The sequence below is a fragment of the Setaria viridis genome, chromosome 5, assembly GCF_005286985.2.
Source record: "Setaria viridis chromosome 5, Setaria_viridis_v4.0, whole genome shotgun sequence".
Classification (NCBI taxonomy): Eukaryota; Viridiplantae; Streptophyta; class Magnoliopsida; order Poales; family Poaceae; genus Setaria; species Setaria viridis.
In genome coordinates, this window is record NC_048267.2 from 9,616,695 (window position 1) to 9,686,633 (window position 69,939).

Below are 69,939 nucleotides of genomic sequence, written 5' to 3' on the forward strand. Positions count from 1 at the left end.
AGGGGGTTACCCAAGTGATAGATTTGTAGGCGGGGGAGATTGCAAGACCAAGAGCTCGAACGGTAACACAAGAGCGCAAGATTTAGACAGGTGCGGGTCTCCGGAGAGTAATACCCTACATTCTGTGTTCTGGTAGATTATATTGCTGGTATGGGATGCGAAGGGTTGATGGACCCTCGGGAGGGGGGTGTTCTTAGCCGCCTTATATAGGCTGACGACATAGGATTACAATCGGATATGATCTAATCCTAATCGGTTGTTACATGGAAAGCAATCTGAGTTGGACTACAACATATATCCCGCAATATCCGGGCAGATTCTGGTCGCCCGATCTCCTGACTTGTGCTCCACGTGTCTTCATGCCTTGCCCCCCATGCCATGGTTGGGTGGGGCCTACTTGTCAGACTGGCCAGTATCCTGGTCGGTGGGTACCCATGGGCACCCTTATCCCTCAAGCCCCCGAGTAATGTGGAGTTGAATAGGAGCCTAACGGATGTGCAACGAAGCTTGTAATGTATTCAGCTGAAGTTGCGAGGTTGTCATAGCGATGGAGAGGCTGCGCGGTGCTCAAAAAAGAAAAAAATTGAAGCTTCCATGGACGTGTGACTGAATGCGCATGGCTATGCGACTACCGAGCTACGGGATGTCTAACATCCTATAGATCAAAGGGAAGCACATGGAGGGCATCGCAAGACGCACTCCATATGGAGTAGCCCCCGAGAATTGAAGCGATTAAAATAATCGGTCCAATGGTCAAGAAAATGATGTGTTGTTTCCGTAACAAAAGGAATCTAAATATAGTGCCTGGCCCCTAAGCACGAGGACCGATGGAGCCGCAGAGGCACGCCGACCTGAGATAAGAGCCCAGCCCCCAAGCGCGAGGACTGGCGGAGCCACGGAAGCACGTCGACCTAAAATAGGTCCCCCGAGCGCGAGGAGTGGCGGAGCCACAAAGCCACGCCGACCTGAAATAGGCGCCCAGTCCCTGTCGGTGTTTTATACCCAGCAACCTACCGAGAGGTATCCCGAGGTAGTAGATTGGTTGGTGGGGGATCATCGGACATGGAACTCGAAGGTAAAAACGAGGACACAAGACACGGATTTATACAGGTTCAGGCCACTAGAGTAGCTTAATACCCTATGTCCTATTTGGGATGTTGTATATTGCGCCCTGCACTTGGGTGTTGTTTGGTGTCGAGGATTTTGATCCTCTTTTGTAGTTCTATGAGGTCTTGGCCTGCCAATCTAGGGACCCCTGCCCTCCTTTATATACTCCAGAGGGTGAGATTACTAGTCGGTTACAAGGAGGAGTCCTAGTAGGATTACAGGGTATGAGTCCTAGTAGGATTACAGAAGAATCCTAGGAGAGTCCGTCTTCTTCCTTCCTTGCGGGTTACTATGAATCTATCCCCGACAGCCCCCGAGCGCGAGAACTGGCGGAGCCACGGAGGTGTGCCGACCTGAAATAGGCGCCATGGTCGGGCGGGGCCCACTTATCAGACCGGCCAGTATCCTGTTCGGTGGGGACCCGTGGACACCCTTATCCCTCAGGTACATACCAAATATACATATAGAATGATTACAGAATGATGCTATTAATTGTGATTATTGATTGAGCACGGTAAAAGAAAAACTCGGATAACAGAGTTTGGTGGTGACACAAAGGGAATTGTATTTGGGTTAATCTTGCTTTTAACTAGCGTATAAAGCATGGAAAACTAGAAAAAAGCCAAATGTCAACTATATGCTTTCTCAGAATACCCAGGCACTGATAAGCTTGAATTAATTGTTTTCTATTTCTTCATGACCAATGTCCAAAAGAATTGAGAGGAAGGGACACTAGATCTTAAGATACAGGAGTACTAGCTACCTACTTGACAATCGAGATGGTCCTGATGCTTGCACGGGAGATCAGGCTAGAACCCGAATCGCATGGCCTCATGGGCCAGTCGGCTGGGCTGATTGTGAGGAGTCCTAATGCTGTAATTAGCAAAATACTTTAAAACCTCACGTGGCGTTACAGCAGTATCAGGGGGGCCAGAGCTTTGTCCAAAAGGCAGGCCAAAGCCCAAACAAGATTCAGCTGGCTACTATGCATATAACTCCGCTGCTGATCAGGTTCATATAAAGAATCTTACTGTTTATTCTTCTGTGCTACTATGCCAGTTCTATGCACTTTTTAATAGCTTCATTAACCATGCATGCAGTATTATATTGCTCGTACAGCTTAGATTATTTGATGCCAATATGTGTGTTTTGTACATATGGAAATAAGCTACTCTCTCTGTTTAAAATATAGTTCGTTTTGACATTTCTAGATACACATATTTTACTATATATCTAGACAAAAGTGCATAGCTAAATCTATATATTTAGAAAAAGTGAAACGACCTACATTTTGGATCAAATATCTATCTCTGAATGACACAGGTGAACAGACATATGGAAGAACAAGAGCTGAAGGAAGTTTCTGACAACAACAACGAAGGGAGCTTTTCCGAGAACCCGAGAATGCGAAGTTGGGCTGATCTGGCTATGGGCCCTTGGAAATGCAAAAACAGAGGAGCGGGAGGGGAGGATCTCACCAGATTGGGCCTGACATGTATTGTGCTTGTAAAGTCCAAAATAGACCTGAATGAAGGAGATATCTAATCTAATTCTCTAGTCTGAAGACCTCTGAATTTGTCCCAGGCGATCACCTCAAAAGAGAGAGAAAAAATCCCAGTCTCAGGTGATCCCAAAAAGCCTGATTAGCGGATCGGCTCCCTGGTTTTCGTTGCAATGTTTCCGTGGACCCGTACACCTGGTTGACCGAGGAATCTTTGTTTTCCTACTACTAGCTCGATTTCAAGCAGAGTTTGCAGTTCTCATGAATTCATGATCCCTTTGTTTAGGTTTCCGGATGTGGTTTTGTTTTCAGAAACTGCAAAGATCAAGTAGCTTGGTTCTGGTGCGGTTAGCACAGCTGAGAGCCTGAGATGCCACACCATGCATGCAATCTGCTTTTCCCTGCACATACCTGATCACCCAACGCACGCACCGCAGCTCCACCTCTCCAGAGTCCAGACGTACGTTCGTAACGTTCCAGCAGGGACGTACGCGTGGCGTTCTCTTCTCTGCAGCGGATCGATAAGGTTTTGACGCCCGCGATCCATCTGCAGCCAGGCTCCGGCTATCGATCACGTTCTTCGACTTGCACAGGCTCTGCCGCTCTGGCTCGTTGTTGCATTGCATTGGCGACGCGAGACAGAGGAAATGGAGGAGTAAAATAACGAACGGAGAGGCGGAGAGCGCAGTGTGCGCGCGTGTGTGACTGATGAGACTGACATGGGCATCAGGGCAAGCATGCAGATGCAGTGGACCGAACAGTGGCTTCCGCTCTTCAACATCCGGGTTATGATGCAGGCCGCGGCCAAGCGCGCCTCATCATGATCCCGTGGACGACACCCTCATCATTCGCCCCTCACCCTCCCTCCTCTAAGTCCTATCTTTCTCTCTTTGGCGAGAGGAGTGCGTGCGTGAATCCTCTGCGGGCACATCATCGCGCTACTGTTGCTACCAACGATGCAGCTGATGACCTGCTCTCTCTCCCTCCCTCCATCATTGTCGCCGGATACGCATCCATCAGTTCTTTGGATCTTCACCGTGTCCAACGAACCGAGCAATCAGTATATCCATCCATCTCTATACCTCCTGCACGTATACCGATCGTTCGTTTTCTACACTTTCCTGGCTGCCGAAAAGAAGATCCCAAATCAGCGGAGATCATCTCCATCTACCTACGCCGTATCATAGCCGCATTGTATACCTCTTGCTTTCGAGCCGAATGATTGTACACGTACGTATAGGGATGATTACAAAAACAAGCGGATGGCTTCGATCTCGACCGTGTGGTCTGAAAGACTGAAACTTTCATGCATTTCAATTCTCACCGATATGATATTCTTAGTATAGGCGGCCAGATGAGCCGCCCGACCTTAGCCCGGCACTAGCCCGATTTGGCCTGGCCTAACTAGGCCCAGCACTATTAAGCCATGCCATGCCGGGCTGGATCGGCACTGCGTGCTAAACTGCTAGCTCAGGCCCGGCACTATGGCCTTTTTATCGTGCCGGGCCGGCCCGCTAGCACGGCTAGTACGGTAGTGCTAGTGCCGGGCTAGGCACTACAAACAAACGAGAAGAAATCGAATCAAGTGGCCAAAAATCAAGAAATTGATTATGGCAATCACCAAGATCCATGAATTCATCACATAAATACACACATATCAAGTTCATCACACAAAATCCATCAGAAGTGAATCTCCAGCGGCAGACGCGGCTCTCGGCGGTGCGAGTCCCAGTCGAGACTTCACGGCAACAGCGGCCGTCGGTGTGAGTCCCGGCCGCACCCCGCCGGCCTCCCAGCGGCGTCCCCCGCGGCAGCTCCCGACCGAGCCCCCGCACCAGTAGCGGCGGCCCCAATGGCGGGTCCTTGCTGCGCCCTCGTGCTAGTAGCGATGGCTTCGGCGGCATTCCCGTGGGCAGCAGCTGCAGCAGGTGCGGTGACCGGCCGCCGGCGCAGCTCGAAGTAGGGAAGGGAGGGGCAGCGGTGAATGCGTGAGCAGGAGTGGGAAAGGCGTCTGCTGGATTGTGGGGAAGCGGAGGAATGAAGGGATAGTGTTAGGGTTTTTTCTCTCTATATATATGGGGCAGTGGGGGTTGCAAATAGGCTATCGGCACAGGTGGAAAATGCAACATTAGTTCCGGTTGGTAAGGACCATATCTCTCCAATGCCCAACCGGGATTAAATTTTCGAGACAAAAGGGGGTTCTTTAGTCCCGGGTCATTCACCCGGGACTAAAGACCCCCTTTATTCCCAGTTGGTGTTACCAACCGGGACTAAAAAGTTTCGAAAAAAAACCACCGCGCCCCACGCCCGCCGGTCGTCCGCGTGTGCCCGCGCCGACCTCTGCCCGCCCGCCACTGCCCGCCACCGCCACACGCCTCTGCTCCACCTCGCACTGCCGGTGCCGCTCCGCCCCGCACCACCGGGCCCACCCACTCCGCTCCACCCCGCTCCGTCGACGCCGCTCCGCCTGCACCGCTGGCCCGCTCACCCTTGCCCCGCTGCCGCTCCTCACTGCCAGTGAGGGGCGAGCAGAGGGGGAAGGGGAGGGGGCGGGAGAGAAAGAAAAGGAGAGGAGGGGAGGGGAAAGGGCGGGAGAGGAAGAGAAGGAGAGGAGGGAGAGGAGCCGGCCACCTGCGCTCGCCTACGCCAGAGGGAGAGGAGGAGGAGGAGGAAGAAGAAGAAAGGGAGAGAGGAGCTGCTAGCTGTGTGCGCGTGGAGAAGATAAGAAAGGGAGATAAGAAAGAGAGAGGAGAAGGAGATGAGACCTGTGCGCGTGCCTGCGAGCCCCTGTGTTTTGTCCCGGTTGGAACCAGGACAAAAGCCTCCCCCTTATCCCAGTTGGAATTACTAACCGCGACTAAATCACGAGGGGCTAGTCTTGGTTGATATTTACAACCGGGATTAAAGCCCCCTCTAGCGGTGGCCTTCGATGGCACATTTTTGACCCACGACTAAAGACGCTTTAGTCCCGGGTCCAATATTAACCGGGACAAAAGGTGTTGAATGGAAGGTCAGTTCTCTACTAGTGTGGGCCGCATCAGGCTGACCCAAAAACCATGCCGAGCTCGGGCTGGCCCGGCATGCTGAGATTGCGGCCCAAGCACTGGCCTGAGCATAGGGCCAGCCCAGCCCAGGCATTGCCCTCGTGCCGGGCCGTGTTAGGGCAGGGCTTTTTGGGCCGGGCTTCGTGCCGCCCAGCGGGCCTGGCCCACGTGGCCATCTATATTCGTCGGTCCCAAACGGTAACGGTCGGATGTCACATCACCACCACGCCGACGACTGATGCATGCAAGTGTGTGCGCGCGCGCCGCCGTGGCCGTTGGCAAGTCTGCGATGCCGCCGGCCGGGACTCGATCGGATGGATGCGACGCGCAGGCAAAAGGGGCGATGGACTGACGGATGCCACGGGCCGGGTGCCAACCAACCAGCGCCCCGCCGCGCGCGCGCCCCTGTGCGGCGAGAGCGACGGCCGGCGGCGGCGGCACTCCGTCCCCGCGAGCCGCCGCCGCGGCCGCGACAGCTCTCCTACTAGCTAGCCCCTGATGTGTGGCCAGAGCCTGATCACGGGCTCTCGTACGTCTCCCCGGCCCGACGCTACGGCGAGATACGACGAGCGAGCCAACGTGCCCGCACAGGCGAACAACGGCAATGCAGGTTGCTTGCTGTCATCAACGCACTGTAGCCATGTACCCTTGCTACGCCTGAGAGGCCGACAGGCGAGCGAATCAGCAACGCGCAGCGCCTACACGCAGGCACCCATCAAGCTGCAACTGACATGTGGGCTCCAGCGCCACATCATCTGATGGCCCCACATGTCAATGACGGCCGGCATACACTGGCACGTACGGGGGCTGTACGTCGTTTTCGGCAGGTAGATCGAGCTAGCCGTAGAACAAAACTCTCTCTTCCAACGCGCTAGCAGACGGGGAGGCTTTTGCGACGAATGGCGGTGCAGTGCAGGGAACGCATCTAGCGACAGCGAGACGCGCGAGTGCGTGACGGTTCGAGCCGGCAAAGCTGCATCGATCGGGGAGGGGGATGGTGGTGGTTGGCGAGTGCGCGCGACCAGGTGGTGGGGGCTCGGCCGGGCGCACGGGGAAACGGGACAAAACGCGCGTGCGCGGGGGCGCCATGAGAGCCGACCGGCACGGCGCCCAGGGGGGCCCCTCCTCCCCTCCTCGCCCCTGGCCGCCGCTCCATCCACCCGCTCCCGTCCGCGCCCCCGCAGATGCCACCGCGCTAGCGCTAGCGCTAGCATGTCGATCTCATGTCTGCCTGTGCCCTCGTGCCCGCCGCGCTCCGCGATTTCAGCTCGATCGCTTCGATCTCCCTCCCCCGGCATGCCTCGTACTGCAAAAGCACACGCTTTCTTGTGACATCCATGGCCCTTGGCACGGTCGGGGACAGGATTCTTCCAACAAAATCGATCAATCCATCATGTTGGCAGCGACGAAACTAACACACAAACCTGAGCAAAGAAACGCTCGATTTTCCCCTGCAAACTAGCCGCGTCGAGGAGGCGGTTTTATTGGCCAGCCAGCCACGGGTTTCTACAGCTTGGTGCTCCTGTCGCGCTACTGTATGTACACTTTCACTAATCGATCCGCCGATGGACCTTCAGACAAGATCGAACGCCAGCTCAGAAGTACTCGAAGCGTTCGTCGGGCCGGACGGGGTTGTAGGGCTCCTGCCGCTCCTTCCTGCTCATCATCATCACCTTCTTCTTCTGCGCCGCGGCCGCTGGCGCCACCGGCGGCGGCGGCTTGGGCACCTCGGGCGGCCGGACGGACCTGACGAGCGCCCAGTTCACGCCCTTGAAGAACTGGTGCCGCTTCACCTCGGCGGAGCCCGTGCACCCGCCCAGCCGCTTCTTGGGGTTCTTGGCCAGGAGCTGGCTCATGAGGTCCTGCGCGCGGAGGTGCTCGTCCCACTCTCTGCCGCTCGCCGCCGCCGCCACCCGCGGGAACGCCAGCGGCTGCTTGATGATGTTGGCCAGGGTCTTGTCGTTGCTCTCGCCCTTGAACGGCGTCCGCCCGTAGATCATCTCGTACATGAACACCCCCAGCGTCCACCAGTCGACGGCGCTGCCGTGGCCCTGCCCGGAGATCACCTCCGGCGCCAGGTACTCGTGCGTGCCCACGAAGGACTTGGACCGCGCCGAGACCGGCTCCACCACCACCTCCGGGTTGGTGGTGTCGGCGGCGGGCTCCGACGACGTCTCGCCGTCGCCGCCGGGACGACTCGGCGCGGCCTCCTCCTTTGCTTGGCACTTGTGCACGCCCTTGAAGAGGCACGACAGCACCGGCTGGATCGGCGGGACGCAGGACGGCTTGGCCGCGTCCGCTCGCCCGGCGGCGCTGCCATTGTGGGGGTGGCTGTTGTGGCGGAGAAGCCTCGGCACGACGTCGCACTTGAGGGAGAGGTCGAAGTCCGAGAGCATGATGTGGCCGTCGCCGCGCACCAGGACGTTCTCCGGCTTGAGGTCCCTGTACACCACCCCCATCATGTGCAGGTACTCCAGCGCCAGCACCGTCTCCGCCACATAGAACCTGCCATCAGTTCACTGTCAGACAGAGATACATAACCTGCCGTACGTTCACGCGAAACCAACAGTCTATAAGCAAAGTTATTAATATACTTCTCTTCTTTTCGCACGAAGATAAACATGCCTTTAAATTGCATTCAACAATGATTCGGAGAGGATAAATATCTCCTGATTGTGCGTACAGTGGATCAGCATACATGTCACTATACATGCAGCTCAAATCATTAGCTTACATGAAGCCCTAGTGGTTCAAACAGATCTGCTTGGTAAGATTGACACGGCAAGACAAAAAGAGCCTGCTGAAAGCTAGCACCAATGCACATGAAAAGAGGATCACTAGCTTAAAGAGCTATGCTTTTACAAAAGTGACGCTGAAACAAAGCTTAGCTTGACCCTGGAACAGAACTTTACTTACCGTGCCTCAGCCACAGATGTGAGAGAAAAGATGCTCATGCAGTCATGGGAGTTTTGTAAATGGATAATACCTCGCCGAGGAGATGCTGAACCGCCTCCCGGGCTGCCGTTGCCGGGCCACATGCAAGTCGCCGCCGGGGCAGAACTCCATGACGAGGCAGGCGTAGTGCGACGCCTCGAAGTCAGCGTACAATGTCGGCAGGAAGGGGTGATCGAGCGTGCGCAGGATCTCACGCTCCACCTCCGCCCGCCGCAGCTTCTTGCGGAACGCCAGCGCGTCCTTGTCCACCACCTTCATGGCGTACAGGCACCCCGTCGACCAGGGTTCACGCAGCTGGCAGAGGTAGACGTTGCCGAGGTCGCCGCTGCCCAGGCGCCGCACCAGGCGGAAGTGCTCCAGCCCGATGCGGCCAGCGGCAGCTCTGACGCGCCTGATGGCCTCCCACTCGGCCTGGTTCGCCTTGTGGGGCTTATGGCGGCATGACGAGGCTGGTGTGTCCCAGCCTCCGCCGAAGGAGCGCACCGAGACCGAGCTGGAGCTGCCAATGTCACTGATCCAGCTCCGGCGGGAGCCTGGCGCCGTGAGCGAGGACCGGCTGCTGTCGTAGTCGGACTCCTCTCTGATGGTAGCCATTGAGGCTCTAAGGCAGCAAGGCAATGCAATGAGAAACCAAAGAGAAGCTAGGACCTCCTCTCTACCTCCCAGCTCCCTGTTACTATATAAGCAGCTGTGGACTGAGGGTGCCATGAGCTAATGTGTGGTCGTGTGGATGGCAAGTTTAAAAAGGTTTAAAGTCACATAAGCCAGCTTTATCCTGTAGAGTATCTATTGTTAAGTATATAACTATTCCCCAGGATCTAGCAGAGTTGATTCACCTTTTTCTCCACTTGCATGGATAATTATATAGGCAAGAATCATTGCATCATTGGACCCCCAAGGCTAGTTGGAAACTACCTGGTTCAGTGTCCTCAAGCAGCTAGCTGCACTGCACCAGAGTAAACCCAAGCAGTAAGTATAGATGGGTAAGCATATTTTGAAGAAAAACGAGAGAGAAGAAAACTGGAATCGTGCAATGAACTTTGTAGCAGTGCAGGTGCAAGCATGGTGACATTGCTTTATGCCTGGATGGATGGGTCACATGAAGAACCAACGGCCAGTAGGCTGCTTTGTGATTAAAGAAGAGAAGATAACTGCTAAAGCTTTGCAGTTGAAAGTTACACATGCATCGCCCGTGCAGAAGCAATAACACAGCCACCTCACAACTGCTGAAATTATATAAAAGATGCTTACCCTTTCCTTCCTCTGCTATCCTCCCACTCCTTCCTCCTTTCTTCCTCTTTTGGTACATATCTTTAAGGGTTCATGTGATTCCATTTAGTGGCCACGTCAACCACCCAAGCTTTCCACCTATCTGTGCCATGCCTTCCTGTTGCCATTGCCCAGGCTGGTCACTTCTGCGCGTGAAGCAGGAAGGATACAATAGCATTAGGCCAAGTCTTGTTTGTGCCAACAACAATCCATGTTGAACCATGACTAGTGTTGAGTCTTGCAGCAGGACATTTTTGCAAGGCACTATTGGGCAAGTGAAACATTTGGGCACCCAGGGCATTGTAACTCGCCATATGTACAGTTGCGGGACCATAAGACAAAACAACAATTAGATGAAAACAAAGAATACAGGCATCATAGGACCAGGAAAAGGCCCGCTCAATTGTCATGTCAAGCTAGCAGTGAGAAATAGTGTTTCAGTTCTCGTCAGGCATATCATGGACCAAGCATTAACGCCCAATTGCCTCGGATTTTCTATGCTTTCTGGAACCTTTTTGCTTCTGCCAGTACCAGCACAGCAGCCATACGTCATATATACGCCCAGTATCAGGTCAATGTATTGTACGATCCTGCCTGTTCTCTCACAACAAACATAGCAGAAACAATGCAGCATGAAGAAGTTGCTGGGGCAGCTCCAATTGGGATTGTGGGAACACTGAGAACACCAAATCTTGATGGCAGATCTGCCGGCCAACACAATGTCTGGTCGGTTTGGACAGACCCCTTTTGCAGTTTGTGGATGCTATCCGCCAATAGTTACTTACAACTGTCTTTCGCCCAAAAATAGATACTTGCAATTAGCAACTGAGTAATCATGTATGTCTATGCATCAAACATTAAAGCTTAAAGGGCTGTGTGATCCTCTGCTGCATTTAAATTAGAGATCCCCTTCTGTAGATTCTTGAAATATAATAAGATGGATTGTTACTGGTCCAAAACACAGATACATACCAGAACAAACTCATCAGTCATCAATGACAACCTGCATAGGAAAAACCACCATGTTCACAACTTACAATGCAGTAAATAAAGAACTGGGCAAGAGCAAAACTGACCAAGTGAGGGGAAACTATAGCTAAAATCGTCAAGAAAACTATATATAAAAAGACAAGCTCCATCCATAAAGAAAACATAAGACAATGGCGATTGATCTCACAACTTAAGCATATGCATCAGCATTTATGTATGAAAGAATGCAATTTATGCAATTACATCAAGCAAATCATGCGATCACATCAAACAACTAAAAGTAAACTTGTTAGCTACCATTCAGCTAAGCATGGATGCGAGGAGTAATCACATTCTGGAGTATTGTGTGCCAGGGGATCACTCTCTAGAGCCACATCTACTTTTTAACTTTAGAGGACGAAAACCATTGGGAAACACAAGAGAAAAGGACTCCTACTGTAAAGCACAACCCAATGGAATCATTGCCAAACAAGTCCAATTCAAAAAGCGTCCTCATCAGGGTGAAAAAGTTTTGTTTCCCGCAATCATTCCAACACTGTAGGTTACCAGATACCCTTACCATTGCTTGCAGAAGAGCTGCAGTAATGCGTGGCCACAATGCAGGTCCACACTCCACAAGAAAAAGGTAACAAGACAATAATAGAAGGAAGAAGGGAATATTCATCAGAGGAGCTGTCTAATCAACAGGATCGTGATATAGCTTAAACCTCTCACTGAGGATGATATATTTAATCGTGGCTTGTGTACTACTCCCTCCGTCCCAAATTACTATTCATTTTGACATTTCTATCTAGACATGCATACATGTAGGTCCATAGCAAAAGCTACGTATGTAGAAAAGACAAAACGAATAGTAATTTGGGATGGGGGGAGTACCACTCAACTGTATTAGTAATCCATGAGTCAATGTACGGTTGGAACTGGTCCCCATACTAAGGACAATTGTTTACATAGAAAATGATTAACGGAAATAAAAGTATGATAAACTAATGCTGACAGCTTGAACAAATGGTCCCAGGTCAACAGTGTCTAGAATTTGTTTTTAGTGAGGCAACAATACGTCTGCAGAAAAAGACTTAACAGTTAGAATCATTCTGTCATGGGCCAAAACTGCAACCCATAAACAACAACTTATCAGCACGTTTCCTGACTTTGTCTGAGTCAGTGGTCCACAGACCACAGTAGAAAGAAGTAGAAACTAGAAAGTATGCTGTGAATACAAGCAGTTATGGACACTTGCTTGGTTTCCAACTAAAATAAATATGTAGCTACCACATGGAACATATTGTTAACGTATATACATGATGATAAACAATATTATAAATGTAGAATTGCGAATAACTGATAGATTGAAACTCTAGTTCTTAAGAAGAAATGTGATGGAAAAGGTAGAACATGTGAAGGAAAAGGTAGTAATCCATAAGCACAAAATAATGCAGGGTCTTAAGACTCACAAACATTTTTAGGATTCTTCTTTCAGTACGAAACATGTATAGAAAAAAAAATGCTGAATCAATTGAAAAGAATAGGCTGGACGCAAGGATTTCAGATCGGCAGTAGGACTACCAGGAAATTTGAAATGTCAATGTAGGGTACTTGCCCATTTATAGCTACATTGGAATAATTTTATGAGGTTGCTCCAAGAAATTCCAGCACTTAACACAAGGTCTTGTTTAGAGGTTTTTTTTTTCTCAAAACACCCTCTTTTACAGTACCCACAAAGCTGTGGGCCTATGCACCCTTTACAAGGTATATAAGGAACAACTTAAAGGCTATCTTTCTTCTAGCTCTCTACCTTGCTATGCCAACTCATTCATGGTTTTGTGGTGGCAGGTTCAAAGATTTTGCTATTCTAAACAGAGATTCTCCTGCCTCATGGTTACATATGATTTATGCTCCAAGTATATGGGGAATAAGAGGTACTGTAAAGCTTCACTTCGTTGCCTAGCAGCATACAAAGCACATACAAACCAGTTACCCCATTCTGCATCTTTTACCTTTTCTGTTTGGCAAATGACTAATCTACGCATAATAATCTAAGAATAACTAGCGGTGCCGGAAGTGCAATATTTGATCATTAGCAAACCAGTGATACCACTATGACATGTTAATAAGAACTACTCTTTCGCTACACTGTAGATGCAACACAATCAAGCACACTCTTTCGCTACACTGCGCACTTCATATGACAACTCAAGAGCAGTTTCCTTACACAATCAGATCACTGTCTCGCCGCCCAAAGATGCACCATCATACTAATCCTCTACCTCCGATGCACCAAATCACCTACACATTGGCCCAGATTACACGCGAAGGCGATGCCCGCAGCGACACCGTCTTACTCCACTCCAACCAGTTCCAAGGGGGGTTGAACAAGCAAAGAGCACGCACCTCCCGGGGATTGAAGAGGAAGGAAGCCAACAGTAAACGCCCGCTGCGAGATCTGATCACCGGTCGGCGCAGCCGGCGGCGGCGGCGGCATAAAACCGCCGGAGAAACCTCGTCGCTGCCGCTCCGAAATGGAGGACGGTTAGCTTCCGAGTTCGGCCTCCTGTCCCGCGGGTTAAAAATGGGCCGTCTCTGGACCCAAACTGGGCTTCTATCCCTAACTCACTAAATAACTGGGCCATATCTGGTTCGGCCCGCTACAAGGAGAATGAATGGGGAAATGAGGTTCGATTGGGCCTGCTCCGCTGCTCGTTCTTCTCATCGACTTCCCTTCCCTTCTCCTTCGCCGCCGTCTCCCGACCCCGGCGGCGCCGCCCCCATCCGGCTCCTCCTCGCCGTCGATTTCGTCTCGGTTAGTCTCCTCCTTCGCACACTTCACCCGTGTCTCCTTCTCGCACCCGACCCCGGGGAGGCCTCCTTTTCCTCAATTTGCGTCGTCGAGTCGTGTGACGACGGCGGGAGAATCCGCGCACCATCACCAGTTCACCACTACGGTGGGTGTGGGGTTCCTTGTCAGGCGGATCAAATTATCTGCCGATAATTCTCTCTACTCTCTTGACATTCTCTAGGGTCTGGGGCCTATTTCGCTCTATCGCACAAGCGGTTCCCTTCGCGTAGCGCGAGTTCGTTGTTATTGGCTGGGGTTTAGTTGTTGATTTTCGGTTAAATTGGTGGATATTTTGCTCAATCGCGGTGTTTGTTGCCGTATATTTCTTCTGCAGGATACCATGGCGAGATTAGTATCCACCGCCCTCGTAAGGGGACTCATGAGATCGTCCCGCGCATCGAGCGCAGCTGTAAGGCTAAAGGCTCTTCTTGTACCCTTCCTTTGACATTGACAATTTAATGTGATCTTTGTCTGTCAATTAGTTGGGACTCAAATCGTGAGCCTTTCAAGATTTGACGCTCACATGACATGTGGGTTAGGCAGTTAGGGTGTCAAATGTTGAAAGACTTGCAAATTGAGACCCAAATAATGAAATTTCTTGTCACTAAATTCTACCATAGTGAGTTTTTTTTTTTTGAACAAAACTATAAGGAGATTGTTTGAGTTGTGGTGATCTTAGTTTCCGCTTATTTCCTTCTGTTGTACTAGTGCATCAGGGGTTTGGAATTGCTGACTTTTGCGCAATTATCTCTATTCCGAGTTTCTGATGTGTGGTTGATTAATATTCGATGCAAAGTTTTCGGACTTCCAGCACATTGGTTTTATTCTTAGATTCTAATGGGCAATCGATCAACTAGTTTTTGGAACTTTAGTGCACCTGCAACATACACCTAGTTGCCAATAGTAATAATGTATTTGGACAATGTAATGTGCTGTTTAACATTCGTGTGGTCTCCATGGATAAGTTGGAATATATTTCCATTTGTGTTGCCTCATGGTTTTCACTAGGTAAATGTGTTATATGTTCCATCTAATGAAAAGAAATGTATTAGCAGGATGTAGCCACAACCTTTTTAGGTTTGGCATTAGATGTACTTTGGTATTGGTACCTTAACTTTTAAGTTGGTTATGGTCTAGTATCATTCTCTGGTAGGAACTTCTAGTTTCTTTTTTTTTTGACCGAGCAATTTCTAGTTTCTACACCTGCATTTCTAAAAAGGAAGTTATTCAACCTTTGCACCGGACTCGTACCCCTGCGGTATAGTGTAAGAGTTAAGCTTCCTTATGCCCTACTTGATAAAGAACCCCCAACCTTACACCACTAGAATTTGGCAAGGGGTATACTTTTACCTTTTGTCTGAATATGGGTCGTGCATTTTATGAAATTTATCACTTTGCCCAATTTAAAAAGGAGCATACTGAGGTGCGTGTTATATTTAGGGTCTGTTTGCTTCGCGTCCGCATCGTGCTGCGCCATAACTCCAGCGTGCTGCCTTAACTTAGCTGACTGTTTGGTCTACGTCCAGAGATTTGGCGTGCCGCACTTCCGTAGTAGAATCTACGTTCATTTTGCTGCCAGAGCTCGCCAAAAGTTTGGCGGACGATTCATCCGCCAGACTTGCGGCGTGGCTGCAGTTGCGTTATGGCGCAGTCTGGTTGCAAAGCAAACAGACCCTTAATGTTCTATTAGATTTTACCTTCTGATTTTCATTTTGAGTCCTTTTCTGTTTTGCATGATAACTGGAAGAGCAGGCTGTTTCACGACCAGCTATCCAGCAGTTTATGAACTACTCATCAGGTCTTGGCGGTGCTCCTAGTGCAAATGGGGACTCAATGACAACACGAGTAGCTGCTGATCCCGATACGCATCAAGATTTTCAGCCAACAAGCAAAAGTTCAGAGATGTCTTTTGATGACATTGTTGCTCAGGTGTACATTCTGCTTTACTAATGAGCTTTTGGAACAATTTGGATCAACTCATTTAACATTTTACACAACTAGTCATAATCTGAAGCTGTGGTTCCCACAATAAACACCTTGGCAGGATATCAAGGAGCACCCTGTCTTGATCTATATGAAGGGTTATCCTGATGCTCCTAGGTGCGGATTCAGTGCATTGGCAGTGAAGGTCCTCCAGCAATATGGTAAGTTGTCTCTGAGTTCTGATTTTTTGAATCAATGTGCTCTTTAAATTCTTAAGTCGGATATTGTCTATTGCAGGTGTCCCCATCAGTGCTAGAGATATTTTGTCAGACCTTAAGCTCAAAGAGAGTGTTAAAGCATACAGGTAAGTTGGCTTACTATAATATTATGTGTTGTTAGATGTTATGTGGTAACTGCTTGTGTCTTCAAAGGAAAATAGAACTGATCTGGGATGGATTATCTCCGTGTTGGTAAAGGAAACGTTGTTTTAGTTCAACCTAAAGACTCAAGAGAGAACAAGCAACATAATGATATCTGAAAAATATAAATGGAAAGAGAATGAAATTTCAGAATGAGCAAAATGGATTCTGTTAGTTGACAATGGAATTTGGTTTCGTTCAGGATATCCTCATGTCAAAATAAATCAGTAGAGTAGCATCTGTGAACAGTCAGTCCTATATTATGACGCGTGTTTCAGTCGCACTTTTTTTCCTGTTGAATTGTGGTGTATGAAAATGGGATAAATTAGAATCATTCAGCTGGTTCTTATGCCACAATAAGTTAACTTTTTCGAAGAACCATACCAGAATCAGTTAATGCTTGCACTTGGTAAATTTCAATATTTACTTTTTTTTACAGTAACTGGCCCACATTTCCACAAGTATTTATCAAAGGAGAGTTTGTTGGGGGATCCGATATCATACTCACAATGCACCAGGCAAGTTAGCTCATCATGGCAGGTTTAATTTAGTTACTGGATGTTCTGGGTAGCGTGGAACTAATACCGACTTTTTCTTTGCAATTTTGTTCAGAAGGGTGAACTGAAGGATCTGCTTGGCGATATTGCACCAAAAGGCGAACAAAATGGTTCGTCTTGAAACAAGCCATAGTATTCCAACGCAGATTTCTTAGACTGGATGTTCTTTCTCAGACAACGTTGATTTTCCTCGCACTGTCAGTGGCTTCGGATACGAATTTGTGTTCGCTGTTTTGGGATAAGTGGAATGGGTTGGATTCATCCCACTTTTGTGGGTTGGCATCTCGTGTTTGGATGAGAGGGATGAGTTCGTTTCAATCTTTTGTTTGGTTGAAAGGGTTGAGAAGGATAAGATGGATGCTATTTTAACACTGTTAGTAACGGGTTTCACCTATCAGCTGCGGGGCTCATCTGTCATCCTCTTTTCCATCCATCCATCACGGCATCCTCATCCCCCACCGCGCTGGCCTCCCGCATCGTGCCGGACTCCCCTGCCACGCTGGACTCCCCCATTCACTCCCCCACCACACCGGCCAACCCCGTCCTGCGCTGGCTCCAGCTCACTCATGCAGAGTTTACTCGATTTGGGCAGATGCACTCGATCCGCGTGGATCGAATCCGTTCCAAACTAATTGGACCCTCAACACAAGCTAAACTCCACGAGTAACGGAAGTTGTCATGCTCGATAAATAAATACTACTGCGCGATGCTGTTCTTTGATGCATCGTGCCGACTGCCTTAGCTTGAGCTTGATGATGCCCAGGGCTCTTTAAGTTGCTTTTCTTTTGAACAGACTGTTCGAAACGTATAATCAGCCTGTGACATGTTTGTACGCTCCAAGGGTGCATTCTTTTCTGCAAAATAACTCTGTTTGCTTTATCCCACCCTAATTAATTTGCTGCGTTGTTTTACCAGAACAGATCTGCATCGAAATGTTGCACACGAGTTTCTCCAAAAAAAATGTTGCGCACGTACTCGTATAAGTACATGCGCGTACACACACGTAGGCATAGTGGTACTGGCAGTCATGTAGTGCAACGGCATTGTAACAGCGATAGCATACGGTTGTCGTAATAGACAAAAAAGATTATTTGATTTAAGGCAAGACACACTGTAACATGTATATGTGTAGTTGTGTACAGTGTACACAGCGACATAAGCGACCGGTATATGTGTAGTTGTGTACACAGCAAGCAGTATTACGCACGTAATCGACCGGGTATATATACAACAAGCAGTCCTCGATATCGAAATGAGGAATCAAATAGGACAACAGAATATTTTAAACACGCATCATTACTGCCACAACCAAATAAACGTAGACCAGAAGGTGGAAATTATAAGCGTACAGGATTCGCAGACATGTCTGCGCAAAGAAAAGCTACAACATGGCCGTATACCCGCCCAAATTTGCTATTAATAAAACCATTTAACTCCCAGGAACAAACACAGGCATTATTTGGACACCACTACCCCGAGTCTTTCCCGCAGCAGCAGCATTTTCCAATCAAGACGGTGAAGTGCCGAGCTCCAAATTTGCTGTGAGCCATTTGCAGACTTCGTCCATCTCCTCCGGAACAGTGTAGTGCCCAAGACTTCAAGGAGGAGAGTAATTATCGTGGTTAACAAAAAAACAGAAAATTGCTATGTAACCAAGGTGTAGCTGAATAGGGGAGGTATCAAACCTATTGTATGACTTGAAGAGCACATTGGAAAATCCATTTGCCTTCAAGGCATCAGCAGATCTCTCCCCATGCTTGTAGAGAACTACATCATCAGCTGCACAAAAATTGGAAATGAAACATAAATTACTAACGGTGGCAATTTCTTGTTTATGAATCATCTGGAAGAACATTTTACAAGTAGTGGGTTCCTTGTGCATCATGGATACTAATGGTGGCAATTATGAATCATCGGAAAGAACGTTGTACAAGTAGTGGGTTCCTTGTGCATCAAATCATTTAGTTCAAGACACATGAACTAAATATTGTGGTCCTGTTAGCTCTAACATACAAGGGCCATTTGGTTTACGTCCATGAAAACTAGTTTATGCAACGAGAAGTGACACAATTTTTCTGACGAGTGCTACTACAAGTATGAACAAGGCAGCAACTCTTTTGGATTTCAAGCAGGCTACATAAAGAAAAAGGCCAAGCATTTCATAGGACCATTCAATCTGTTTACAGAAAAACAAATTTCCTAATGTCATTATTATCATCCTACATTTTGAGAAACATGTATGATCATTCCTGCTTTGCCCTAGCGAGGTTACTAGTGTTAGGAAAAGAGCTTGTTTTCTACTGGATGGTAGTTTAGGCTAGCAATTGCAATATGATAGAAAGAAAGTCACACAGGTCTATTGTTGATATTGAGTGTTACAAGCAAGATAGACTCGTTAGCTAGCCCCGATCTTACCCAGTGGAACCATATAGGCTCATATTTGAAACCTTGTTTATCATTATATATCATGCCTTCATCTTGTACATGCATAAACCCTATACTGCCTCCAGGCTGAATGTTAGAACTTAGAACCCTCCCCAGCAAGATGCTTATACCAAGCCAAGCATACAACTATTGACAGAAATTCTGGCACGCTAAGATATAGAACAGATATGCACCTTTTCCATGACATAGAAAAATTGGTATGGACGAAGCCCTTTGTGCAGCCTCTGGTGAGGATTCAATTCTGTTCTTCAAGGTCCTAAGATGACCACAAAGCATGAAGTATGTGAGTAAAAGCCCAGCAGTTTTTTCTAAAATATATACCACATCCATCTCATGGGACAAACCTGGCACATGGAAGCCAGCCACTAAGACCGACGGCCAAACTTAGGTTCACAGGGTATGGATTGGCATTTCCATATTTTCCATGAGCAAAGCAAGTTGCAGAGTATAGAGCAGTAGCAGCACCCATACTAAAGCCACCAACGCCAAGTTTGACTGCAATTATTAATGAAGCAGGACCAAAGGTTACAAGATAAATACAAAATTCCTGGTAAAGATCAAGTAGTTCTTTTTTTTTGTTGGATTGCCAATTTAATATGTTGAATTAGCCTATTTCTGCGGCAACATGCATGCTCTTTTATAAAAGTCCAAGAGTTTCATTAAGTGTATGGAACATATTAAGAAACATGCCCATGATATAACAGCAAAGGCCATGTCAGCAATCTCATTTCTAGTATTTGATTGATAAGATGGGATGAACTAAATGAATAAGCAACCAAAGGTAACCCATCAACAAACAAGAAAAGGGGGAAAAAGAACTTGAGAGACATACTGTCAGCGGGTTCAGTTGACAACAAATTTGCAACATGTGCTGCTGAGGCATCCATCCCCTCAACATCATCAGGAGCATCCTCTGAAAGATCAGCAACATCAAACCCTGCAAATCCAGAAAGAGCACAGTAGTGCATATGTATTAAGAGTGAAGACAGATAGTGATCCTAAAGGGATTTGATAACAATTAACATCCTTGAGCAAGGAAAAACAAGTAGATAGCACAAAGCTTACATGCAGTGGAGGGGAACCCTCCAAACACTGACACAGGTCTTGTAGGAGCAGTTGGGCATATCCATTTTATCTGAGTAGAGCGAAGATACAGAAAGAAACAATCATACTAGATTTAGCAAAAGAGGTACAAGATCAATCCAACACAGAACTTAAAGCATTACATATTTGAGTCTATATCCTAACTTACATTAGGAAGAGGAAGAGTTTCCAATAGTTGAGACCAGCTGCAAACATGACATAAAAACCATCATTCATGACAGTAACTTCCAAGTCTAGAATGCAGACCTATCCTTCAAGAAATTGACAATCCTGCATCGTTATATGCAAATATGTGCATGGTAGCGAGATGTCCATAAAAAAATTCAGCTCAGATGTTACTCCAATGAGGTGCAATGACTCTTCCATTGATATTTATTCAACTATATTATTACAGCATTCAGCATTCTGAGCACATAGGATTATAAAACAGGAATTGATGCTGATAAGGTGCTATTACAAACAATATGATAAGGATAGTAAGACAACATTCTTCAGTAGCACTACCTACAGTTAGTTCATAGCAACCGAAGGTACAAAGCTTATGGCCATGGTTAACTTTTATCAAATCTAGCATACCAAACACCACAAGCACGCCATTCATAAACAGGGGGCTTCCCTACCTGGCTCCATTGTCCCCGAGGCCGTGAAGCCAGACGATGGTGGCCTTGTGCGTGCCCTTTGGCCTCACCACATGCGTCCTCCCGTACTCGAATGGCCTCTTCGCACCTGCATCCAACGCATTGCATTCCATGGCACTCATTAACCCCAGACACTCATCAGCAACGACGACGCATCACCGATTATTAAACCGAACATACCGGTCGCGACGGAGCTGCTGCCGCCGAAGCTCATCCCGCGAACAATCGCCGCGCCTCCACACCCCCTCCTCGCTACAAGGCCCGCCAACGCTGCAATCCCAACAACGACGACGACGATTACAGCAGCCGACCAGCACCAGCGGGGGCAGATAAAGGCTACGCGGTGCGCGCGTGCGTACGAGGGAGCAGCGGCGGGCGCTTGGGGATTGGGAAAAGGCGGATTTGGGCGGCGGAAAGGGGGGCGCCTTTTTGGGTGGCGCCCGGTGGTGGTCGCCTGCTGACTGCTGTGGTGGGGTGCGGACCGGGGAATCTGCCGGAGGCCGCAGCGCAGGAGGGCGCCACCACCTCTGCGGCACGCTCCACCACTGCGCCACGCCACATGAGCGCGTTGGGTGGCGGTGGCAGGCAGGCAGGCACGCGCCACAGATGGAACAGTAACTGGCCGCACGGATTCGGAAAAGCGGTCGCCCGTGTGGGGAGGGGAGAGAGGGGGGGGGGGGGGAGGTTGGGATTCGCGCACCTGCCGGCGGTGAGGTTGTCTGGCAGCGGAGCCGAGGAGGAAGAGGTCGTCGTCGAGGGCACCGGCCCGGCCGAGGCGAGTTCGTTCCGTGCTCTCTCTCGCTCGTCGTCCGGAACTCCGGATCCTTCTGCGCGTGGGGTTGGTCAGTTCTGTTTGTGCGGTGGGTGGCTGTTCCTCGTTCGGGGGAGTTCGAAATGGGCCTGATCTCGGACTCTTGTTGACCCTGCCCAAAAAACTGGAAGCTACGTTTGGGCTTTAACATTCTTCAAATTTATTTTTAGTATGAACACGCATCTTCTTCTTATAGAAATTTCATTAGAATGCACCAATTTTCACCATTGTCTAAGTTAACAATCTCTAAAGCAAGTCACTATGAAAAAAGCCTTAGGATGGGTCTCATGACGGCAATTGTGCATAATGTCATCAATCTCAAAGTAACCAGGTTACTAGGTAAGATTTATACTTCCATTTTTCATAATACACATAATTTTGGGCATCTAGGCCAATCAAGATGATACCACTTGTCAAGACAATTGCACGACAACTTTGCGCCTAACCAGCGGCAGGTGTTTGGATCATTGTCGAACTCGCGGCGTGGAGTACCACGCTGCCACAACGCCAAGTCCATTTTTCTCGCCGTAAGCTGCCTAAAGTTCAGCGACAAATCATCCGCCATACTTTTGGCACAGCCGCTTTTTTTGCATAGCGTGCAAAGACGTAGACGACCTTTAAATTCCATAAGTGGAAACATACATGCACAAACTCCATACAAACACCACATGTTTTTTTTCCGTATGCTCAGCCATAGATCATTTGCTTTGTCCATCATATACAAGTTGCGAAAATAATGCAAGGCAGCTAGAATGTTCTACTCTTTCCATCTTAAATTATTAGTCATTTTATCTTTTCTATATTCATATATTTTGTTATGAATCAGCTCCTTTTTACGGTACCAAATTAGGTGAAATTAAAACCGGAAGGAGCCATGCTAAATGGACCCGAACATGTTGGTACTGCAAGGACGAAGGACTAGATGCCTAGAGCCTTAGACCCGTTCCTTTTTTGCGTATGGTCGGAGATCACCAGCTCATCGCTGACGGTGAAACACGGATGCGAACAAAGAAGCATCGTGCAAAAGCTGGCCACGGGCCTGGCCAAGGACAAAGGCTAGTGATGCTCGCGAGGGCGCCGGGGACAAGGGCCAGAGGCGGGTGATCAAAAAAAAAAAAGGCCAGAGGCGGGTGGCGTGGCACGCCAAAGCGAAGGGCAGGAGCAGGGGCAAGTGGGCGGAGCCGGCACTGCTGCTCGGATCCTCGCTCAGATCGCAGCGCACGCCGCGCCGCTCAGACGGAATGGCCCGGCCGTTGGTCCGTCCGTCGCAGCGTCCATGTGGATATGGCGTGGAACACAGTCGTCGTTGCCGGGTTCGATGCCATTGTCAATTTATCATTTCGGAAGAATTATGGCTGCGTCGACTACGCTTTCGTTCTGGCAAATTTTCTGTCAGGCCCTCGCTCCGAACTTTTTTAGGTTCCAGAAAAAAATAAGACTCGCATTTCCGAACTTATGCAGAAACGGAGAGGGAGAAGGCATGAACTACTGGGCTGGTTTGCTGAAGTCAGTGAGTGGCAGGAGGGTTTTTGATGAGCCATGAGTCCATTCAGAACTGGCCTTGTGCAAAGTGGGCCAACATACGTGGTATGATTGATTTACGGGCCAATTTGCCATACGTGCTTTCATCAAGGAAAGATAAGGCACGTTTGTTTGATGGACCTCATCGAAAACATAAGCCCAAGATAAGGCCCGTGTGAAGAGAACCACCGACCCCCTCCCTAACACACAGCCCAGTGCACCTCTCAAAAAAAAAACACAGCCCAGTGCACGGAAACAGTCGGCCCTTTTCTTTCCCCTTGTAACCCTTGTTGCGATCAATAATTTATTATTCGTTTATCATTTTTACTCGGTGATAAAAATTAGTAATTAGATAAATATCAAACCTAAAACAACAATGTCAATGTACGTGTTCAATATGTTTTAAAACTTGGCTCATGAAATTTTAAAAATGCTGAAATAGCCGGTATGTTTAAAACCAAAACCCAGACTCGACATATTTAAAATGTTGAAAATACAAAAATAAAAATAAAAATGCAATATCAGTTCTCATCATGGTGTGTTAATCCTAAGCAAACATAAAGCTCAACGAAAACAAAAACGGAGGCACGCTACAACTTGTCTCTCGTCGTCCTTTCTTCCGCATCATTTCTCAAATCTAATTTTGTTTTGGGAAGAATCAAATGACAAGTGGCCTTGCATAAGGGAAAAATCATTATAAAAAACCAAGAATTACGGGCAATTACATTAGCAAAAAGGTTTTGTTCTAAGGTTGCTGCAACTGCAATTCAGGCCGGCGCGCACAACCCTCTTCAAACCGAAACAGCAGAAACGCTTGGCAGTTGGCACCAAAAACAAGCGGCGCCCAAAAACCTCCTTCCGCGCGGCCGCACCGACCGGCCCCGCGGCACCCAGTCGCCCAGGTGTCCTGCCCTCCTCTCCTCCGTTCAAATCCCCCCACACCGAGGGCAAAAAACACGGGCGGGCGATTGCGACACCGCGGAACGCGACGCCGCCGCGAATGATTGGGATGGGGGAACGGAGCGCGTGAGCGGCGCGTACGGGAGGCGACGCGAGGCGTGGCGGGAGGTAGATGATGACAAGCGGAAGCGGGCCGCGACAAGATCCACGATCCTAGGAGGCGCCGGTACATGATCGCCCCCTCTTCCCTGCCTGGATTTTTGTTCCCTTCCCCGCCCGCGCTTTGTCTCTACCCGCTTGGATCTTGCCGGATTCCTACCCCAATCATGGCGGGCTCGCCGCGCGCTAGGGCGGCTGTATCTTCATCCGTAACTATTGCTGCAGCCTGCTGCGGCCGGGGTGCGCCGAGAATGAGATAAAGGGGATGGGGTTGTGGGGTTACGGATTCCTGCGAAAGTTACGCCAAATTTGCGCCGAATTGAACCGATTGTGCCCCGGTCGAAGAATGCACGGTAGGATTACGTGCTTGACGCTTTCGACCTTGTGCGTACGCATAGTTGTTCCGCCAATGTACATTGCTCAGCTGATTACACGGAGAAACTGAATGCGGTGCACCTGTTACGTATTCGGTCCATTTTGGTGTTTCCCGCCACGCATTTTATAACTTTGGTTAAACTGTAGACTAATGATAACTATATTTTACTTGATTTTGCTGCAGCATGTGCTTGTATCAATATCAATTATTAGATTGTGGGGGGCAGTTCTGAATGATCTGGTCCGTTGTAACTAGGACTGTAATAAGTCATATTAAAAGGGTAACATTAATCCATTTCCAGTACTCTGTTCTCGCTACATTGCTTTCGTGCTTTGTTCAACATTGCATAATCTCCTTCTGGTTGCTCTTGGACAATGTGATACAAGTATTAGCAAGCAATGCATTCAGTCCCCATTATCCAAGTGCTGCCTTTATCTGCAGAACTACAGGCTCCAGACTGTTAGCAAACACATGGACTGACAAAAGGAATTGACTAAAAAATTTGAGGGGTCCTTGTTTGTTCTTTAAACCTTCTTAATAATATTATAAAACTGAAACATCAGTGTGATACATGCAACTGAAATAGAAAATTCATTTAGTAGGTCTGGTTTCAAGTATCAAATTTGTTCAATCAGTTAGAACCCTCATTCATTGAATATAAATGGAGCTGATACATCTATTTTAAACTTCATATGCATTCAATCTGTCTTCTTTATCTTAGCCCCCAGTTTTCTTGCAGAATAGTTCTATGCTTCTTGGCTGCTGTCCCTGTGGCTATCACTTGTAACTTGTAAGTTGTAACACCTGAGCTTATGCAAATGGCTTCAGTTCTGTAATTCTTATATTTGTTATACACAGCTGCAAAATATTCGAGATAGTTGTATTTGATTAGCTTATTTTGCATACCATTAGCTCAGTTAATCTATGTTAAATTTGATTTGTAGCAAGGTCGCAAAAGTCTCCTAAAAACAAGCTAATGACATACAGAAAACCTGCCAAATATATGTGGCAGACGATATTGGACTAGTTTAATAGATTACATGGAAGGTAGCCTAGGTTCTCGGATCCAGCGTGACTGAGAATGATTGTTATGACAGTAGATTAGAGGACGGGGAGGAAAATGAGATTTGGGTGGTACCTGAGGATTTGAGAGCGTGATCAGGTGCCAAAGTGGTAACGGATGAAAAATAAAAAAAATGTTTTGTGTAATGGGAAGAGGGGAATGATGACAGGATCATGTCCATGTCACTGATACACCTGAAGATTAAAACCACTCTCAATTAGCCGATGGACTAATGGTTTCTATTTGTTACCGGTGAGATGCTTTTTTTCTAGTTCTGGCACTATATGCGTAGACCCTCCATATCTTGTCCATGTGAAGTTATGTATCATTCCAGATCATATATCTTAGTAATTAGAGATTTTACTGTCAAGTGTACTAGTATGCCTTCATGGAAACTGAAGATGCCAATCATACTACATTCTGATTTTGACTACATGAATAATCAGTACATCTGCAGTCTGACAAATACAAACTTGCACCGCATTGAGCAGCTGGCAGCTGTTTTTCTTTTTCAATCTGAGAAGTCGCAAACTTGACATTATTGAGGTTGCTATGTTACTTGACTGTATTCCATCATACTTCGACTCTTTTCTGTTACTAGGATAACACTAAACCCTTTCTTCAAAAAAAAAAACACTAAACCGGTTTTTTTCTCAACGAGTTTCATCTTTTGGCTGCAACGATGATTCAATTAGTTTCTAGTTGGAGGAAGCTAGTTTTACAGTGATTTATTGGGATAGTGCTGTTCAAAATAGGGCATCGGCTATCCTGCTGCCAGAGCTATAACACCCTAAATCACAATTGCACTTAGATAAGTACATGTAAGCAAGGATGAATGCAGACCAGTCAACTCAGGTTCAGACTCTGTAAATATGATCATTACTGAATTGAATGCATACTGCTGGGCTAGCCTGGTCCTGAATATGTTCTGCTATCAGCTATGCTTACAGTGATAATCCGGTCCTCCCTCCCGCCCCACATCTGTGCAAGAGGCATTGATTGCCAGTCTTGTGTTTATCTGTTCTTACATATTTGCAGTAATTTACCAATTATTTTCCTTAGGAAAGCATTGGCATATTGATGGGTTGGTAGCAGAGTTCAGAGACATATCTGCTTCATTTACCATCTGCGTACTCCATATATCTGGACTGTTCTTCCTCTTAAATGGCTTCTCGATTCATGTCAGACTACAGCGAGTAGATTTTAGTTCTGATAGCTTTTCACATCCTGTTCATGTCAGATAGTTTCAAGGTGATAATTCCCACCAGCATAGTTTCAAGGTGATAATTCCCTTATACTGGTGGAACCTGCCATGGTAAGGAGGATTGGAGAAATGAGCTGTGCGGTAATTAAGTTGCTCATCATTTTTAATTGGCCTACTGTGCCAGACTACCAGCCACCATTCCCTATTATACATGTGGTGGTACACTTTAAGAAGAGAGGAGCAGAATCACGTGAAGGACATGTGACAGCTTGGGTTCTTAGATGAATGGCATGATCATCGTGCCTGCTCTTGCATCTGACATGACAGGTATGAATCACATATTCCCATGTTGGTATGTTTCTTGTGGCCTTTGACAAGTTATACACCAATCAGTTTGGAAAGCTATGGGTTATTCAACATTTTGGTCTAGAAAAAATGTTCTATGTGATTTACAACTAAAATGTAGTCTATAAATTAGAATGATTGTTTCTCATAAATTGTTACCTAATTTTGTACTTTAGCCTTTTTGTCATTGACTGAATATGTCAACCTTGAATGTCAGGCAGGCTCTATGCTTAGATGCTGGGTATCCAAGTTAACAAATGAAGGCACATTAGAAATCCATAATGATCGGTGTTCCTGATGCTCTGGTGTAGAAACCTTAATAGATGAAATTCTTAAGTGAGTTTAATCAACAAAATATAAGATGTATATGTTATCGTTGTGATTTGGACCAAAACAAAAAGGACACTGTAGTCTTAGATAAAGAAATGTGCAGGCATGCATCTCATGCTGTATCATGGTTAGGTGTAGCCTAATAAAACAGAGTAAACATTTAATCACACTGATGCTTAGAAAACATTTTGAAAGTTTTTAGAAATAAAATGTCCAGTCTATTAGATATTTTGATTGGCATATTGAGAAAAATATATGTTAGCATTAATTATAAATTCACAATACAATCTGTTGATTATCATCTGTGATATGCTTATGTTGTACATAAATATGAGAGATGCATAGAAATGAATTACAAAATTGTCTTGTGGGGACTACAAAATGACGAGCCTACAGGGTTATGTGTGACGTAACTGAGTTTTGTGTTCTAATATTCATAAAAATGGTTACTTAAAACTTTGCTAAACATTTCGCCTATTTTTTCCCCTGATCTTGTTCGGTTCGATTGTGTCACATGCAAGTGTGTAACCTTGATTGTTAGGGCGTGTTTGGTTCCTGTCCAGAGCTTGCCACAGCTCGCCGCACCTCATGTTAGCCTGTGTTTGCTTTGTGACTCAACCTGCGGTGTGCTGCACTGGCCTCAATGGCCGCTCAGTGGTTTTTCTCAGCAATTCTTGCCAAAAGCTTGGCAACTTTTTTTTCTGCTACAAGTCTGGCGCCGCCTGAACCTCGGTGTGGCCAGGTCTGGTCGAGAACCAATAGATCCTTAGTAGTTTTGTTACTCAATTGTCTTGTGGGTTTCTGCACCACGTTTTGCTTCTCTTTACATTTGAAGATTGATATATCGCTAATCTGACCTGTGTGATTTTCTTAATTCAGTATGTGTGTATTTGCTAAATAGTTCCATCTAAATCTGAACCGAAAAAAAACCCTAGAAACTCGATGTTTTCATTTTATTTAGCACTGAGATACCTATACACTTTTTTAATTATGTAGAAATGAAAGATTTTGTTACACTTTCTTTTATGTATGTCCACTTAGCTCAATGGTTAGAGCTTGGCGTTGTACTAATAGCATATAATATTTTGTACAAATTCATCAAATTGTGCCTCTGCCACATACTGACATACTGATTAGCATCATTTAGCAAGTAGTGAATAACAAACCACTGGATTATCAATAGTATATAACAGACTTTTTTGTTTGTCTTCATCCAATCCCTATCTACTGACCATCGGGTTCATTATTCTATTAGCCTATCTCGTGTTAACTGTGCATATCTCCTTGAGCATTGAAAATTTTAGGATATGAAACAAGTTCTTCGATAGCTATGAAGAGTTCTAATGCATGATTACCAGCCATTTAAGAGCTAGTTTGGATAAACAATTCCCCTTGTGGATTTGAGGGGGTCGACTCGAGGAGGAATGAACTAATTTTCCCCTCAATTCGCCAGTCCCCTCCAGTCCACATGGAGAATGGGCGTATTCAAACAAACCCTCAGTGGATATGACTGTTATCCTGCATTTGCTACTCAGATCATAAAGACGGCTACAAATGCATGTATAGAACACTTTGTGCAAGATATGTAATATCAGCAGTTAGTTATTTATCTTCAAATCTGCTCTCAATCTGGAGTGGACTACGTCATTGGGTCAAGCCCCACTGGAAGTTATGGTAATGAAATACTTGTACCGATCTTGCTTTGCTCCCTGCACTGTGCATGCCAGTGGATGCAGCTAATTTGATAACAGCATTGAATTCATTTATCAATTAACATAAAGGTAGCCAAGCAACTGTCTTGCTTTGAGGGCAGTGAAAGCTGAAAGCACTTCAATCATCAGGAAGCAGCTTGGCGCGCTGCTGCTGTCTACTACTCCCCGACAGATTGGCATAATTCAAGGGCCAAGGGCCACAACGGTTTGCATAGACTTACTGCTTCAAGTTAATCAGACTAATCAGAAAACAGATGTGCTACTTGATGAAGGATTTGAGTAGCACAATGGTCATGGAACTTAGGGAATGTACTGGGGACTTTTAATGGTAGTTAACTAGTAGATTTGGGGTCTTCGAGGTCTCACTTGCTAAGTATATGAGCTGGAATCCATGGGGCTGTGCACTCCATGCATGTCATGCTCATCATATCTTTAGAGTTGGGAGAAGGTTTGGTTGGCATGTGAGTGTCCCTGTGATTTGTTTTCTGTGGTGGTATTGGAATTAGGGGAGAGCTTGGGGGTTGTTTGTCTTTGTTAAAATACGGCGTTCCACACCCCCATCACAGCTGTGCAGACGTTGGTCGGACGGCTGTCGGAGGTACAGTTTGTTAACAGACGGGAAGCTTTCTGGAGGATCTGCTGTGCCATGTGACGGTAGACCCTCTGGATCCTGTCATTTGGTCTGTGCCGGAAGGTACGGGAGAGGGGATCTTTTACATGTATTTTCTGTCACTTGCTCAGTGTTTTCTTGCTTCAAAATCAGGTCTGTGTTTGGTGGTAGAACCAGTGCTGCAATACACAATGGTGGACCATTACATTAATTCATTCCGTTACCCAGCATGTGCTCTGTTATGTTTCCGTACCAGCGGCTCATTTTGATTCGAACCTTTGCTGCCTCTCATGAGTTGTTGTTTGTTTAGGCATTTCATTTTCCCTCTGTGCCAATCAGTTCCAGTATAGCTACACCCTGTAGGTGCTGCAGAGAAATGACAAAAGGACTTAAATTAGCCTTGCTACTAGCTGACAAGATATTTGTGAGGTCTACTCAAATCTCCTCAAGAATCAAACGTGATGTATTGCCTTTATAACGACAGTGGTATTTGTTTCTGAAAAAAAAGATAAACAGGAAAGCTTCGCTTGCAAACAATATGGAATCTGCAATGGTAATGCCAGTTTTATACCCTTCTTAAATTTGTATTTTGAGAATTTGGCTTGAATGTTTTGTAGTGTTTCACAGTAACATTGGGCCTTCCTGTATCGCTTCATCAGTGAATTCACGTGCATATCTGATTTATTGTTAGCTCATATTATTTTGAGTATATTATAAATTACACAAGTACGTAACAGTATTTATAGTAGATGAGTGGCTGCACAGTGCACTGATGGGTTAACAAGTCACCCTTCCATCATTGTACGAGAACGTACTGTGTCCATTTGTTTTTTAGTTGGCCTGACTTAAAAAGGCAACAAGGTTCCATTTTAGTGCTGGTAGACACTTTTTGTAATGACTAAGTTATGTTTCACCACTTGGAGGTTCTGTACTAGTACAAGTGTTGCACAACCTTTAGTTTTTTTTTAGAAATGCAATATCCATATAGCATTGGTATGCATGTATCCTGATTAATTCATTACTTTATATATTACAGTATAAATACCAGTATAGGAGTGCCATTTGTTTTTTATCACATGGAGGGTGCCTTGATTCAGCTACTTTACATTAGCTGGCGATTCTGATACTATAATATCAGCTACTGTTATTCAAGTTCTTATGATCGTGCAATCTCTTTTTTGTAGTATGAATAATTATTACATCTCGTTTCAAAAAACAATTATTACATGAAGACTGAAGATCTTTTTTGGAAAGCTCCCCAAGAGTGAATAATTATTTGTGTTTCAGATTGATTGGTGTAAGGAAAGAAGGTTCCTGGAGATTCACATACTTGACTAGCAGCAGAGATCTGGAGATTATTGGTGAGATGTACAAGCAGCTGTGTGTTGCCCCTAGGAGGGGAACCAGATTGCACAAATTAACAAACAAAAGGGACTACAGTAGAGAAAGGACAAGAGATGATTCCCTGGTATTAAGAGATCCACTTGTCCCATCCCTCCCGACTTTCCCTCCCTTTTCTGCTCGCGGTATCCATTTTGAATTTGTATCATCCTGCAACATGCATCCAACCATCCTAAAGTCCGAATCCATGGTCCTTATCATTTGCTACTGCAAAGTACTTCTCTTTGCATGCTTCGATCACATGAATGATGAGTCCCGAAAAGAAAGCTAGCCTGTTATGATCATTGCATGCAGAAATCTAATGTTGCACACTTTTGCACCATGTTGTGAATTTGCATCACGCATTAGGATCATTTACAAATGTCAGTGTAGTCCCATGCTGTCTGATGTTTTTCACTATGCTCTGCAACGGTCCTAACCCTCCTAGTGAGGCTAAACATAACTTCCTCCTATAAACTTGTCCATAAGTTGCTCATTTGTTTATGTTTCACGACTTTTCATGCCGCCATCGTGATGATAAAGGTGTTTCTAGGCGTCCGGATTTTGATAATAAAGCATGCTTCTCATGTCGGCTAGGGGTAGTGGAGGGCCCAGTATCCCCAGTTGTGTGGTATGCAGTAGTTAGCCCTAACCCTATTCGTGAAAACAATCAACAGGGTTAACCCATTGTGTGTTTATTATAGTTGCAAAGGTGATCATGCGGTGTGTTGGGGTCACATGCTCTTTAGCATGTCAATTGCCTCATTTCTTTATGGCACGTTGCTGGGATAGGGAAGAAGAATGTCATCTCACTAGTATGGACTATGGAGGGCAAAGGAAGGATGCCCTCTGGCACATGCCTTCCGTTATGGGGACCAGAAACACATGGGAGCTACAAATCTAGAGCTTCCCTTCGAGAGGAACACGGGGGTGGAGCCCTTTGGAGATCTCTAGGATGAAAGCTTTCTTCCCCATAACACCTCCATTCCCCTCCCGACTTGAATTCCGAATTAAATTGCATTAATTGGTTGTATACATGTGATTGCTCAGAGTCGTAACATGTTAACTTTCAGTTGTATTTTTCTGGAGCCTGTTGGCTGCATTTGCGTCTTGGCACTAGACAAAAGTGGTAGCGAACATGTAAAAACACTACGGTTCTGAATTCTGATATATTTCAGTGTCTGTTGTTTCAGCATTTCTGAAAGGAAAAGGGTGGGTAGGAATGAAGCGACAGCCCTAAAGGAGTTTGGCAATACCTTGTGGTGAAGAATGGGCAATAGATGTTGGATGTCGCGCTGCCATGAGTTTTTTCTGCTTGCCCAATTGAACCGGACCTTGGGAAGAAGAGAAAGGCATTTGATGGAGGCAACTCCCTCAGGTGGGGAGAAGAGCCTGCGCTCCACCTGGCCAGTGCAGTGGCTGCTCTGTTAATGCCTTTGCCTTTTTTCACGAATGAGGTAAAAAGGAGCCATGCACTTGAAACTTTGATTCTGGCAAGGAAACTATACATACCGGCATCATGCTACCACTTGCACCCTGTGAAACCTTTGATGCAGGAACAGTCCGATGGGGTATATGTAAATGCTGCTGTACAAATACAGCACACTTGGCAGAGTACCTTTTGTTTTCCTACGGATGAATGATTGGAGCTGTAGGCATATGGTAGGTACTTTTGGTTTTCAATTACCCCTAGACGGCGGCTTGTTTGTGCTGATACTAGATGGTTTTCTGCAGCTTGTGGAGTGCCCCTGATTCTTTAACACAAGAAGCAGCACGAGTCCAGCAAATCACAGCCGCATCAGCTGCTTGTAACAGCACATCAGTCGTCATCATCAGTATATCTAATTCCGGAGTTGCAAGACATTCTACTGTGCAAGACAACTGTGCCTCAGTGCCTGCATGGAAACCTGCAGTTGTTTAATCCCGTAAAAACCGGTAAGCAGGTGAGCAGGGCGGAGTTCTTGTGCTCCATGAAATGAACCTGAGCTGTACTACTTGGCATGATCCAGATCCAAAGCTAAATTTGAATCATTTTTGCAGATCCCAAGAGCAAAGCCCTCGCCTGCCTGTCGCGAGTACTCGCTCACTCACTGCTCCCCCACAACCGGTGGAGTCAGGCCAATCCAGCGGCATTTGCAGGTGGCCATCTCACCACCCCATCGCCATTCCGCTCTCTCGAAGCAACGCAATATGGCAGTGTGCTGCTGCTGTGCCCGGCCAGCGCAGTTTGACAGGGGAGATGAACAGTGGCAGGGCCGAGCGCCACCACCACCACCACCGCGACAGGGCCCCCCAACCCACTCCTCGCCGCGCCTTTATGGGGAGGAGGCGAGGCTCATCGGCCGCTACAGTTCTGGTCCTCTGGTCGGCCCGCGGCCGGTGACAGCTTGGTGGCCGGCGGGGCACCGTACCAGTACAAGCCTTGGACGCCATCCATGATCTATCCAACACATTGATGCCGCGGCCTCGCAGAGAGGTGGCAATGAATTGAAGCTGATGATGGATGGGGTGGTGGTGGCGCACTGGCGCTGGCAGATCAGAGCAGGTGCTGATGATTCGCATCGTACGCCGCCGCTGCCATCAGTCTGGTTTATATCCACTCCACCACCTGCTGCTGCTTGCTTTCTTGGCTGCCGCGTTTGGTTACTCTTCCGCCGGCTGTGGCAGTGGCACACCCGTTTGTTCCCTTTGCAAGGTACTCTTAAATGGCCAGCACCCGGCAAGGCACCCATCTCTTCCTTTAATGGCTTCTGGTCTGCATCACAAGAGGACCACAGAGAGGAGAGAACAATGACAGGGAAGTAAACAGACGCACTGTGGTCATGCATGCATCTACCATACGCCCGCATTCCCCCTTTTGGCGCTCTCTTTTTCCCTGGTCACCTTTTTTTTTCCTTCCTTCATTCATGTATCAAGAACAGACGGGACACGACATGTGTACAGTTTGCAATCCTTCACACACCAACCACACCCGGCAAAACCTCATCCAAGATGGAAGGAAGGAAATCATCAACCCAAAACGACTGAAAAATTGGGAGGCACAGGTCAAGCCTTCTACGCTCCTACTCGCTTCTTCTCTACTAATCTAATCTGCTGCTGCTGCTGCCGTCTTCAGCAGTATATATATGTTAGTACAGTACAGTGGGGTGCTTCTTTGTGCTCGTCTTGAGGACAAAGCAGTAAGCTCATCTTGAGCCTGAGGAAGGTTATTGGTCATTCTGCCAGGTGCAATCGACACTGACAAGGTTGGTTAGTAGCTTCATCATATTCTCACATGCCCCGATTATGATCGGACGGCTCGGATGATCGAGGCCGGAAGATGACCGGCGCCCCGTACTGCGGGTGGAGGAGCATCAGGACCGTCGGCGCGTGGAGGTAGCTGGGAGATAGCCGGAAGTCGAACCGCTGGAGGATGATGGCCACGGTGAGCTTGGCCTCCAGGAGCGCCAGGTTCTGGCCGATGCACATCCGGGCGCCGAGCCCGAACGGGATGAACGCCGTCGGGTGCGCGGCGGCCTGCGCCACGCCCCTGGCGAACCGCGCCGGGTTGAACTGCGTGGCATCAGGGCCCCACAGCCGGGCGTCGTGGTGCAGGGCCATGATCGGAATCAGCAGCTCCGTGTCACGTGGGATCAGGCACCCGCCGAGCTCCACGTCGGCCTTGGCACGGCGCACCGTCGCCACCGCCGGCGGGTACAGCCGCAGCGTCTCGTTCAGGATCATCCCGAGCTGCCAATGAGACCCCAGCACGAGTCAGCTCATCGCCGGATCGGACATTGTTAATCTCATCGGGTGATCAGAGAATTTTGTCAGGGAGGGGGCGCGAGAGCTTACTGTCTTGAGCTTGACGAGCTGCTCGCGGGAGGGGATGTCATGAGCGCCGCAGACGTCGAGGACCTCCTGCCGGGCGAGCTCCTGCCACTCGGGGTGCATTGCGAGCACGACGGTGGTCCACGTCAGGAGGTTCGACGTCGTCTGCTTGCCGGCGAAGAAGAACGTCTTGCACTCCTCCACGATGTCGTTCACGGTGATGGGGCTCACCTTGCCGCCGTTGCTGCTCGCGTTGATCATGAGCCCGAGGAGGTCCTTGGCACACCCGCTGAGCTTCTCGTCGTCTGCGGCTTCCTGTCGCCGGCTAATGAGCGTCACAAGGTTCTTCCTGATCTCCTTGTCCAGCTTCCACGAGCTCGTGTTCTTCCTGGTTGGCAAGAACCTGTACACATACACGCATGGAAACCATGTCAGTTCTTTATAGATAATTAGAGCACAAAACATTGAATTATGACGTCACGTTAGTTGATTGGTTACCTGTATCCAGGGATGAAGACCTTGCGGAATGCCTCGGAGGCGAAGGCCATGAGCTGGGTCTGGAGCTTGAAGACGGCCTTGCCGTCCTCGTAGCTCCGGCCGAAGGCCGTGCGGGTGATGGCGTCCTCCGTCACCACCTGGAACCACTCGGACACGTCGATCTCGACCTCGCCGGACCCCGCCGCGGCCATGTCGCGCCACTTGTCCACCATGTCGACCACCGTCCTCCCCACGAACGGCAGCAGCAGCTGCATTCCGTCCCAATGTGCCATCAGTACAATTCACCACAACAAGAAGAAGATCGTTGCAGAGGCAAGGCTTGCAGGCTGGCTGTCTGACCTTGAGATTCTCCATGTGGAACGCCGGCGTGAGCACCCGGCGGCGGTGCGCCCACTTATCGCCGCGCAGGCTGACGAGGCCCTCGCCCTCGAGCTGGCGCACCATTGGGTGCGACTCGTAGCGGTCGAAGTGGTCGGCGCGGGACACGAGGATCTCCCGGATGAGGTCGGGGTCGGCGACGGCGAGCCTCGGCGTCGGGCCGAACCATATCAAGAACGTGGAGCCTGGAGTAAGGAAGAGGCAAGATTAATCAGAGAGCGAGGCACGGGCCCTGAGCGTGAGCGTGACAAGCCGACGACGAGGCAGCCAATGATTGGCCAGGGAGGCCATGTTACACCACGTCAGCACAGCAAGCATCCCACCAGCTGCCAAGGGGAGGGAGGCAGGGACGGGACATGGCAGGGCGAGATGCCGGCGATGCCGACGCAAGACAACACCACGTAGTACACGCCGAGGCGGAGCAGGTACGCTACAACACCCTGTACCCCCGCGGCCGCGGCACACGCCGCGCCGCCGCTGCCCTACCGGATGGCAACACGACACGAGGTGAGGGGCAGGGCAGGTGGTGGCAGCGGCCGCGGCGTGGCGACGGATGGGCCGGAGGCTGGGGACACAGGTCGCGGCCGCCCGCGGGCGGCGGGCGCGAGGCCGGGGGTGGGGAGTGAATATGATGGAGACGGTGGCGGGCGGGACAGGACGGGGTGGCGGGGGGAGCAGGCAGAAAGGGAGATGTGTAGGCTCATGTCGCGGGGGTGGGGTGGGGTTGGGGGGGGGGGGGGGGGGGGGGGGGGGGGGGGGGGTGGCGGTGCGCGGGGGCGCCGCGGCAAGTAGGGAAATAGACCCTGGCCACCTAACCGGGCTGCAGCCGGGGGACAGCGAAAACGAGAGACAACTACGGCAAACCGCTCCGACAGACCCAGGGGCGCGCCCTCGACATGCCCACTAAATGCGTGTCGCCCAAAGGCGGCAGCATCCTGGGAACAAGACGCATGGCGCGCAACCGCAACTTGTTGCCGCTGCCGATGCCGACGGTCTCCGGTCGTCGGTCCGTCGTGGTCTCTCTCTCCTGGCCATGCTCATGTCAATTCGACCGGCAGAGGCTTCCCTCTCCATCCCGTTTCCTCTCTCTGCTTTGCTTTGCTTTCCGTAGCAGGTAACCACCGTAACAGAGAACACGGAGGAAAGGAGGACTGGTGCGGCCGAGAAAGAAGAAAACAGAGCCTGGACTACTCTGTCTGGCATCGAGAGACAGAGGATTTTCTGTAGTCATGGACACGAACACATGAAGCCATGAACCCACCCGGAGAGAGCGAACGAGGGCGCGTACCGTAGATTTTCCTCCAGTGGTGGTAGAAGGCGAGGACGCGCGGGAGCACGTTGTGGGAGCGGTAGGGGCGCGGCATTGGGTTGGCGGAGGCGGCGACCATGAGCGCCACCATCTCGCGGACGCAGCCGACGAAGAAGCGGTAGCGGGGGCCCCTGATCCCCTGCCGCGCGAAGTGCTCCTCCACCCGCCGCGGCCGCCACCACAGCACCTCCATCAGCTTCGCCGCCATGTACGCCGCCGCAAGCACCGCCGCCGCCGCCCAGCACCACCCCATCGGTGGCCGAGCACCAACGGATGTATGTGAGGAGGTGGTGTCCAATACTACAGAGAGAGAGAGGGAGGGAGGGAGCGAGAGCGGGCTGCCTGTTTCTTGCGTCTGTTGTACTAGCAGCAGCGCGTCGCGTGAGGTGGCAGGGGAGGAGAGGGGGAGACGTGGTGAGGAGAGAAAAAGGAGGCGAGGCGGATTTATATAGGAGCGGGATCGGGGCTTGGGCGCTTGGCCCTGTTGCTGGCCGCTGGTTGTGTGTGTGTCATGTGTAGGATTAGTTAGTTGTAGCGTGGCAGGATTTGGCGGAGAGGGGGAGGGGCAGCATGGTAAATAATAAAAAGAATTGGAGGGAGAGGCAACTCGGGCGGGCGAGGGATGTGCGGAGGGAGAACGCAGGGCCGGCGCCGCTGGGGCCGCCGTCGCGGGGATTAATGGCGGGGTCAACCCGAATTGGCAACTTTGTTTTCTTCCGTCCCGGCGCCTCTCCCGCGCGTGGGCCCCACGGGGGCGGCGCGCTCTCTGACGTGCCAGCGCTGTTCCATTCCACTCGCGGCGCGGCAGGCTCTGGAGGAGAGAGCAGAGCACTGGGCGCGCTCTGGTCTGGCCTCCCCGAGCCAGTGAGCCGCCTCCAGCCATCCCATCTCTGCCATCCTGGTACGCACTGCATCTGCTCTGCTCTGGTAACCTGATATACTCGCAGTATCATCCTCAAGTGTATGCATTACTCGTCTGTACAACTCTAGCATTCTTCACGCAAATCAGCAAATCAATGACAGTTACGGGCTCTGTGTGTAAAGGCATAGCAACATTACAAGCATTGCTTTATCCTCTTCTCTGCCTTGACAGTTACGGGCTCTGTGTGCGCCAGCTGATTCATGACAGCAGTCAGCAAGTAACTCCTCTCTATGACCCTCTCTCTCCGGTTATCCGCTCTGGTTGTTTTGGGAGTTTATTACGCGAGTGACACCTTTTTACGGTGTTGGTGGGGTGTGCTTTGGCGACTGACGAGATTGATGAGATCTCTTGGGTGACATGTGTGGATGCGTATTCTTGTTGTATCAGCTCAGCTATGGCCTATCAGCCTATGGGTGTTCTGCCTTTCGGGGATGGAGCCTTGGACGGAGATGGGGGAGAAAAAGGTTGTGTGGCATGTGGGGGTACTCCCCCGAGCCTTGGGGCGCAGAAGAGACAAGGCCGCCTAAAATCTTTGCTTTTGGTGTAGGATCATTTGATTTTTAGTAGGAGGAAAAAAGGGAAAGGTGACTGCAGGGGAAATTGGAGCTACGGCTATGTGTGCTTGCCACCATGCCAATGTTAGGGTTGGCAGGCAGTAGGCTTCATTTGATACAAATCGAAAAAGAAGAATAAAATAGTTTGCTAACATGTTTAGTTTTCCTATCTAAGGTTCATATGGCCGAGATGAAGGTGACTGATAAACCAAAGGTCAGTCAGGTTCATGAACACTGCCTGCATCATCTTCATATCGCATGCAACGCAACAAACTCCACTTGCGCTTGTGCATATTCCTCCTCTAGCTACTTTCCCATGTGGACTGTTGCAACGGACTCCGTTTCTGCGCCGCCCCTCTTTTCCCAGTGGACTCTTGCAATCCGTTTCTGGTCGGGTTTGTTTGTGTACACATCAAGCCCCCCGGAATTGGAGGGGAGCCTTATCTGGTGTGCCTTGCTTTTTTAACAAAGTGACGTTCGCTACATTGATTGCATCTTGTTCCATTGTAACGTGCCAACCGAACAGTTCAGTGCCGTTAGCTCCTCCCTCCCAGAATATCATACCCTCTCTCCATTTCTGTGTGAAACTCGAGCCCAAAAAACTTGCTAGGAGCCTCTCTCTTGGTTTGGAGCCATTCATTCTGATTTCTGGAGAAGTTACTATGCAACTTTTTACCACATACTCCTGTACTATTGGACATGAATGTGAGTGGTACCCATGCCAAAGTTGACACACACTGATTCATGGAACCAATAAGGTCACAAGGCTGCCTGCAGCAGGGTGCTGGAGATACCTGAGATCAGCTAGCTGCTTTTAAATTTGCAACATTTTTGTGCCCTTGGTGATGGACTGATGGTACAGCAAGCTGTTCCCATACACTAGACTGCCCATTGATGACTCAGCATCATTGAAGGGGAAAGAGCTATATAGTGTACCACTACGTCACAGCATGTACATGTTGCCTAAAAGCCTTGTAGAGTCCACTCTCCGATCCTAGCGGCGGTGGTGCATGCTAGCTCGTAGCTAGCTTTGCTCCCAGCGACATGACGTTGCACAACAAGGCGCACAACTGGCAGGCAGGCATCGCTGGGTTGTACGCCACACCGGAGAGCTAGCGGAGCGGAGCGGACGGATCGGAGCCTCCCCACTGCTCACCTGGCGTGTCGCTGGCCTGCTTGGGCCATTTCTGTTCCCCCTGCTACAACTGGGGCGGCAGATTTAGCCCAAGCACATGTATACGTAGGCTTTGCATATATACATATATGTATATATATAAATCTGATACCTGCAACATGCTTTGCATCACCAAAAGGCTTTGATCTTCTGATGCATCAGATGTTTGTGCGGTGGCTAAGGGTAGCACCGGTCCATCGATCGATGAACAAGATCCAGGCTTGATGGATCGGGGTCACTGTTGCGCCATGAAACGCTGTGCCGGCCGGTGAGGAAAGTGCCAAAGTTTCCTTCTGGGTGCTGTGTGATCGGTCGATGTGAAGAGCTCATAGGCTTAGGGGCACTGCATCCACGCTGTTGCTGCGTGCGGCCGGCCGGCCGGCCGCGGCCATGACCCATGAGCTGATGAGCTAGGGCAGGCAAGCAGCAGCTAGCTGGGGGCCGGCCGGGTGATAGGAAAAGACTTGACGTGCCATGCATTGGAGATAGAGGAGCAGGGCCGGGTCCAGGTCCAGGTCCAGGTTTACCTGATGCTTCACGCACTACACCACGGCCAGATCAGGTAAAAACGTGAGATTGAGCAGCCAACGCGTCGCCTACAGTTTGTGCCCAGTCTGACGTATGCATCGCCTGATCGCCACATTGCCGTCTCATCGTCTCGCCTTGCACTGTCTGCGCATGTACTGTGGATGAGCCTGTTTGGCGCGGCGCATGCATGAGCGCGTGAAAAATGAGTGGACGATGGACGATCACACAGTTCGTGACATGTTGGAGTGGGCGGCCGGGGCTCAAGACAGCTTCAACTGCAACGGATCAATTCAGCTTTGATCGGTCACGGTCACGTCCTACCGGTACCTGCAATCATTAGAATCTCAGTGCTTTTCTTGTTGAATAACCAAAGTGTTAGCAGGAAGCAGTAATCAGACGATGAGGAATAATTAATAATGCCCGTCTCTCCCTGGCGTAGTTCTACGAGTAGGGATGCAAGTGCTGGCATCAGCTGACATCGTCGGATCCACCCACAAATAAGCAAGTTTTTGACCGGTAAAAAACATGCCCCCTACTAAGCACCGAGCATTTACGTTATCTGCTTTGAGATTTGTGCCTGTGATAGAATGGCTTTTCCCTAGTGCCAAAACTTTAGGCAGCCACACGGTCCTTATAAAGCTACATGGCCTGGCTCAGCATTGTGCAGGGAGTCCTTAGAAAGTTGCAGGCTTATGGGTACCCATATTGCTAAAGACCATCCATATAGAATAAGATTCTCTCCGGCTAAGTGGGATAGTTGATTTTTTATTTGCAAGTCAGACCCATACTTAAATGCATACCTGGCTCAAAATTGCAGCAAAGAAATAGAGGTAAAAGATGGCCACATATATACCCTTATGGGATGCATGCTAGACACATATTAGACGTCACTAATACATCAAGCTAGCATGGGCGATCTTTTTGGTAGTGGACAATGTACAAGAAAGTAATGTATGGTATTGAGGTATTGTGCACAACTATAATCATGCGCCTTTCTTTTATTCCCACATTCCGTCCAAGAAATTAGTCGGCAATAATTGTGGATTGAAAGAAGAGGAAGCAAGCAAGAACAACCAATAATAATTGAAGGAAAAAATGTGTGTGCGCGCGAGAGAGAAAAAGACCACCACCATTTCCAATACCTAAGGCAACTAGGCAAGTGGCTGTAGTCGTCGATGAGCTTGAGCCTGACGGTGCGACGCAATGCGGACATGCGGTGCAGCAATGACACAGAAAAAAAGAGGCCCCTAAATGCAAGCTGGAAAAGGAAGAAGCTTCTCACAGGATCCGATCTGACGGATGGGATGGGACGGGGCCCCCGGATTGGACGGCTGCGGATCGACCATTCGTACGCATATTCCTGCCCACCACCGTCCGCGCCCTTTGGTCACCTCACTCCCTTCCCATCACACTCCCCAACAAATCGAGGCGAGTAATGTACTCCAATTTTTTTTTTACTGGAGAAACAAACACTAACGGATCGAGAGCTAGCATCTCTGTCTCTGCACCTGCAGACTGAACCCTGCTCGATTCTTTCTTTTGGAGCTAACCGATCCGTGCTACGACGAGGATGCATCGCCAGCCACGAGATCATCAGATCATCGATCAGCAGCAGCTCGCCTTCTTTTTGTCACGTGCCTTCACTTTTATTTCTTTTTCCGTAGTATGTATGCTCAACTCACTCGTCTTTCTCTAGATTTCGAGTAGACTCTCATGGAGATTCGCCTGCAGGCACCTTTTGTCTCAACGCGCCAACACGGCAATCATGCAGAAAATTTTCAAACATAAATGAACCTATCCAATGCTAAATGTATAGTCAGTCTTGCATATGTTAGACGACAATGTCGTCAACAGAGCTTAGATCTGGGCAAAAATTTCCTCTCTATCTCATCACAAATACTTAATGCCATGGTAGCTCAATTTCATTGATAATGGCTTCACTAATGCGTACTATGAATGATATGGTAGTTGATGCTGCTAGATACCTGAAGATTGGAAGTGGGTGTCAAGTCTCGACTCAGCTCAGAGTGCACGATCGACGCGTGATCGAGCGAGCCAGAGGAGTCCAATCAGACGGGCCTGAGTGCCTGACGGCTCGATCGATCGATCCCATGAGAATGCTGAGGAGCGATTAGGACGCGCATAAGCACCATCAAGGCATCAACTAACTCGGCAAATCATTGTGAATTGTGGTTCGGAGACGCAACCGGATCGTGCCAATCATTTCCCTCCCGACTTGTCTCCGCGAAGCAACAGTGCGCGGCATGGCGCGCCACGTAGGACGGCCGGACGGACCTGACCTGCCACGGGGTTCCGTTCGTTCGTGGACGTACACCGTACACGACGGGACGCGTCAGGACCGACCCGTCGATCGGATGGCTGGCGCCACGCGATGCGAGTGCGTACGCTCTCGACCTGACGGCGATCTCGCTCGTCGTCGCTCTCGCTAGCTCGTGCTCGTCCGGAGATGCACGTGACGGCGGCGAGGGTCCAGGTCCAGCCATCCAGGGTCCTGGCCAGCACGATGGGCGGCGCCCCGGCCAGCACGACGACACGAGGTGAAGCTTCGTTTGTCTTGTTGGGCGCCAGGGGCCCAGCGGTGGCCAGGCGGAACGGGACAGGTCGAGCTGCGTGGGCGAGCCGCGTCCGGCGGTGCCCGGCCAGCTTTCGTGGAGTAGGTCTGCTGGACTTGCCTTACTCCGCGTAAGAACTAGCCATGGCATGTTTGGTGGAGTTTGCTTCCTTTTTTATTTAAAAATTATTGATGCATCAGTCCTTGGAAACATAGCACGGGTGCAAATGCTTCATATATACAAGCATATGAACACACGCACGCACTTGTTACTCCTATATATACACTACTATAAATATGATCATTCGTCCTCGATCTTACCACCGGTTGCTTTTTGGCACTCTAAAATTAGGGTCCTGAAGGCCTATTAGTATCGGGTCGTAACATCACCCGGTACTAAAGGGTCACTTTTAGTACCGGGTGGTGTTACAACCCGGTACTAAAGGTCTCTCTACGGGTTACTTCAAAAGGAAATTATATCCACATCCATCACATGTGCTATTTAGGTCGAGTGGTGTTGACGGTTGTTAGCACGCCAATTTGTAAACCGCAAGTGTATGGATCAGTTGTAACTCTTCCCTCAGAGTATTCCCCCAAGGTTATCAATAAGTGGAACTTATTAACTTGGTGTTTATGAGAGATTCAAATCCAATCTACTAGGCATGTATAGACAGATAACAGATGGAGCAAAGATAACTAATCTAGAGAAACTAGACTATGCAAAGGTATCCCTCACATATGTTGTAATTCTGAGCATGGATAGCAAAACAACACAGATGTGATCTTAGTTTAAATCTACATCTCCGGTCCGGATCCCGAAACCCCCCCACCTTACACAAGAAAGATCCTGTCACGATCATCTCTATCAGCGCAAGCAGGTTAAGGGCATAATCATGTTCTAGGGCATAATCATGAGAACATGTCATACTCATCAGTAGATCATGCATGCAAATCTGGTCACCACGACTACAAGAACACCCTAGGCAATCTATCATCGATTCATAGATTGAAAAACAAGCAAACCCGATAAAGCATAAAACCATCAAAGGAGATACTTAGATCATTAAGAACATGAACACATCTATAACTTCACCATGAATAATTGTACATCACAAGATCACTGCCGGGATCCGACCTTGATCTTGATGACTTCTAGCTCCAGAACTCTATCGTGATCTTCCTCGCAGGGTGATCACGCCGGCAGAGGTTCACCTACACTAACCCTCGACAACTGTACCACCCTCGGCTCTCTAGAGAGGTGTCCCTCAAGCTCCTTCTGCTTCTCTACTACCTCACGTCGAGTACTCATCTTGGATATGGGGCTTGGTGCAGTTTTTAGTGTATTTATAGTCCAGAGAGCGCGTGGTAAAAATTGTAAGGAAGGGGAAGGAGGAAACCCCCAAGCGGATCGAGCTGGGAGGGTCCAGCTTGATCGACCTAGGCCTTCCTTTTAGCCCCTCGCGTCCTGCTTCATCTCCAAGTCTCCTCAGGTGCTCTGGAATCTTCTTTTCACTTGCATGTCGGCCTGGCACGTCGATTGCTTCAGGATGAGATTGATCTTCAATGACTTTCCAAATCTCCGCTTGATCTTCTCCAATTCCTCTTTGATTCCGAGCTGGTCCTTGCCATATCTTCACAAACTTAGCCCCTAAGCAATGTTGGAGGGTTGCTTGCCAATAATGGGCACCAGGGGACGCCAGAAGATGACAGGTCGATCGGCTTGAGCTCCTCTAAGCCGATTGGCCTAGCCTCTTCCTGGGCCCGTTGACCTTTGTCATCGTCTGGTTTGACGCTCGTTCAGTGCTTTATCCAAAAATATGCTTTTAGGCCCACTTTCCTTCAAAAACACAACATCCTCCAAAATACGTTGCACATGTGAAAATGACCGGTCTATTAGGTGTAATCAATAGTTTAGGTATTAAATTCATATCATTATTGAAGATAAACAGGGGTAAAAGTGTGTTAATAACGAGCGTCAAAAATCCCCCATGCTTAAACCTTGCTCGTTGTCGAGTAAGTCTTCAATAGAAATCAGTGCTGCCTTTCGATGTTCACTCCTGCACTTGATCACATACAAGAAAACATAATGCTCTCATAGAATTTTTCTATTAATATATCAAGTTGCTACCAACCTTCTCTAATATGGAGGGTAGACATCATTTAAGCATATCCCACAATAAATTTATTCGTTTTCTCTCAATTTTAAACAAACATCAGAAAATTTTCAATAAAAACTTTTTCAAAAAGAAACTGAACCAAGATCAACAATTTAAATTTCATTGCAATTGCTCATGTTCTCTCAGCTCATCAAGTCTCTCAAACCTATGCTACAACTTCTCCAACCTGTCATCACTCATAAATTATGTGTAACGCTTTATTTGGATCTTTGGGAAGGTTAGTCCTAGCAAAAATATTATAATCAGGATATTATCAAAACAAGAAAGGCTTCTGATGGATCTTACTAAGACTTGTCAAAAAGGTCATGGAAAATAATTATTTATGGAGAGGGAGAGAATGAACACACACATTTAGATAGTGGACATGTGCAAGGGCAAAGAGTGATCGCGAGGCACAAATGAAGTCCTCGTAATCAAATTGCGCATGGTTGGAATAATGAGTATGGAATAATCTTTAATCTTGAAAGCACTTGGAATTTTTATGAAGCTCAAAGAACTAAGGAGTACTTTATTTCTCCTTTTCTTTTCCTTTCTTTTTTTTCTTTTTCCACCATATATATTTTTTTCTTTTTGCTCCTCAGAACTCTCTGCAACATATTACGTATTTAGCAGTAGTTAAAAATAATGCGATGACTCTCCCCCCTACTTAGACAATGCTCGTCCTCGAGCATGAAAAGGAAGAAAGATAAACTGCTGATGTAAGTCCCAAATTCTTCGATCTTCTGAAAAAATTATTTTATTGCTCTGGAGGGATTCCACGCCACATTTCAGGGGCAATAGAGGGGGGAACACCCTAGGCCAATCGGCCTGAGGGTGGCCAAGATGATCGGCCTAGCCCATTTTAGCCTTTATTTCCTCCGTTTTTTATTCCACGCACTGATGTTTGCCTCCATGTCTTGATTTTCATGAAAATGCACTAATTAATCTTCAAAATATTTTTCATACTCAAATTGGGTTGTGGTCTAGGAGGTAGTCACAAAAATGATATTTGGGTTTAGGATTGGAAGCCCAACGAAGTTTACGAAATTTTCAGTGTACAAATTCACAATGTATGGACAGAAAAGCTAGAAATAAGATATTACAAAAAAGGAATGACCAGCTTCTAAGTCTCATACCATAGAAGTAGATTCTAAATCAATTCACCCAAAAATAAATTTTACAATCTATGGTTCATATAAATATTTGGCTTTCGAGCAATTGCAACAAGTATTATTGACGAGGTTAGCATGAGTTGTAACAAAAAATAAAAGAGCCTTTGATCCATTTAAAAGAGAGGGCAATAAACAAATATATGAATCCAAATTATATAACGTCCATAAAAAGATAACATGGTATTTATGTCAATTTTCAGTTTATGTTAAAGAGAGCATTAGTTCAATGGTGCAATAACCAAGTACAAAAATTAAACAAGGTGGCAACGATCATCATCTTTCAACATGACAAGAATTTAAACCATCACATTTAATCACATATCATTAGGTTCAGGTAATGCATATTTTATTTAGCATGGCATGGTGAAATAAACACACAGACTGAAAAATAAAGAGAAAATAAAACAAAAAAGTAAAATAGAAAATACTACGCACACCCAACACACATGCTGAAATAAATAAATAAAAAGAAAAGAAAACCCAAACCACACGTGTGCGTTTTTATTCGTCCCCTTTGGTCTCTAGTACAGGTCATCTTGCGGCGGGTCGTAGTGTGGCTCTCCCTGTGGCACGTCTCCGTGCTGTTGGTACTCGCGATACCCCTGCTCGTAGTGCTCCTGCGCTCCACCTTAGTACTGATTTGGAGGCACAATCCCTAGCATGCCGAACTAATAGGCGATGGCCATGTTTCCGTCCTCAATCCTGTCAGCAGCTTGCCTCACAGCGTCTGCATCTTGTAAATTATTATATGCGCCTATGATGTGCGCACTTCTTTGTGGCTGTGGCAGGGTGGTTGTATTGAGCAGATAATGGAGCATGTGGTGGAGGTCCCTAGAAAGAAGGCGGCCTATAATCATGAGAAACTTATGGTGCTTGTGGAGGTGGATGCGCCGGTTGATGAAATTCCGATCGTACTAGATATGCCGACTATTGGAGATGTGGTGCAGATGGGCCTTGTGCCCATGCCTATGTTGGCGCCTTTGGCCACTATTCTTGCTGCCATCCTTCATGGACTCCCTCGTAGTTTGGTGCATTCTTAAACTCCATCTGCCAGTAGCTTGAGCTAGGTGGTGGTACTTGTATCTCTGGAGCTGCCTGTGATGATGAGCCTTTTTATATTCTCTATCCTCTCTTGTGTTTCTTTGCGGGAAATATAATTCCTTCTTTCTACCAGTTAGTCTCTCCCACATGGTAAATCCCTAGTCTTCTATCAGGCAATTTGAAATTAGTAACTCCAACTGTATACACTTTCTCTCCATCGCCGCCAATTAAGTGTGCATTTTTCATTATCCTAGCATCAATGCTTCCTCCTTTTATGAACCACTTAGTGACCCTTTCAATATCTGGCTTCAAAAAGGATGCAATCATGGTCAAGTAGCAACCTGATCCAACAGTCCCGGTCCCTGATGTGGTTTCAGCAAGCCATCTGTTTATCATCAACAATGAGGGGTCAGTCACTTTTTTTCCCACTACCGCATAGTAAAGCCAGTTTATCTCGAAGTCAGTAATTTTAGTCTCCTTCATTCTTCCCGAGACACGGTGGCTCATCCAAAAATGAAATACTTGTAGTATGGGATTGCAAATATTTTTTCGTTGCCTGTTTTCTTCCTTTACAATTTTCTTCTAGGATTCTTTTAAGTCTTCTTCTTCCACTTCTCCATATATTTGGGGCTTTTGGATTGAAATCATGTAGTGTTGTGATTGCTCCATATGTAATAATCTTCACTTCATCCTTTATTCTAACGGATAGGCATGGAATTTATTCATTTGTCTTCTCGTTCCATTGCATGACCTTTTTCATGGTCACGAGCATCACCACGGCCACATCCTTGCATACACTGATGGGGTCATTAAGAGCAAATTGCATCCACCCAATATTTCCTAGGAACTTGTAAATATCATTATGAAATCCAATATCCTAAAGAAAGTTGTCATCAAAGTCATGGTTGGCGATGATGCTTCCTTCAATATTCTTCAGCCACTCTTCCTCTTACTTGCTTTTTATCATGAAGCCGTATTCCGATTTCTTTTCAGTGAAGCCCCCACGAGAGCAAGTTTCTCTCCTCGAAGTGTACGATGCGGCTTCAGGAATTCCCCGTAGTTCATCGAACCGCATGAAGAAGTTTCATGTGGTCTTCCCATCAAGCAACATACGATCACTGCATGGTGGTACCACGTTGACGTCCATGCCTCGCAGTGACTCGAAGACCGAGTGCCGTCGCGAAGCGCTTGATGTAGATGATGCTTCGGCCATTGAGCAAGACTTCTTGATCTTCCCGAAAATTCTTCCCAAGCTCTTCATGGCTGCACACTCAAGAGAAACAGCTTGCCGGGGTTTCTTGCTGATGAGAAAATTGCACAAGAACAAGAAATAGCAAGAGGTGATTGCTGAAATTTTTCTAGTGGCTGGAATTCTTTGTATGAGTGCAGTTTCAAAAATTTTCAGAGGCTATTCAAAGGTGTTCTTGGTGTGTTGGACAAAAAATATGATGAACAATTGAGAGAGTGGGTGCGTACCAAAGGGGGGGGGTGCCTGGAGGCTTAAAAGAGCTCAGGCCGATCGGCCTGAGCCTCACCAGGCCGATCGGCCTTGTGGTTTTCCACCACCTTTGCTTGTCATTTTTCTTTCCATGCTTTCTTGGCCATTATCGCACTGTGAATTTTCAGGTCCTTCACATGAATGCACCGCCCAAGCAGTCTCCTCCACTCCTTTGTGTTGTCACCCTGTTGAAAATCATGCACTTATGTGTTATAGCCTTGTCGTTTTCTCAATTTCACTCAATGCCTCATATTTTGAGCTGTAACAAACAATTATGGTAGGCCACTCTGTGTTTCTTTATGCATGTATTCAGGAATGGCCCTCCCAGGATGAGTGGAGATTTAGTTTCTTCTCCCATCTCGAGTATCACAAACCAACAGGGACAAAGTGATTCCCGATCTTCACAGGTACATCTTCAGCAATGCCTTCAGGATAGCGAACGTGTTGTTCGCTAACTCCAGGCACATAGCAGTTGCTTCCGGCTCTGCAGGCGTAGCTTCTCGAATACATGTTTAGTCATGACGCTCACACTTGCGCCAAGATCACATAATGCCCTTTCGAACATCCGCGCTCCAATTGAACAAAGGATGGTTGGACATCGAAGATCTCTTTTCTTCTCGGGAGCTTGATTAGCAATAGCAGCATTGCACACTTCTGTCATCTTGATGTGATCTGTAGTGAACTGTGGAATCTCTAGCTTGTTTGTCAAGATATCCTTGAATTAGCGAGCATAGGTTGGAACTTGTAGAGCATCCAACAGTGGCATATTAATGTTCAACCTGTGCACAACTTCAACAAACTTCTCAAACTGTTCGTCAGTTTTACCTAGACGATGGCGTAGTTTCTTTGACAGAATCTTTGTGTCATCTTGATCGACCATCTCAAACTCTGTCTCTTCCATTTCAATCTCTGGAACTGGGGTAGGTATCTTCTCCTTTGAAGTCATCTCTACTTCTGCTACTGGTTTAGGCTTCCTAGCTCCTACCGGATGTTTTGGATCTTTTGTTTCATTGCCTGAGCGAGTTTGAATAGTTTTAGCTGACTTTGGATTCATTGGTTGTCCTAACAACTTCGTTGATTGCTTGTAAAATGCCTAGATAATTATGTAACTTGAGTCTCCAGTATCTTCATCATGTTCATCACTTGGTGGTTCGAACTTTGCTGTCGATATTTTTTAGAATTGTGTCCATAGTCTTGAACTTAGTAACATTATCTTTGTTGATCTTGCCTTGCTCCTCCATGAACTCCTTTAGCTAAATGCATAGAGGCACTATATTCTGAATAGATGAGCTTGCACTGAATTGAGTTCTATTCTGTCCATGTCGATAGTTGGATGGGGGAAACCACTCTTAGTTCTTCATGTAGTCAAGCAACTTTGCTTCCTCTGGACAGTTCTTCCTGACATGGCCATAGTCGCCACACTCTTCACATGTTGATCTTACTTTTGCTACCTTCAGGTCTATAGCTTCAGTTTCCTTTATCTCTATCTTGTCCAGTCTCCTCATTAGCGAGTCAATTTTTCCTTCGAGTAATTGATCACGCTCCACCTGCAACACTTCTTGTGTATTTCCAATAGGTTGAGCTAGGAATAGGCACTCAGATGATGCTCATGCATCGTTGTTTGCAACTTTCTTGAATAACTTGAAAGCTTGACTTGGGGTGAGGTCTATAATTGATCCTCCAGCCGATGCATTGATAATTGCCCTTGATGTTGATGTTAGCCCTTGATAGAACTTCTGGACTATCCTTTGGGTACTTATGGTGTGGAACTGCACGGATGTAATCATTGAAGCGCTCATGAGCTTCAGCAATCGTCTCGGAAGCATATTGAGCAAAAGTAGCTATCCTGCTTCTGAGATTCTAAGTCTTGGCTAGTGAATAATGCTCAGTTAAGAAAGTCTTCTTCAACTCATCCCAATTCTGAATTGTTGCCACCGATAGAGAGTAAAAACCATTGAAGCGCTCTTCCAAGTAGAGAGTAAGGGAACAATCTTTCCTTTAGTTGATTCTGAGTAACTCCATCCACGTCAAAGGTGTTGCATAGCTGCATAAATGCTTATAGATGAAGATTAGCATCCTCCTTGCCAGTGAATGGTGAACTCTGCAAGATCCTCAGTCTTGAAGTATCAATCCCAAACGGTCGGCCGACGCCACCCAGTTTATAGATAGGTAAGTCATTGATGTTCGGAATGCAAAGTTCCCCATAGTAGGCTCTCGCTCCAGTTGTTGATTTCTCATTGCAGGTGCTTGCAGTACTTCTGGAGTAACTGCTACTCCCAAAAATTGGAGGTCCCCGGAGACCTTTTAGTACTAGGTCGTAACACCACCCGATACTAAAATTGACCCTTTAGTACCGGGTGGTGTTACCCGGTACTAAAGGTCTCTCCACACGTACTTCAAATGGAAAGCATATACATATCCATCGCATGTGCTTTGTATGCGGAGTGGTGTTTGCGGCTGTTAGCACGCCAATTTGTGAACCACAAGCGTATGGATCAGTTGTAGCTCTTCCCTCAGAGTATTCCCCCAAGGTTTATCAATCTATGGAACTTGTAGCACAAGATCTATTTTAACTACCATTGTTAGTATTAACTTGGTGTTTATGAGAGATTCAGATCCAATCTACTAAGCATGTACAGACAGATAACAGTTAGAGCAAAGATAACCAATCTAGAGCAATCTAGACTATGCATATGTTGTAATTCTGAGCATGGATAGCAAAGCAACACAGACATGATCTCAGTAAAAAATATATTTAAATCTACACCTTCGGTCCGGATCCTGAAACCCCCCACCTTATAAAAGAAAGATCCTATCATGATCAAGCAGGTTAAGGGCATAATCCTAAGAACATGTCATACTCATCAGTAGATCAGGCATGCAAATCTGGTCACTACGACCACAAGAATACTCTAGGCAATGTATCATCGATTCATAAATTGAAAAGCAGGCAAATCCGATAAAGTATAAAACCATCAAAGGAGATACTTAGATCGCTAAGAATATGAACACATCTATAACTTCACCATGAATGATTGTACATCACAAGGTCACCACCGGGATCCTACCTTGATCTTCATGACTTCTAAATCCAAAAATCTAGCATGATCTTCCTCGCAGGATGATCACGCCAGCAAAGATTCGTCTACGCTAACCCCTGACAAGTGCACAACCCTCGGCTCTCCGAAGAGCTGTCTCTCAAGCTCCTTCTACTTCTATGCTACTTCATGTCGAGTACGTCATCTTGGATATGGGGCTCGATAGATTTTTTGGGGTATTTATAGTTCAGAGAGCACGTGGCAAAAATTGGAAGGCAAGGGGACGAAGAAAATCCCCAAGTCGATCGGGCTGGGAGGGTCCAGCCCAATCGGCCTGCACCTTCCTTTTAGCCCCTCGCGTCCTGCTTCGTCTTCAAGTCTCTTAAGGTGCTTTGGAATCTTCTTTTCACTTGCATGTGGGCCTGGTACGTCATTTGCTTCGAGATGAGATTGATCTTGAATAACTTTCCAAATCTCCGCTTGATGTTCTCCAATTCCTCTTTGATCCTGAGCTGGTCCTTGCCATATCTTTATAAACTTAGCCCCTAAACAATGTTGGAGGGTAACTTGCCAAAGATGGGCACCAGGGGACGCCAGAAGATGCCAGGCCGATCGGCCTAGCGCCTTCCTGGGCCCGTTGACCTTTGTCTTCGTCTGGTTCGACACTCGTTTAGAGCTTTATCCAAAAATATACTTTTAGATCCAATTTTCTGAAAAACACAACATCCTCCCAAATACGTTGCACATCTGAAAATGACCGATTTATTAGGTGTAATCAATAGTTATTAATGTCATTATTGAAGATAAATAGGGGTAAAAGTATGTCAATAACGAGCATCAACAAGTGGTAAGGAAGGATTGCGCGAGGTCGGAGGTCGTAGGTTCGAATCCCACGGACCGCGCACACGCATATTACATATGAAAATCGCGTGACTTGTTTGAATCCCGGCTGTTAATGGATTTTTTTTCTTTATTTTTTTGCGAAAAAATGGATTAGTATCTGTTGGTCTCCCCAACCCAACCGGTACTAATGCGTACCTTTTAGTACCAGTTATATGATCCGGTACCGGTACTAAAGGGGGTTAGGACCTGATACTGAAGGCGCAATCCCCAAACGTTTTCGAGACTTTAAGAGATAACTTACAGATCTAAGTCACGGCAACCTAGCACTTTGAAAGGATAATTAACACTTACGTTGAGTCAGAGACACAAGCCAAGATGGCTTAATGAACCGAGCATTAACAACCGTATTATAATTCAGTACTTTCGTATTATTTGAAAATTTTGAAACCGTGTGTCCCCTTCAAACTATTTGAAACCGTGTCTCTTCCGAACTGTTTTCCATCCTGACACACAGAAAAAGTTGATGATTGACATGCAAATACTGTTATTTCAAATGAATATATGCATGGATATCAGCTGGGGCCTGCCTCTCGACAGCGATCCTGTTCGGACCCATGCACGTAGATCACTGTGCCGGGGGGTTTTGGCCCGTTGCGCAAGCAAGCCCTCTGACGACCCAGATAACGGGGGCCGGCCGGCCGGCGTTCCGGCGCCCATCCACACACACCCACACAACGCGGCCAGTGCGTTGCATCTACCTAACTTGTTTAAGCGTCGACAGCAACTGATCATCGATCGATCACTGATTGCCCTCGTTTAATTCACGGCTAATGATGGCGCCAACGTAATCCGTCCAGTGAAATAGCCTGTCAGCTTTGCAGTTGCAGGCCACGGATGCATCCCGTTCTCTGTACCTGCCGTTCTTGCTTCCAAATTAAAGCTAACCCTAGCTAATGGCTAGCAGCTAGCAATAATGGAGATCGATCGATCGATCGAGCCAATGCAAGCAGGCCAGGAGCACACAGAGATCGGAGATGGATGGATGGAAGGCGATCGAGGTTAGCTAGCTTCTCTTAATCTCATGTCGTAATGCAACCAAGACACGGAGGGCCTCTCTGTGCCTGCCTCTCTCGCGCTCCGTCCTCTGGCTCCGGCCCTACCCCTAATCCTCAGGGCTTTTCGCAGAAGACAAGCCTGGCCTGAACAGGAGAGCTCGCATTAATATATTTGTTAAAGTTTGTCGCTTTTGTTTCGAGAAAAAGGGGGAAATTTTATTTGTTTGTCATCTTCTCCCTACACGCATTGATTTTATACGCTTTTCCATTCTTAAATGATATAATGGGAGTGGCTGATGAACAATTGGAATGTAGTAGTAACCACTTGCCTCTTAGTGGATTTTATAAATTTTATAAAAATAAACTAACAGTACATTTTTATAAATTTAAAGTTTAATTTTATATACGAATTAAATTAATTAATCCTCATTTAAGGCCACATATACAGTAGTCTTAGTCTGTCTGCTTGTCAGTTTCGGGCTTTCGGTGCTTGGCTGTACCTGTACGCACATCTACTTGAAGATCTTTGTGACCTGACGTATGCAAGCATCGGAGCTAATAATAGGTTAACTTCGCGCTTTTTCATATAAATGGTACGTCAAGATTTTTTTTCCTGATCAGGTTTATTGCTGATGATGGATGGATGCAGAAGTGGTAGCTAAACGCCATCTTAATCACGAGACGGCCGGCGATTGTTTCGTTTGAATAATACGAACCGTTTTAAATACGCACAAAGCAGGGACCCGGAGTTCCTGTAAAGCCATGGCAGCTTCTGCTCCACATCGTCGTCAACATATATATATACTGTATATGTATATGTATATGTACCTGCATGCCAATTAGCATGAATATAATGTCGTCTTCCAAACAAAAGGACCGGCCGGGCCTACTATATACAATATTATACTTAACAAAAAAGGCCAAATCAATTTTTAAAATTAGCATGCAGATCGATCAGGACTAAGCCGCTGATGATCTGACCGGGCAACTAAAGCTAATGTGTGATGGCAAGTCGATGGACGTGTGTACACACAGGAGAAAACAATCAGCTCCCTTAGCTTAAAACACCACACGTTGCTACCCCCAGCTAGCAGCTATATGTGGCTACCACTACTTGTGGCTAGCTCTAGATCGAGTAGCATTAACAAGCTAAGCTACGAGAGGCCCTCTAATCACAGAACAATTATGCATATGCATGGCTCTGAACTGCACGTCTTATCTCTATCTAATCTAGTGTCCAATGCATGCTTTCAGTGAACGAGATCAGTGTTCAAAAAGAAGATGCACTGCCATGCATAATGCATGCATGCATGCATCCATGCTTTATTTGCGTCGTTGGCCCGCATGCATGATGCATGTCACGATCGAGTTGTTGTCGTCACTCGTCATCATATACTCCTAACGCATTCCCGAGGCATTATTTCCCGGTATTCCTGGTGCTTGCGTACGCGCAGTAGCTTTATTTTAAAGTGCGTTTCCTTCTTAATAAATATATCCTCGAAAAGCATCTTCAAAATTCGCTGAAACGCATGCAACGTTGTGTGACGGAACGGAACAAGGGGCATGGGACATGATCTGTCGTTTGTAGACAGTGATCTACTGCTCAAATGGCAATCGACATTCGACATATTTATATATATATATACATATATATATATATATATAAATAATAACTTTGTCGATGGTTAGTTTGGTTGTTCCCGTCAAGGGTTGTGCGCGTCCGGTCGAGCAGTTCTGAGAATACTGTGAATTGTGGGCTGTGAAAAAGCTGCTATGAGTTATGGATTGTGAAAAAACTGCTGTGAGTTGTGAGCTGTGGAAAAGCTGAAAGCTATTTGGTTGGACAACCGTGACTTTTGAAGAAACTGCTGTTAGTTGACCCTACATGTCAGCCATGACCCACATGTCAATCTCACATACATATTTCTCCTTTGTTTGCACGTCATCATCTTCCTCGAACCAACGGAGGAGAGCCATGGGCTGCCCGCCGGTGGGCTCTCCTCGGGCAGCGAAGGATGGCGAGACGATGGTGGAGCGCGTGCGCCCCGGCAAGGCCGCGGTGGCGGAGCTCGCGCGCGCTCGCGGGGCCCCTGTGGCGGAGCTCGGGCGTGCCCCGACCCCGTTCCTCCTCCTCCCATCTCCCTCCCTTCTCCTCCCCACCTCCCTTCCTCCCCATTCTTCTCCACCGAGCAAAGACAGACCGCCGGCCAAATCCTCCCCGCCCCGGCCAACTCCTTCAATCCCTCGCGCCCGCACGTCCTCAACCTCCCCCCCTCCTCCACCTCTAACCCACCTCCAACGAGCCTCGGCGACCAGACCGCTGAGAATCTCGATTCTCGCGGCCGCCCGTGCGCCCCGCCACCTAGAGCCGCCCACCAGCACCTTGGAGAAGTCGAACGCCGTCGGCACCTTCAGCTTACCCAGCCGCCGGGGATGGAGAGGGGCACCGCGGGAGGGATCCCCGGAGGAACGCGACACCGCCTCAAGTTGCACCGGCGCATGGAAAAATCGAGCGGGGGAAAAGTGCTGGTGGGAAGCTAGCCGACTAGGAATCGCGTGAAGGGGCGGCTGGCTAGGAGTCGCTGGCCAGGAGTCGCCAGGGAGGTGCTGCGGCACCAGGCAGGTGGAGCGTCGCACGGGTGGGAGAGGGCACGAGGCAGTCGGAAGGGAAAAAAAGAAACACATAACCAGTAGCAAGTGGGTAAATTTTATGAAAATACCGATCCCCAGCCAGTCAAAGCCACTCCGACGATGCTGTGAAAAATGAACTAGAGAGAAGCAGCTTTCTTCAAAGCAGTTGAGAGGGAGCCGGACCCTTTGGTTGGCTTTCAACTTTTTTTTTAAGCCAAAGCACTTCAAAAGCCCAACGAAAGGGACCCTTTGACCCTCTCCAACAGAACTGCTAGCTCAAAAACCTACATGGCACTTCCATATCACTCTGAAATAGCACAAAAGATAGAATATCCAACCGGAGTAGCTTTTATCACAGTTCTCTATGTTTTATGGGACCCACTTGTAAGCTATTTTTTAATAACTACTTTCTCAGTCCCTTTTTATCTGTCGTACGACAGATAAAAAAGGACGGAGGGAGTATCTTATATTTCCATCGTGTTCTTTCTCCTGCATGGCTCCATCTGATTCTTCACGCAGACGTACAGCAAGAACATGGAGTCAGAGATCGCCAGGAACGCCGGGTCTCCGCTGTTCCCGTCCTTGCCCTCGCGCGTCACACGACGGCAGCCGCTGGCGAGGCCGTCCGCCGCGCTCCGTGTCACCTCGCGCGCCAGCCACCACCACAGCCGAGCCACGCACGTCTCGGGCACGCTGGCCACTACCACCCCGCGCGACCTCGGAGAAGCCGGCCGCACTACGCTCGCCTCGCGCGGTGGTTACGCCGGCCACCGACCCCGGTGAGGCCGGCGCCTCGGGTCTGCATCACCTCGCGCGCAGGCGGCCCCATTCTTGCATCCTCGGTGATGCGAAGGGGGCGGAGAAAAGAAGAAGCAAGGCACGGAGAGAGAGGAGCCCGCGAGACTTCGTATTCCGTTCGAGCTAGACATAAGAGATAGCTTTTCTCTCTCGGGGTATTCTCTCTTCCATGCAACCAAAATACTGATGTGGATCTTTTATGAGGTAGCTGACCTGTCCTTGTTGGAGGAGGCCTTAGTGTGAGGCCTAGCTCTAGCTTAGGCCTGCACCCAAGCTGCCAGTTGGCATGCACATATATGATAGTCTATGTGCAGGTAGCGAGGTAGGCTCTCTTAGGCTCTTAGCTAGCTAAGGGTTCGCCATGGCATCCTTTTCGGCCATGAACAAGGGCACCAGCAGCAGGACTGTTGTGTCGTGCAACTCCTGCACTGTAGGCCCACAGACATATCCCGGACGAACAGTGCCCGCGAGATCGAGGGCCCAGCCAGGACTGCTCACGGACAAGCCGCTCGCAACGGCCACCGCGCGGCCGGTCCATGTCCACGTAGACAGCATGCATGTACACACAATGGCTAGTCATGTTGTGAGGCGATACAATACTACAATTGGGACATGCGTGCTTTGCTTGTTAATTATGAGTTCCTTCACGTGACCCAAAGGTCGCTACATATATACATGCATGCATGCACTCGGAAAGGCACTGTGTTCAATTTGTTTGTTGCCTCATGATCCAAGGCATGTCGATAGATTAGAGCTTGTTTGGGTAGAAAAGAATCGGAAGGGAACGAAGGAATTGAGTCTAAAATGAAATGATTCTCTCCACTCACTCATATTTCATTTCAATCCAGTAGTATCCAAACAAGGTTTTATTGGGTTGGAGCTGATCAAACTATATATAGGCCCGGGTGGATCAGGATGAATAACGACGAGGTGGACAATCAACACCATTCTGAGATCTGATCCAACGTATTATGTGAAACTTATTAAACCTTTCAATTGGTAATTTCAAATCGACATGCGAGATCGTTTCTTGTTAAGTTGTTAACATCAATACCAGCACATGAGTAGAATCCGGCCTCACAAGCGTTCTTTGTAGGTGTACGTACCATGACTTCATAGTGACTTCGTTTAATGCATGGTTCATCGTGCAGTGCTAGAGTGACACGTATGACACATACGTGTACACAAAATTAGAACGATCGAGACAGTATCTGCCCGTCACGTTAATTAAGTACGCACGCACGTCGCGATCAGGTGCGTAGGCCGTGTCCCTCTTCCGGTACGTCTCCCGGCCATCCAAGGCGAGAGGTGCGTGATGTAACACAAAACAGCCGGCCAGTAGGCCAAGCTACTCTCGACCGACAGCACCACCTAACTCGTCATGCATCAAGGCATCAAGCTATATCTCTATACATTGCATGCACTATACTAAACAAGCAGCGAACACCCATGCGATGCAAGAGCCTAAATAAAGCCATTTTAGATGATGAGATGCAGCGACGACTTGTTGGGCAAAGTGCTTGCCAACAAGCCGGCGGAGCCGAGAGTTCGACGACCCCCGGAAACCCGGTCGGGCGCTCAGTCTTTCCGGCATGTTCGTTCGGTCGGTCGCCCTCGATGACGACCGAGACGAAGAGAAGGAGAGGCGCGTGACGTGACGTGACGTGATGACGCCATCGACGGCGGAGAACGAAGCGGACGAACGCCGGTCATCGCGGCGGCCGCCCGCGGTGCGTTCGCCGGCCTTGACAAATGACAACGACCGGCGCGCGCGCCGCGCGGCTAAGGGAATCCGGCCGGTCGCTTCGGGTTGGCCCTTGGTGTCACCACTCACCAGAGGGGTTCAGGCCGCGCACGCCGGAGCGGAGTCCGGAGAGCACGGTCGGGCACGGGTTGCATCTCAGGCAGCCAGGCTGGTTCAAATTTTGCAATCATCCGGCGCCACACGCCGTGGCGTAGACGAGGGCGCGCGCGCACGCAGTTGAGCTGGGGCACTGGGAGTGCTGCCAAATCCACCGCCGGACCGTTGTTTCGCGGGCTCCTCCTCTTCGCGCCCGGTCGGCGCGCGTGGCGGCGGCGCTCGAAGATACACACCATGGGCTGCTAGTTAGTTGGGCCAGCGGAACCTGCGCTGCAATTTGGGCCTCAGCCGCATCACCCCCTTGTGCCCGCTGCACAGGCTGGCCCATCGAAGCCTAACCCAACAAAGACGTGGGGACTCTCGGTATTACTAGAAAGACGGCGCGCCAATGCCTCCAGTGTTGGGTAAACGTTTGATTTTTTTTTTCTTTTACGCATACATGAAACTTTGACTTGTAGAGACCACCGATTGATGTACTCAGTTTAGTGTCAAATTAACCATGAAGTATTGATATGCAGTGGTTATGAGCTGTAGTACTAAGCAGAAAAATTAATAGAATATTTATCCACTTGAAAGCGGCATCGATTCAAATCGTCTGGATTCAGGATTCATATACTCATCGCTTTCCTAGATAGGATGGAGAATTCAAACTAACAATTACTGTGAAAAAACAATTACTGTTAACAACACATACAGGTACAAGGAATCTAGTTGTGCTTGGGCTAAATGAGCGCATCATGTCATTTAGTGCTAGACTAAAGGTGCCAATATATGTCGCTTAATGGAGGTTTTAAAAAATCTAGTAAGGCAGTGCAACGTGAAAACTGAATTTTCCAAAAAAAAAACTAGTCTCTGAACTGTTTTAAAAATGCACCGCTTGATCATTGAGAATGTACCTGTGAAAACAGCTTGGCTTGGCACAATTGCTGTAAGAGCAGCAACTCGACAAGGATTACAGTTCACAGGTTTAGGAATGGACTTCCTCAAATATATTCATAGACAATACCATGTTTCTTTCTCCCCTTCATTCGTTAATCCTAATAAAACTGCAATATGTAGTTCTATACCTACCTACTTTTTTTATGGAATACCTACCTACTTCTGATCTTTCATTTATCAATCCCTTAATAGTAATTGAATCTAGCGGAGGAACCAACTCAGGCACATCAAAGCCTAATCTAAGCATACTATAAATCTTGCATGCAAGCATATTTGGAACTTTAAACATGGCTGTAACCTTCTGCCTGTTTGATATCAACCAAGCAAGACAAAGAACATGGTAACTGCTAGGAATTCAATGATATGCAGTAGATATATCACTATATCAAGCTATCAATTTGATTGAGAAAATTTTTGAAGGATATGTACAAGGATGGAATCAGAGGGGTAGAAAACTAGATTAATGCTGAAGGCTGGGGAATTTTAATTTGCTGTAAAATCTTGATGTAGCAGCAGCTTGGAGGCTTAGACGTCCTCAACCTACTGTTACAGTCAGCAGCGACATTTCGTCGAGCATATTGCGTGCGTGCTCCAGAACGCTCTCCTACAGCATCATTTATGGGAAGAGCACACCTACACGGATCAGCAGTGGAGGTACAGAATAGTGGACGAATCATGCTCGCCGTTGTGCTGTGATGGTCGCGGTTGCCGGTGTCGTTGTGATGGTCGTTGGAGTGAGCTCAGCACACCGCCGCCTTCGAGAAGAAGCCCGAGCTGGTCTGCTGGAGAGTGGAGACAAGAGACCTGCAACGGATAAGCAACCGGACCAGGCGACCGACGTCCTGGATAAGATAGAGCCAACCGACGGGGGCGCCGTCTCATCATGGCCCAGCCAGGCACGCCACGCCATTGCCGGCACTCGAAGCATGTCAGTTTGGGGTTGAAATGAAATGCTTTGGTGAAAAAGTCTGAAAACTGCTGATGTAAAGGGAGAAGAATTGTTTTACTCCGTTCTGCCGTCACTCGGTCGACTACTACTCTGCCGCCCTTACTTTGCAATCCATCCTTTCATTGATCGGAGTTATTTGTGCCGTTGCAGGGTGTTAAACCTGTCACATCTTATGTTTGATATTTAATTAGGAGTATTAAACATAGACTAATTATAAAACTAATTGCATAGATGAAGTGTAATTCGCGAGACGAATCTATTAAGCCTAATTAGTTCATAATTTGATAATATGGTGCTATAGTAACTATTTGCTAATGATGAATTAATTAGGCTTAATAGATTCATCTCGCGAATTAGCATAGGGTTCTGCAATTAATTTTATAATTAACTCATATTTAGTTCTTCTAATTAGCATCCGAACATTTGAAGCGTATCCAAACACCTGTCGGTTTCAGTGATGGAATAATGAGTGAGGTTTGACAGTAGGGGTGGGTTGCGTTGCCGTGCCTGATTGGTGCTGATGCGCGACGTGACTAGGATGACAAACACACACGCTCTGGGACAATTATCTTGTGTGCTGTATGACAAACACACAGTCAGTGCTGATTTCTGAAAGGGACGGCTATTGAAGGGGTTCCTGTGAGGCTTTGATGGACGATTGGTGATGGTGCAGACTTCAGATCATGAAGGAACTTCAGTTCCAAGTTATCAGATCAGTCGATAACTGATTATAAAATATGATGAGAACTCTTAGTGCAAGAAAATTCGCAGGCACTCCGGTGACCTTTCTCCCTCTGATCAAGCAATCCGTTCTGGCTTCTGAATTTTTTTCCGAAGATATTTAGATAACTGAAAAGCGAAGCCATGAAGCCTAATAGTAGTTCAGATTTGAGTTGACATGTAAGCTGGTAACTGAAACACACGAGAATTAGGGACCTGGTTACTGCAAACCTGCAACTCCGCAAGCACCGCATCCTCTTCAATCGAAGCAGTTCAAATCAGGTCTTCGCAGAAAACGAAACCATGTTATCAGAACAAACGGAAACATCATACAGGCAGGTTTATCTCTCCATAACATTTCGGTGAAAGGACTAGTGGTACTACACAAGACAGCTAAACAACCCCTACTATGGGAGGCTCGTCGTCGCGGTCGATCGAGTCGGGAGGGGGGCACCATGCTAATACTAGTCCCCTCCTCTAATCAGCCCTCCCTTCATCACCACGCGGATTATTTTATCCTAAATAAATCAAAAGAAAGGAAGCATGTATATACACAACAGCGCTTGCTTGCTTCTTGCGGCGAGTTGGTGGTCGGTTTTGCTGGCTAGTGCTTGTCGGGCGCGGCGGAGGCGAGGCGGGATGCAATGGCGGAGTGGTACATGGCGTCGTGGAAGCTCTCCGTCTCCATCATCCGCATCCGCAGCTGCCGCGCCTTGTCCTCCGTCAGCACGCCGAACCTCCGCGCCGCGGCGCCGGCGCGGGTCTGCTGCTGCAGCTGGTGCTGCGCCTCCTCCGCCGCCGCCGCGCCCGGCTGCGCGTCGATGTAGTCCGGCTGGCCGGACCACCCCAGCAGCGGCGCCCACCACTTGGCGCCCCCGCCGTCGCCGCCGGCGCGCATCCTGGCACCGCCGGCCGCCGCCGTGGCCGCCGCCGCGCACGGCCGGGCCGCGTGCGCCGGCGCCGGCGGGCGGACGGAGAAGGCGGCCATCCCTGACGACACTGCCATTTGCAAATTGCAAACTTTTCCTCTGGGTCCGAGCTCGACGTGATTTGTGGTTTGATTGGAATTGGAAGTGGATGTGCTCGGTAACGGTGGTGGTGGGATTATAAAGCGGGCGAGAAAGAAGGGCGGAGGAGGGAAACAGACGAGCGGATAAGGTGGGAGGTGGGCCGTGGTGGGCACGTGGCGTGCATCGCGCGGTGCGTTTTTTCCTGCGAGCCGTCGCTTTGACGGTGGGAAGAAGGGGAAGCGTGCTCGTCACTGCGGATCGGGTGGGATGGGGGCGTGCCCTTTTTGCTTTCGGGGCAACGGGGACGGCACGGGACGGGATGGCTCGGCGGCTCCACTGCCGTCGGGTTCGGGGGGTTCCCCCCGTTCCTACCGTTTCATTGGCGGGTTTACCCCGTTGGCGCCGGTTTGGGTTGGGTTACATTTTCTTTTGGAGGAAAAAGAAGGAAACGGAGGGCTGTTTATCTGGAACGGGAGGTCGTTGGCGTGAACGGCAAGTGTTCAACGCGGTTCGCTCAGCGGCTCCGCGCGTGGATTTTCTCAAGTAACAGTGTTGAGCTTTTGTCATGTCTACCGACTTCAGGTGGTGCGAACATGCTTTAGCATTGAGTTGTTGCTGCAGCTGCAGCTGTATCCTACTATACAAAAGTATTGTAGTATTGAACTAAAAGCAGCAGCAACAGCCGCAGCAGTAGCTGAAACGAACATGCTCTATTAATATGTAGTATGGATGCCGCCAAACACCATGGCAGGCAGAACCGTACCTACAAATTGAAGGCTTTGGAATAAAACCTAAAATTTGAAAATACAGCAAAATCAAAAAATATTTTCACTTAAGTATAAAACATATATAAATGGTATTTCTCACTCTACCTATGAACATATCAAATATTAATGCAAAAATAGTAAAGATAGTACTCAAACAACTAACTAGTCTCATTTTTCTATTGATGGTGTGCAATGAACCAAGCCAAACCGGCAAAATCAATCTGCTAGCGTCTGGGCCTCGAGAGCATTCATGCATGTGTATTGGGCTTTGAAGTTGCTGGACTTTCGTACGTGCATAGGCAGCCTTTTTTTCTATTTAATTAAGCTTTATCAATTAGTACTAATTGAAGATTTGATGGCCCTTGATTTTTGGAGGCACTGAACCATCGCACACCTTGCACCGGCGCCTGTACGGTCCTGCGCCATGGTGCCTTTCAATGAGATAGAATGGCATGATGGCATGGTAACGGTGTTGACAATATTGTTTCTCGTTTTCTCTTCGATTGTCAAAACTTGCTTTTGAATTCTCGTGAAAAAACAATGTTTGAAGCACCTTTTTCATAAATTATACGGAGAAATTGGGGAAGCACTATATAGGGCTCATTTGGTTTTATAACAGGAAATGGGAATCGTAAATAAACGAAGTGGTGTGTTTTTTTCCTTTCCTTGAGGATCTGTGCTTTTCATGGCTCTCTATCTAACGGGATGACAGGTTTCAATTCAAATATTGGATCAGTTTCTTAATAGCCTTTTCTAAGTGCTTTTTTCGTTGCCTTCTGCTTATCTCTATGTACTAAAAAAAGATAAGAATCTTCACCATTACGTATCAATATGACAAAATTTCTTTAGCCTTGATAATTTGGCGTTTGTCTCGTTGGTTGGTGAAATTTTATTCTCTATGATGCTCATGTACTAATTAGGTGGTGCACCTTGCGAGGTTGCACTTTACCATTCTTGTAACATTCATCCAAAGCTACATGTCTAGTAAACCAACAGTTCTATACTTTATTGGATCCCTCCGCACCAATATATAAGCATTTCCAGTGTTTTAAGACAACGGAATTTTTAGTTTGGCTAAATAAACTTATAAAAAAGAACAATAACATTTACAATATTCAAATTTGTGTTATTGATCCATTATAAAATACATTTCTATACTTCTCTATATAAACTCGACCAAATTTAATATAGTTCAACTTAGGTCAAAATTAGAAACGCTTGTATTTTAGGATATACAGAGTGATTTTTATACCTAAAACCTGGACTAAACCCATCTGTCCGGTCAGTAGTGTGACCTCCTCAGTCCTCAGCTCCGCAAACCTGGTACCCATCCTTTTCTTAGCATAACCAAGATTGGCAGCTATAATAGCACTCTCTCGTGCTATTATAGCTGCCAATCTTGGTTGACGCCCAAATAGCACACGAGAGAGTGGAGAACACTACGGCAACGAGAGTATTGAGCTGTGTTCCGTTACCTGGTTTTTCTCCTGTTCTTTCAAACTCAATTTTTGTAAGTGAAAAAAAAGAACTTGCTATATTTTTGTGGAGTGAAATTATTTCTATATAACCCAATGACAGACGAGACCCAGCACATTATCATGTCACATATTTCACCTTTGGTTGAGTTTTGAAAACGTGGGGAAAATGTGATCCGTTGGAATAATTTCAAGCAACTTCTTTTTTTCAAATTATAAGGGGGAAAAAAGGCCGGGGAGAAAACCGAGCTTCTAGAGTTCTTGAGAGAGGGATGAGATCGAGATGCGGGTAAACAGTCCTTTCCACGTCTCACCTTTTGCTGCAAAGCCAGCGTTGCGGTACGCTACAGTCCTTTTCCCAGCTCGTGCGAATCTCTCTCTCTGGTTTTGTTGCTACGCCCCGATCGACGGTGACCGGCGGTGGACGTGGATGGATACTTTGGTCGCCGGCGCCCGGCGAGACGGTTGTCACTTGTCCGCGAGCGGCAACTGGTCCAACCAACCGCGTGTGATGTGGGCCTGCCTGGCTGGCTGGCGCACGTTGTCCCCGGCCGCCTTCGCGGCGAGACCGCGCGAGGGGGAACCCCCGTGTCCGCTAGCCGGCCGACGGCGAGCCGCGGAGGCGTGACGCACATGTAAATGCACGCCCCCTGGTAGAAATCGGATATGCTGGTTGCTCCGGCGACGACGCGCCGTGATGCCTCGCCGCGCGCCTTTGGCCGGGGGCGACGGCGACGGGGTGGGCCGGCCGCGTCCACGTGGAAATTTCGCGCGGCGTGCACGTACGTCGACGCTGCCACGCCGGGCGGGGCTTGTTCATTACGATACGAACCTGAAACCTCCCCGTGACGTGTTCGTCGTCCACTAGGTTTACGCTTGTGTGTTGCTAACCATTACTTACCACCTTCTTACACAAGAAAGCTCTACCCTCTGTACCAAACTGGCCATGATATTTTTTTCTCGATTGGTCCCTCGAAAAAAGAAAAAGATACAAGTTGGCTTACAAAAGAGGTGAGGACACAGATACTGATGGACCTAGGCTTAGTATATACCGCGAGCGCGAGGACATTCGCTGGAAAAAACCGAAAAGGAGTTGATAATAATCAGCGAGCTGCCCGGAAAGCAGCGACGCCGCTTTCAGACTCGGAAATGACCTGGAGAGCTGATCCAGGCGAAAGAAACATCCGGGCTGGCCGGGTCAGCGATAATTTAGGCAGGCTGCCTAGTCAATCTGAACCTGATCAAAGGAGGGGGTTCTTTATTGTATAGTGTGGTAAGAGTGACGTGGACAAAACAGACAAGGCCAAAGAGCTCTTAGATATGTATATCATCAGGAGGAGGATTAAATGTCGTAAAAGTAAGTAGACCTGGTTATGCAATCTCATCATGGATGGGGCGACGAGATTAAATATTTGATTTGTTCAAAAAAAATCTTTGTTGGGTGCTTACTGATTTCGTCACTTCCGCACAGCACAGTACACCGATTGCAAAAGGAAAGGCACGCTCTCGTCAAGGAAAGGAAATGATGGCCCATATGGAAATGTGCCGCTCGAGCAGAATAGCCAGCCCGTTGGTGGAGGGGCCGACCGGAACCGAGCCGATAATATGGTGGATTGGTGCTGGGCCGCGGGAGAGGCTACCGTGCGCGGGGCGACGGCCCATTGTGTCGTCGCGCGATTCTCTTTTCGGCAGCCTGCAGAAATCCCGAGAGCACTTTTCAGCTAGGTTCTTCGTTAGATCTAAAAAAAAATAGCTAGGTTCTTCGTTGTCTATAATCTTCACAACCAGGCGCACTTTATGCACAAAATCAATCTTCACATTCACGCGCACTTTGTGCACAAAATCAAGAGTTCACAAATACTGACACGATTGTACAGTCGAAGAGATCAAGCTAATGCAACTTGATAACAATGACTCGCTGCATTGATAATCTGTGAGCCACACAACAAAGTAAGGTCTTGCCGTACAGTCTATTTAACTAATGATATGATTCTACTACGTTCCCGTTCAGCCATTTCCCTTTCATATCCCTTCTGTCTTTCCAATCACTCCTAGTTACGCTAACTGCATGTTCTTACAAATTACACCTTCCATACAGATGCGTTTGGGTTAAAAGCCCAAGTACAACACCACTAGTGGTACATTACGTAGCAACAGTATTCACCTCAACGGACCGCAGCTTGAGGATCATCACTCTACAGATAAAACACTTTCCTATCTTCAGAGTCTTGGCTGAACGGCATTTGACGGAACCTGCACCGTGGAGGTGAAGCTGTTAAACTCAAATCGACGGAATATAACCCCCTCTCTCTCCGAGAAAAGAAAGAGAAAGGTGGGAAATGTGCTTAACTCGAAGTACAGGAGCATTTCGATTTGCGCCTGTGAAAATCTGCCTACTTTAGCAACCACTGACATGCGTGGTGCTTACTTGACTATTTGTTCTTCCAAAGAAAAGAAAAGATCGCAAAATTCAACCGGTTGGCTCCTAATTTGAAGCCAGCAAAAAGAAAAAAAGGTCAGAGGGTAAATCAGTTGAGCCATCACTAAATCATCTCTAATCCCCTTGTAACACCTATTGTGGTACCATCTGCATGCCCATTATTTACCTGAACTGATCTTTCTTCGCGCAGGCTTGAAGTTCTGTGCTTTAGCTCTCCGCGGTTGGTTGTGAGCTCATCCAATATCTCAGCATCTCGACGGCTAATGCAGCTTCCTGCCTCGGATACTTCATCCTCCTGTGCAAGAAACCAAATTTCAGTTTAACCGAAGAAGTCAGACATACAAAGCACTGACGAACGGATTCCAAATGAAGGAAAGATGAATTTATACCAGAGTGTGTTCGTGGGGGACGCCATCAAGTTCTTCATACTCAGCTGCGTCCAGTTCCCTCAATACGATTGGATCAAAAAACTTTGGCAGGAGATACTGCCTGATGAGTATCATAAGGAAGAAAGGCACTGGGAACAGGATACCCGCTATCGGTATCCATGTTATGCCGAAGCATATCAGGAGGTAAACCAACTGAAATACTGTGAAGATGGTTATTGTTCTGGGAGGCACCGACTCCACAAAAGATGCATGAGGACCTTCAAGAACCCTGTAAACGTTTCAGACATGGGTTAGTGCACTGCTACCAGTCTTGAAATTGATGTTTAATCACAAAGGAGATACACAAGATCTGCATCATGCCATGTTCGTCCAGTTGTTCAAATGAACTGGATAGATGCAGAAAAGAGATATTACTTGTAGTGTCGGCTTTCTGCAATGAACAAAAGTTGCATCCTCTCCCAGAACTGATTCCCTGGTAGACTGTCAATGGCCATGTAGGCAAAGTAACCCCAGAGAACCGATGTTGGTATCATCCTGATGACTGGCATAGCTCCAACACAACCACCAACCAATATGGATTGCAGCAGATTACTCAGTCTCTGTTCATTCACTCGAACAGGCAAGTGGGCTTCTATATGTTTCCGAGGGTCAAATTCTCCAGCCAATTTCCCCTCTTCATCACCTTCTTGAAGAACAGCATCCTTAAAGTTCTTCAACTCCTTGTCAACAGAATCAGTCTGAAGGACCACATCTTTTAGCATTATTATAATCTTATATTAAAGAATAACATGGTCAGCATTTAGGTAGGTAGGTATGCAAGATAAAAGTACTTCAGCAAGCAAAGATGCAGCAGAAATAATATGAGCTTTGGCATGAAACAGCATTCACAATAAATTGCATTTGATAAATTAGGGGTAGTTTATGTGATTGGTAAAGGAAAATTGCTGTAAGATTCGAGGGCTTTGTTGTTGATGATGTATATAAGACTCACATTCTGTTCGCTATCCATTTCGATGAAAACTTCTTGCATCTTGCCATATATTTCCAAACTAGTAGCACTTTTCCCTATGCTCTCCTTGGCAGTATCGACCATCTTTTTGCTTAGCAACTGAATTTAATGAGATGACATGTGAGCAAACCAGACTACCTTAGCAAGCCACATAAATAAGTTTGAAGTTCACCAACCTGTCTCTTAAGGATAGCAAGACTCCTCGTGTGCATGGGAGACTGAGGAAGGACTCCATTTGATGGAGGGATGCCAATCAAACCGCAGAGCAGGACCTATAACATTTATATACCATGAAAAAATGAAATAAACTACCATAACATTTAAACTAAAAATTAGATCATGATAAACCGAGGGCCTGTTGTCTATACTACTGGAAAACAAATAGATTGTCATACTTCGATTCAACAAACGTGATTGAGTTTCCAACAAATTGGCAGAAAACTTCCAAATGGACATTAAATAAACAAATTTTATGACAGAAATATTTAAATGCCACATACCATGACTCCAAGGACCAAAATGTCATAATGGTAGGCAGAAGGTTTCTTCAAATTATACTCATTTTGCTGCGCCAACTGTGAAGCTACGCTATGATCAAAGAAGTAAAGTCCTGCAACCATCAGAGCAGGCAGAATGGCTGCAAATATATATGCCGGAGGGACAGAAAACAAATCCTGACAGTAAACAACAGAAAAAGCATTAAGAATTACGTCATGAAGAACAATCTTTATGAAAGTTTGCGCCAAAAAGATCACTAGTATTTGCATCTCAGAAACGTAAACAATTGAATTATTACCTTCACTATGGTCCAGTGTCCCAGCGAACTTGACTCCCAGGGAAGTGGAGAGAAAAGCCTCCTGGGGACTCCTGATGGCACCTTGCTTGGGAGGGTATATGACAATGCTGTCCACACAATTACCATAAGTGGGACACCGTAGTCAGCTATGAAGCTTCTAAGCCACCCTGTAAATGGCAAATCAAGTTGTATGGTCAGTGCACAAATAGCACTATGCCAGAAATAAACTAGAATGTATGAAAATTTATTGCCTCATTTAGCATAAATACTTTTACTGCTCAGATTTAAAAGGGCTCAAAGGCCAAATTGCAGTACAGAATTCGAATTTTTCCATATAAATAAACAGGGGGGAAGCTGGAGTTGAGGGCTGATAAGAAAACATCAAGTTCTCAACCCAATCCCAACCTG

General features: G+C 47.5%; 6 protein-coding genes and 1 long non-coding RNA gene across 8 annotated transcripts in view; 2 read left to right on the forward strand and 5 right to left on the reverse strand.

Annotated features, from left to right (window-relative positions):
* Positions 1–7,077: 7,077 nt before the first annotated feature.
* On the reverse strand, positions 7,078–13,386 carry LOC117854543 (protein kinase PINOID 2). Its single transcript, XM_034736770.2, has 3 exons — positions 13,258–13,386; positions 8,639–10,879; positions 7,078–8,157 (listed from the first exon to the last, which is right to left on the reverse strand). Exons 2-3 carry the CDS (start codon positions 9,313–9,315, stop codon positions 7,248–7,250), a joined length of 1,587 nt encoding a protein of 528 aa, XP_034592661.1. The 5' UTR covers positions 9,316–10,879; positions 13,258–13,386; the 3' UTR covers positions 7,078–7,247.
* A 124-nt stretch (positions 13,387–13,510) lies between these two features.
* LOC117854545 (monothiol glutaredoxin-S4, mitochondrial) lies at positions 13,511–16,998 on the forward strand. Of its 2 annotated transcripts, XM_034736772.2 has the most exons (7): positions 13,511–13,666; positions 14,037–14,111; positions 15,455–15,631; positions 15,747–15,846; positions 15,923–15,989; positions 16,484–16,562; positions 16,657–16,998. In XM_034736772.2, exons 1-7 carry the CDS (start codon positions 13,523–13,525, stop codon positions 16,720–16,722), a joined length of 708 nt encoding a protein of 235 aa, XP_034592663.1. In that variant the 5' UTR covers positions 13,511–13,522; the 3' UTR covers positions 16,723–16,998. The 2 variants fall into 2 exon arrangements, with proteins under 2 accessions (XP_034592663.1, XP_034592664.1); XM_034736773.2 differs by lacking the exon at positions 14,037–14,111 and having other exon boundaries at positions 13,518–13,666.
* An 881-nt stretch (positions 16,999–17,879) lies between these two features.
* On the reverse strand, positions 17,880–21,665 carry LOC117854546 (uncharacterized). Its single transcript, XM_034736774.2, has 10 exons — positions 21,489–21,665; positions 20,969–21,058; positions 20,771–20,876; positions 20,299–20,335; positions 20,112–20,181; positions 19,879–19,983; positions 19,391–19,541; positions 19,220–19,302; positions 18,287–18,380; positions 17,880–18,196 (listed from the first exon to the last, which is right to left on the reverse strand). Exons 2-10 carry the CDS (start codon positions 21,000–21,002, stop codon positions 18,109–18,111), a joined length of 768 nt encoding a protein of 255 aa, XP_034592665.1. The 5' UTR covers positions 21,003–21,058; positions 21,489–21,665; the 3' UTR covers positions 17,880–18,108.
* Positions 21,666–23,846: 2,181 nt separating this feature from the next.
* On the forward strand, positions 23,847–33,991 carry LOC117854547 (uncharacterized). Its single transcript, XR_011898357.1, has 5 exons — positions 23,847–30,372; positions 31,107–31,287; positions 32,393–32,861; positions 32,934–33,142; positions 33,240–33,991. It is a non-coding gene; the product is annotated as an uncharacterized lncRNA (long non-coding RNA).
* Positions 33,992–34,191: 200 nt separating this feature from the next.
* LOC117854544 (cytochrome P450 734A6) lies at positions 34,192–37,665 on the reverse strand. The gene is made up of 5 exons (XM_034736771.2): positions 37,174–37,665; positions 35,847–36,070; positions 35,508–35,755; positions 35,034–35,412; positions 34,192–34,928 (listed from the first exon to the last, which is right to left on the reverse strand). Exons 1-5 carry the CDS (start codon positions 37,445–37,447, stop codon positions 34,470–34,472), a joined length of 1,584 nt encoding a protein of 527 aa, XP_034592662.1. The 5' UTR covers positions 37,448–37,665; the 3' UTR covers positions 34,192–34,469.
* Positions 37,666–61,930: 24,265 nt separating this feature from the next.
* Positions 61,931–62,821, reverse strand: LOC117854872 (uncharacterized). Its single transcript, XM_034737130.2, has one exon. The coding sequence runs from the start codon at positions 62,649–62,651 to the stop codon at positions 62,250–62,252; it is 402 nt and encodes a 133-aa protein (XP_034593021.1). The 5' UTR covers positions 62,652–62,821; the 3' UTR covers positions 61,931–62,249.
* Positions 62,822–66,798: 3,977 nt separating this feature from the next.
* LOC117858814 (boron transporter 4) overlaps positions 66,799–69,939 on the reverse strand; it is a 6,165-nt gene continuing 3,024 nt past the window's right edge. Inside the window, exons 7-14 of the mRNA XM_034741948.2 lie at positions 69,532–69,698; positions 69,236–69,409; positions 68,912–69,007; positions 68,718–68,834; positions 68,141–68,463; positions 67,727–67,994; positions 67,504–67,632; positions 66,799–67,150 (exon numbers count right to left, since the gene is read on the reverse strand). Coding sequence (XP_034597839.1) covers positions 67,118–67,150; positions 67,504–67,632; positions 67,727–67,994; positions 68,141–68,463; positions 68,718–68,834; positions 68,912–69,007; positions 69,236–69,409; positions 69,532–69,698 — 1,307 coding nt within the window. The 3' untranslated portion in view covers positions 66,799–67,117. The remainder of the gene's footprint in view (positions 67,151–67,503; positions 67,633–67,726; positions 67,995–68,140; positions 68,464–68,717; positions 68,835–68,911; positions 69,008–69,235; positions 69,410–69,531; positions 69,699–69,939) is intronic.

Coding starts and splice junctions, on each gene's coding strand:
- LOC117854543 (XM_034736770.2), bottom strand. CDS start 9,315: ATGGCACCCTCAGTCCACAGCTGCTTATATAGTAACAGGGAGCTGGGA. Junction 8,158..8,638: donor TTCAGCATCTCCTCGGCGAG/GTATTATCCATT, acceptor AACTGATGGCAG/GTTCTATGTGGCGGAGACGG.
- LOC117854545 (XM_034736772.2), top strand. CDS start 13,523: ATGAATGGGGAAATGAGGTTCGATTGGGCCTGCTCCGCTGCTCGTTCT. Junction 13,667..14,036: donor TCGCCGTCGATTTCGTCTCG/GTTAGTCTCCTC, acceptor TTTCTTCTGCAG/GATACCATGGCGAGATTAGT. Junction 15,990..16,483: donor GAGAGTGTTAAAGCATACAG/GTAAGTTGGCTT, acceptor TTTTTTTTACAG/TAACTGGCCCACATTTCCAC.
- LOC117854546 (XM_034736774.2), bottom strand. CDS start 21,002: ATGAGCTTCGGCGGCAGCAGCTCCGTCGCGACCG. Junction 20,336..20,770: donor CTCGGGGACAATGGAGCCAG/GTAGGGAAGCCC, acceptor TCATGTTTGCAG/CTGGTCTCAACTATTGGAAA. Junction 18,197..18,286: donor CTCTTCAAGTCATACAATAG/GTTTGATACCTC, acceptor TCCTCCTTGAAG/TCTTGGGCACTACACTGTTC.
- LOC117854544 (XM_034736771.2), bottom strand. CDS start 37,447: ATGGGGTGGTGCTGGGCGGCGGCGGCGGTGCTTGCGGCGGCGTACATG. Junction 36,071..37,173: donor CCACTGGAGGAAAATCTACG/GTACGCGCCCTC, acceptor TCCTTACTCCAG/GCTCCACGTTCTTGATATGG. Junction 35,413..35,507: donor GTCTTCATCCCTGGATACAG/GTAACCAATCAA, acceptor GTATGTGTACAG/GTTCTTGCCAACCAGGAAGA.
- LOC117854872 (XM_034737130.2), bottom strand. CDS start 62,651: ATGGCAGTGTCGTCAGGGATGGCCGCCTTCTCCGTCCGCCCGCCGGCG.